Source organism: Lolium rigidum, chromosome 2 (genome assembly GCF_022539505.1).
Source record: "Lolium rigidum isolate FL_2022 chromosome 2, APGP_CSIRO_Lrig_0.1, whole genome shotgun sequence".
NCBI classification, from domain to species: Eukaryota; Viridiplantae; Streptophyta; class Magnoliopsida; order Poales; family Poaceae; genus Lolium; species Lolium rigidum.
Window position 1 is genome coordinate 126,503,920 of NC_061509.1, and position 72,089 is coordinate 126,576,008.

A 72,089-nucleotide genomic window follows, 5' to 3' on the forward strand; every position below is an offset into this window, starting at 1 on the left:
AAGTGGCCGGCCACCCTCCCCAAACCCTAGCCGCCCCCTCTCCTCCATAGCTCCCGCGTGCTTTAGCGAAGCTCCGCCGGAGTTCTCCACCGCCACCGACACCACGCCGTCGTGTCGTCGGATTCAAGAGGAGCTACTACTTCCGCTGCCCGCTGGAACGGGAGGTGGACGTCGTCTTCATCAACAACCGAACGTGTGACCGAGTACGGAGGTGCTGCCCGTTCGTGGCGCCGGAACCGATCGTGATCAAGATCTTCTACGCGCTTTTGCAAGCGGCAAGTGAACGTCTACCGCAGCAACAAGAGCCTCATCTTGTAGGCTTTGGAATCTCTTCAAGGGTGAGACTCGATACCCCTCGTTGCTACCGTCTTCTAGATTGCATCTTGGCTTGGATTGCGTGTTCGCGGTAGGAAAATTTTTGTTTTCTATGCTACGTTATCCTATAGTGGTATCAGAGCCGTGTCTATGCATAGATGGTTGCACGAGTAGAACACAATGGTTTGTGGGCGTTGATGCTCTTGTTATCTTTAGTTGAGTACTTTGCATCTTTATGGCATAGTGGGATGAAGCGGCTCGGACTAACTTTACATGACCGCGTTCATGAGACTTGTTCCTCGTTCGACATGCAACTTGTATTGCATAAGAGGCTTTGCGGGTGTCTGTCTCTCCTACTATAGTAAAGATTCAATTTACTCTTCTATTGACAACATTAGTATCAACGTTGTGGTTCATGTTCGTAGGTAGATTAGATCTATATCGAAAACCCTAAACCACGTAAAATATGCAAACCAAATTAGAGAGCGTCTAACTTGTTTTTGCAGGGTTTGGTGATGTGATATGGCCATAATATGATGATGAATATGTATGAGATGATCATTATTGTATTGTGGCAACCGGCAAGAGCCTTATGGTTGTCTTTAAATTTCATGTTGAGTAGTATTTCAAAGCAGTTGTAATAGTTGCTACATGGAGGACAATCATGAAGACGGCGCCATTGACCTTGACGCTACGCCGACGATGATGGAGATCATGCCCAAAGATGATGAAGATCATGTCCGTGCTTTGGAGATGAAGATCAAAGGCGCAAAGACAAAAGGGCCATATCATATCACATATGAACTGCATGTGATGTTAATCCTTTTATGCATCTTATTTTGCTTAGATCGCGAAGGTAGCATTATAAGATGATCCCTCACTAAAATCTCAAGATAATAAAGTGTTCATCCTTAGTAGCACCGTTATCAAGTCTTATCGTTTCGAAGCATCTCGTGATGATCGGGTGTGATAGATTCGATAAGTACATACAACGGGTGCAAGACAGTTTTGCACATGCGGATACTAAGGTGGCCTTGACGAGCCTAGCATGTACAGACATGGTCTCGGAACACATGATACCGAAAGGTAGAGCATGAATCATATGATTGATATGATGAACACTTTGAGTGTTCACCATTGAAATCACACCTTTTCTCGTGATGATCGGGTTTAGGTGCGGTGGATTTGGTTCGTGTGATCACTAAGACAATGCGAGGGATATTGTTTTGAGTGGGAGCTCACCTAGATTTTTAATTATGTTGAATTAAAATTTGAACTCAATTTGTCATAAACTTAGTCTAAAATATTATAAATATATGTTGTAGAGATGGCGTCCCCAATCAATTTTAACCAGTTCCTAGAGAAAGAAAAGCTTAAGAGCAACGGTAGCAACTTCACCGACTGGTTCCGTCATGTGAGGATCTTCCTCTCTGGCGGAAATCTGCAATACGTGCTTGATGCACCGCTAGGTGACCCTCCTGCAGAAACTGAAACCGATGAAGTAAAAGCTGTTTACGAGACTCGAAAACTCGGTACTCTCAAGTTCAGTGTGCCATCCTGTGCAGTCTGGAATCCGATCTTCAAAAACGTTTTGAGCACCACGATCCTCATGAGTTGATGAATGAGCTGAAAGCTATCTTTGAGACTCATGCGGCCGTGGAATGCTATGAAGCATCGAAACATTTCTTCAGCTGTATGATGGAAGAAGGCAGCTCCATTAGTGAGCACATGCTCGCCATGACCGGGCATGCAAAGAAACTCAGTGACTTGGGAATAGTGATTCCTAACGGATCAGGGATTAATCGTGTCCTTCAATCACCGCCACCAAGTTACAAGAACTTTGTGATGAACTACAATATGCGAGAACATGAACAAGGAGTTACTCGAACTCTTTGGCATGCTAAAAGCTGCTGAGATTGAGATCAAGAAAGAGAACCAAGTGTTGATGGTCAACAAGACCACCGGTTTCAAGAAACAGGGCAAGTCTAAGGGAAAATTCAAGAAGGGTGGCAAGAAAGCTGCCACGCCTCCTCCGAAACCTAAGAACGGCCCTAAGCCCGATGCTGAGTGCTATTACCGCAAGGAGAAGGGACAACTGGAAGCGTAATTGCTCCAAGTATTTAGCGGATCCGAAGAGCGGCCTTGTCAAGAAGAAGAAAGAAGGTATATCTGATATACATGTTATAGATGTTTATCTCACTAGTTCTCGTTCTAGTACCTGGGTATTTGATACTGGTTCGGTTGCTCATATTTGTAACTCGAAACAGGAACTAAAGAATAAACGACAACTACTGAAGGATGAAGTGATGATGCGCGTTGGAAATGGATCCAAGGTCAATGTGATCGCAGTCGGCACACTTCCTCTACATCTACCTTCGGGATTAGTTTTAAGCCTAAATAATTGTTATTATGTACCTACGTTAAGCATGAACATTATATCTGGATCTTGTTTAATGCAAGACGGTTATTCATTCAAGTCTGAGAATAATGGTTGTTCTATTTTTATGAATAATATCTTTTATGGTCGAGCACCACAAAAGAATGGCTTATTTCTATTAGATCTCGATAGTAGTGATACGCATATACATAACATTGATGCTAAGCGAATTAAATTGAATGATAATTCTACTTATATGTGGCACTCGTCGTCTTGGTCATATTGGAGTGAAACGCATGAAGAAACTCCATACCGATGGATTACTTGAATCACTTGACTTTGAGTCACTTGATAGATGCGAAGCATGTCTAATGGGAAAAATGACTAAGACTCCATTTTCCGGTATGATGGAGCGAGCTACCGACTTATTGGAAATCATACATACCGATGTGTGCGGACCAATGAGTGTAGCATCGCGCGGTGGTTATCGTTATGTTCTAACCTTCACGGATGATCCGAGTAGATATGGGTATATCTATTTCATGAAACATAAATCCGAAACTTTTGAGAAGTTTAAGGAATTCCAAAGTGAAGTAGAAAATCAACGTAACAAGAAGATTAAATTTCTACGATCAGATCGTGGAGGTGAATATCTGAGTTATGAGTTTGGCATGCATTTAAAGAAATGCGGAATACTTTCACAATTGACACCGCCGGGAACACCACAACGAAACGGTGTGTCCGAACGTCGTAATCGAACTCTCTTAGATATGGTTCGTTCTATGATGTCTCTTACTGATTTGCCGTTATCATTTTGGAGTTATGCATTAGAGACAGCCGCATTCACTTTAAATAGAGCACCATCAAAATCCGTAGAAACGACACCGTATGAATTATGGTTTAATAAGAAACCTAAGTTGTCGTTCCTTAAAGTTTGGGGTTGCGAAGCCTATGTAAAAAAGTTACAACCGGACAAGCTAGAACCCAAAGCGGAGAAATGTATCTTCATAGGATACCCTAAGGAAACTATAGGGTACACTTTCTATCACAGATCCGAAGGCAAAATCTTTGTTGCTAAGAACGGAACCTTTCTTGAGAAAGAACTTCTCACTAAAGAAGTGACTGGAAGAAAAGTAGAACTCGATGAGATTAATGAATCTATACTCGTTGATCAGAGTAGCGCGATGCCGGAAGTTGTACCTGTACCGCCTACACCGGCAACGAGAGGAAGCTAATGATAATGATCATGAAACTTCGAACGAGGAAACTACGAACCTCGCGGATCGACAAGGGAACGTGCCACTCCTGATTGGTATGATCCTTGTCTAAATGTCATGATTGTGGATAACAATGACGAGGACCCTGCGACGTATGAAGAAGCGATGATGAGCCCGGATTCCAACAAATGGCAAGAAGCCATGAAATCCGAAATGGGATCCATGTATGATAACAAAGTATGGACTTTGGTAGACTTACCTGATAGCCGAAAGGCTCGTCGAGAATAAATGGATCTTCAAAAGAAAAACAGATGCTGATGGTAATATTACTTGTCTATAAAGCTCGACTTGTCGCAAAGGGTTTCCGACAAATTCAAGGAGTTGACTACGATGAGACTTTCTCACCCGTAGCGAAGCTAAAATCTGTGAGGATTTTGTTAGCAATAGCTGCATTTTTCGATTATGAGATTTGGCGGATGGATGTCAAAACGGCGTTCCTTAATGGAGACATTGAGGAAGAGTTGTATATGGTACAACCCAAAGGTTTTGTCGATCCTAAAAATGCTGACAAAGTATGCAAACTTCAGCGTTCAATCTATGGACTGAAGCAAGCATCAAGAAGTTGGAACCGACGCTTTGATAAGGTGATCAAAGACTTCGGGTTTATACGAGTGTCATGGAGAGGCCTGTATTTACAAGAAAGTGAGTGGGAGCTCTGTAGCATTCCTGATATTATATGTAGATGACATATTATTGATTGGGAATGATATAGAACTATAAAGCAATGTAAAAGGTTATTTGAATAACAGTTTTTCAATGAAAGACCTTGGTGAAGCATCATATATATTAGGCATCGAGATTTATAGAGATAGATCAAGACGCCTAATAGGGCTATCACAGAATACATACCTGGACAAGATTCTAAAGAAGCTTAGAATGGACGAAAGTAAGAAAGGGTTTTTACCTATGTTACCGGGCAAGGTCTTGAGTAAGACTCAAGGACCGGCTACGGCGAAGAAAGAGAAAGGATGAATCGGATCCCCTATGCTTCGACGAGTAGGCTCTATCATGTATGCCATGCTATGTACAAGACCGGATATAGCGCATGCTCGTTAGTTTGACTAGTAGATATCAAAGTGATCCAGGAATGGAACATCGGACAGTGGTCAAGAATATCCTGAAGTACTTGAAAAGAACTAAGGATATGTTTCTTTGTTATGGAGGTGACCAAGAGCTCGTTGTAACAAGTTACACCGATGCAAGTTGGAACAACGATCCCGATGACTCTAAGTCACGATCCGGGTACGTGTTTATATTGAATGGTGCTGCAGTAAGCTCGGGCAAGCTCGAAGCGGTGCACGGTGGCGAAGTCTTCAACGAGAATCGGAGTACATAGCGGCTTCGGAGGCTTCATCGAAGCGGTATGGATGAAGAGGTTCATTGTGGAGCTCGGTGTGGTTCCTAGTGCATTGGACCCACTAGTCATATACTTTGACAACATGGGTGCCATCGCCAATGCACAAGAACCAAGGTCACACAAGAGGCTGAAGCATATCAAGCTGCGTTACCACTCGATTCGCGAGTACATCGAAGATGGAGAAGTAAAGATTTGCAAAGTACACACCGATCTGAATGTAGCGGATCCGTTGACTAAAGCTCTCCCTAGGGCAAAGCATGACCAACACCGGAATGCCATGGGTGTTAGGTTCCTTACAATGTAATCTAGATTATTGACTCTAGTGCAAGTGGGAGACTGTTGGAGATATGCCCAAGAGGCAATAATAAAAGTGGTTATTATATATCTTTATGTTTATGATAAATGTTTATATACCATGCTATAATTGTATTAACCGAAACATTGATACATGTGTGATATGTAAACAACAAAGAGTCCCTAGTATGCCTCTTAACTAGCTTGTTGATTAATGGATGATTAGTTTCATAATCATGAACATTGGATGTTATTAATAACAAGGTTATATCATTGTATGAATGATGTAATGGATACACCCATATTAAGCATAGCATAAGATCTCGTCATTAAGTTATTTGCTATAAGCTTTCGATACATAGTTACCTAGTCCTTATGACCATGAGATCATGTAAATCACTTATACTTGGAAAGGTACTTTGATTACACCAAACGCCACTCTGCGTAAATGGGTGGTTATAAAGGTGGGATTAAGTATCTGGAAAGTATGAGTTGAGGCATATGGATCAACGAGTGGGATTTGTCCATCCCGATGACGGATAGATATACTCTCGGGCCCTCTCGGTGGAATGTCGTCTAATGTCTTGCAAGCATATGAATAAGTTCATAAGAGACCACATACCACGGTACGAGTAAAGAGTACTTGTCAGGAGACGAGGTTGAACAAGGTATAGAGTGATACCGAAGATCAAACCTCGGACAAGTAAAATATCGCGAGACAAAGGGAATTGGTATTGTATGTGAATGGTTCATTCGATCACTAAATTCATCGTTGAATATGTGGGAGCCATTATGGATCTCCGGATCCCGCTATTGGTTATTGGTCGGAGTGAGTACTCAACCATGTCCGCATAGTTCACGAACCGTAGGGTGACACACTTAAAGTTGGATGTTGAAATGGTAGTATTTGAATATGGAATGGAGTTCGAATATTTGTTCGGAGTCCCGGATAAGATCCCGGACATCACGAGGAGTTCCGGAATGGTCCGGAGAATAAGATTCATATATAGGATGTCATTTTATGTGAATTAAAATGTCGCGGAAGGTTCTATGGAAGGTTCTAGAAGGTTCTAGAAAAGTCCGGAAGAAACCACCAAGGAAGGTGGAGTCCACATAGGACTCCACCTCCATGGCCGGCCAACCCTAGTGGGGGAGGAGTCCCAAGTGGACTCCCCCTTAGGGGGCCGGCCACCCCCCCATATGGGAGATGGAACTCCCACCTTTTGGTGGGAGTCCTAGCTTGGCTAGGTTTCCCCTCCTTTTGGAAGGTTTTGTTTCGGGTCTTATTCGGAGACTTGGAGACCAACTCTTGGGGATCCACCTATATAATGAGGGGCCAAGGGAGGGGGCCGGCCACCCCAAGACCACAAGCTGGCCGCCCCATTGAAGTGGCCGGCCACCCCCTCCCAAACCCTAGCCGCCCCTCTCCTCCATAGCTCCCGCGTGCTTTAGCGACGCTCCGCCGGAGTTCTCCACCGCCACCGACACCACGCCGTCGTGCTGTCGGATTCAAGAGGAGCTACTACTTCCGCTGCCCGCTGGAACGGGAGGTGGACGTCGTCTTCATCAACAACCGAACGTGTGACCGAGTACGGAGGTGCTGCCCGTTCGTGGCGCCGGAACCGATCGTGATCAAGATCTTCTACGCGCTTTTGCAAGCGGCAAGTGAACGTCTACCGCAACAACAAGAGCCTCATCTTGTAGGCTTTGGAATCTCTTCAAGGGTGAGACTCGATACCCCCTCGTTGCTACCGTCTTCTAGATTGCATCTTGGCTTGGATTGCGTGTTCGCGGTAGGAAATTTTTTGTTTTCTATGCTACGTTATCCTACAACTATATGAAAAGATGATAAATTTTTCAATGCCATTTGTTGATATAGACACGCATACCTCTCAAAATATTTTTTCAACACTCCTATTGCATTTAAAACAAAAAGCTCTAGCACATGAGTAATCTTGCTTCCCTTTGTGCAGGGACTTTCTTTTACGTTTATGTTGAGTCAGTAAACCTATTTCCCTCTACCTCAAGAAAGCATTTGAGTTGTTATGATCCAACCATTAATGTGTGTTGATCCATTCAATCCTCTCTTTTATTCATCCTTGTGTAGCATAATGCTTTCATCTGAATGAATATAATTTTGAAAGCTATCTATGATTGAAAAGAGATTGTAATGATTGAGCATGTGATTTCTGCAATAAGCTCTAATATAAAGACTCTGATCGAAAGATAAGTACAATTTGTTAATTTTTCTCTGACCAAGAACGAAAGTTTGCCATCACCAATTTTGATTTTCTCTATGCACTCATATTTAGTGATTCCTTACTCATTGCAAGTTGAATTATATAAGAAGAAGTTGTTGTCTAGAATGACTTGTGTATTGGTAAGTATGATACTTCTTGTCCATATTTTGTTTATCGACACTTCACTCCATAAAACCCTGGTCTGATTTACTAAGTTCAGTTTCGCTTGGGGAAAGCAAAGTCTAAGCTTGGGGGGAGTTGATACGTCCAATTTGCATCACTATTCTATATCATAATTTATTGTTATTCATCGATATATTTCATATTTAGAGGTAATACTTATGTCATTCCATCTATTTTTGCATGTTTGATGATTATTGGAGAATTAACCGCTGGAGCCAGGATTCTGCTGGAAAAAGGACCGTCAAGACACCATATTTCTGCAGAACAACAATTCCCAGAAAATATACAAAAAAAAATCCTATTTTTCCAGATGACGGAGGAAGCCAGAAGGCGAGGTCGAGATGGGCCAGGAGGGTGCCAGATCACCCCTAGGCATGGGCCAGGCCTTGGCCGTGCCTAGGCATGGTCTGGGCACCCTGGCCCACTTCTGGCATCGCCCCTTGATACGTCGCAAACGGATCTATAATTTGTGATGCTCCATGCTTGTTTTATACCAATTCATATATGTTTTTCTCATACTTCGTTGCACTTTTATACATTTTCCGGCACTAACCTATTAACAAGATGCCACAGTGCCAATTCCCTGTTTTCTACAGTTTTATATTTTAGAAAAGTTGTATAGGAAATATTCTCGGAATTAGACGAAACAAAAGCCGAAGTCAATATTTTCAGTAACGAAGATAGAGTCCAGAGGGGGATTGAAGAGAAGCAGCAGGGCAGCCACGCCAGCCCTAGGCGCGGCCTGGCCCTGGCCCGCGCCTAGGGGTGGTGTGGCCCCCCTGGCCTCCACCGAGATTTCCCCTCCGCCTATTTATTCACGATCTCGAGAAAACCCTGGATACCCGAGCCTCCATCCACGAAAAGTTCCATCACATCCGCCATTGTAGACCCTAGCTCGAGAGGGTTCTGAAGCTCTTCCCGACACCCTGCCGAAGGGGGAAATCATCGCCGGAGGCATCTACACCACCATGACCTCCTCCGAAGTGATGCGTGAGTAGTTCATCCCTGGACTATGGGTCCATAGCAGTAGCTAGATGGTTGTCTTCTTCAATTTGTGCCTCATGTTTAGATCTTGTGAGCTGCCCTACATGATCAAGATCATCCGTATGTAATGCTACATGTTGTGTTTGCTAGTATCCGATGAATATTGTATACTATGTTGCGATCGATTATATATTCTTGTCATATGCTATTTGTGATCTTGCATGCTCTCTGTTGCTAGTAGATACGTTGGCCAAGTAAATGCTTGTGACTCCAAGAGGGGGTATTTATGCTCGATAGTAGGTTCATGTCTCTGGTTTTCTGGAAGAGTGACAATAACTTCTAAGATTGTAGATGTGTTGTTGCTACTAGGGAGAAAACAACAATGTTTTATCCGAGGGTAATTCTATTGTTTACTTTACACACATTGCTTAATACAATAATCTGTTGCTTGCAACTTAATACTGGAAGGGGTTCGGACGATAACCAGAAGGTGGATTATTAGTCATAGAAGCAGTTGGATTACGATCTATGTATTATGTTGTAATGCCCAAACGAATCTCATAGTAATCATCTTGTCATGTATGGTCGATATTTTGTCAATTTCCCAGCTGTAATTTGTTCACCCAGCATGTTATTTATCTTTATGGAGAGACACCTCTAGTGAACTATGGACCCCGGTCCTTTCCTTTACACTGATAAATTCATCCACTGCAATCATGCTCTATTTACTTACTGCAAGCTTTGCTCTCTTTAATTACTGCAAACATCTCTTTCCACTCGATACATTTAATCCTTTGTGCTTAACGAAACCGGTGAGATTGACAACCTCACTTTTTGGGCAAAGTATTTTGCTTGTGTTGTGTGCAGGTTCCACGTTGTTGCTGACGCCGGTAGCGCGCCCTGCCAATAATCAGCAAGCAACACCTTCAGAAGTCACGCCTTTCTCCTACTGGACGATTAAACCTTGGTTTCTTACTGAGGGAAAACTTGCTACTGTCCTCATCATACCTTCCTCTTGGGGTTCCTCAACGGTGTGCAATCTGCGCTCATCAAGCTTTTTTCTGGCGCTGTTGCCGGGGAGAAAGAGGATTTATGCAAGGGGAGTCTCTCATCTCCAATATCTTTACTTTTTTATTGTTTTTCTTAGTTTATTTTACTTTGTCTTTTTTGCTTCATTATATCAAAAACACACAAAAAATTGTTTCTATTATATATAGTTGTTATTTCTATTGCTTAGTTTTAATTTTGCTAAAATGGGTTCTGCTGAAAATACTAAGTTGTGTGACTTTACTAGCACAAGCAACAATGACTTCATTTGTATACCTATTGCTCCAGATGCTCCTGAAGCAGCTTTCTATGAAATTAAGCTTGCTTTATTAAATCTTCTTATGCAAGAGCAATTTTCTGGTGTTAGTACTGAAGATGCCGCTTCTCACCTTAATAGTTTTGTTGAACTTTGTGAGATGAAAAAGTATAAGGATGTAGATGGTGACCTTATAAAAATTAAATTGTTTCCTTTCTCTTTGAGAGGGAGAGCTAAAGATTGGTTGCTATCTTTGCCTACAAATAGTATTGATTCTTGGGTTAAATGCAAAGATGCTTTTATTGGAAAATATTATCCTCCTACTAAGATTATATCTTTGAGAAGAAACATAATTAAATTTATACAATTTGATAATGAACATGTTGCTCAAGCTTGGGAAAGAATGAAATCTTTGATAATGAATTGTCCCACTAATGGACTGACTACTTGGATGATCATCCAAACTTTTTATTCAGGACTGAATTTTTCTTCAAGAAATCTCCTGGATTCAGCTGCTGGAGGTACTTATATGTCCATCACTTTGGGCGCTGCAACTAAATTACTTGATGATATGATGATAAATTATTCTGAATGGCACACCGAGAGAGCTCCACAAGGTAAAAAGGTAAATTCTGTCGAAGAAACCTCCTCTTTGAGTGATAAGATTGATACTATTATGTCTATGCTTGTTAATGGTAAAGCACATGTTGATCCTAATAATATTACGTTAGCTTCTTTCGTTTCTCAAGAAGATCATGTTGATGTGAACTTCATTAAAAACATTAATTTCAACAACAATGCTTATAGGAATAATTTTGGTAGCAACAGTTATATGCCATATCCTTCTAATAGTGCCAGTGGTTATTATGGTAGATCTATGCCTAGTGAGGAAAAGATTTTAGAAGTTGAAAAAGCCACTAAGAACTTTATGAAAATGCAGTATGAGAAAAATAAAGTGTTCACTAAAACCATGGAAGAACAATCTGGTATGTTGAAAAATATTAGTCATCAACTTGAGAATTTAAATAGGGAAATTTCTGGTTTGCAAGTCAAAATTTCAAATGTTGAAACTTGTATTTCCTCCTTGTCTGAAGCACAAACTTCTTTGATTAATAAAATGTCTACTAAATGTGTAACAATGGATGAAAATCCCGTTGCTACTGCAAATGCCATTCAAGTTAGAATTGATGAAAATGTTAGGATGTTGACGGAATTGCATGCTAGGTGGGAAAGAGAAGATGAAATTGCTAGAAATAATAATTTGACTAAAATTTGTACCATCACCACCACCAGTAGTAATGAACTTTCAAATGCTAGCCACCCTCCTACTATTAATGGTAAAATAAATAGTGTAGGAAAAATCCCTGCTCCTTCTATAAAATTGCCTAGAACAACTGAAACTGCTCCTGATAAGTGTGCTGAAATTTTCGGAGTATGGGAGACAATAGTCTTTTCACCTTTGATAAAAATTACTTTGATTTTGATGATTTCAATATCTCTGAAGTAATTAATTTCTTACATAAGCTTTCTAGAAGTCCTAATGCTAGTGCTATAAATATGGCTTTCATGAAGCATATTCCAAATTATCTTATGCAAATTAGAGAGGAGAAACTAAAGCGTGAAGCTTCTATTCCTAAAAAGTTAGAAGATGGCTGGGAGCCCATCACTAAGATGAAAGTAGATGGCTTTGATTGCAATGCCTTATGTGATCTTGGTGCAAGTATTTCTGTTATGCCTAGAAAAATCTGTGATATGCTTGATTTGCCACTGTTGGAACAATGTTATTTGGATGTTCATCTTGTTTATATTGCTGCAAATAAATCTTTGGGGATAGTTAATAATTTTCTTATTATGGTAAATAATAACCTTGTCCCCGTTGATTTTGTTGTCTTGGATATTGAATGCGATGCTTGTTGTCCAATTATATTGGGAAGACCATTTCTTAGAACTCTTGGTGCTGCCATTGATATGAGAGATGGGATTATTAAATATCAATTCTCACTCAAGAAAGGTATGTAACAATTCCATCATAAAATAAAGAATTCACCTTATGACTCTATTATTAGAACAAATTATGGTGTTGATGCTTCTTCACTTGATAATACTTGATGCTAGCTCTTTTTCCGCGTCTAGCTGAAAGACGTTAAAAAAAGCACTTTTGGAAGATAACCCATGTTTTATTTCTGTAATTTTTATTTTGTTGAGTCTTGGAAGTTATTATCTCTGTAATAACCTCTTCTTATCATTTTTATTTCGTTTTTGTGCAAAGAATAGCCTCTAATAGGAAGAAAGTAAGATTTGGGGAAGTTGTTGTCCTGGAAACAAATTTTCTGCTGTCACCATAAAAATTCGTATAAATAGACAGAGCTGAATTTTGAGCTGCTAATTTTTTTTCATATGCCCCAGGTTATTATCTAACTTTTTTTAGTTGACCACTTTTCGATATGAGCAACAGAAGATTTCAATAAAAACGATCTTTATCTGTTGTTCTGTTTTGATAGATTTCTGCCATTATTTGCATTTGCCTCTTAATCTCTTTCTTTTTGAGTTCTTTTGATCAAAGAGATTTTTGAAAGGTTGCTACAGTAGCTAATGATTTAATAGATGTTTAATATATTTTAGAACTGAACCCAAGTGAATTTTTTATTTTGATTGAACTAATGCTACTGACAAAGAATTGTGTGAAGTTTTGTATGAAGGAAGTTTTCAAGTTTAGGGAGAGAAGAATGATGTGATAAGATGAAGAATGGAAAAAAGCTCAAGCATGGGGATTCCCCTGAACCCCAAGAAATATTCAAGAGGTACAAGCGTCATCAACAAAGCAACAAGTCATCTCTCTATGCACTATATTTTTATTGCTTCATACGCTATGGGTTGTTCTTGGAGCGTCTTTATTTTAGTTTTTATTTTTCTTTTGTTTTGCTTTGTTTGCTTGTAGCATATGGTTGGATCCCGGCATATTTTCTTGGAGAGAGACACGCTCCATTTTAATTGCATAGAACGCTTTAGTTTTCGGTGTTATTGTTCTGCAAGTGTTCTAGTTCTCTAGTACTGCGTTTAGCTTTTGGTTTTCGATTCTAATTTTGTTTAGAGCTCGTTACTATTATTTATTTATGTATGATTAGCTTTCTAGTCCATATTGATTTTCATTTCTGAGAGCTATTTCAAATAAGTTGATTGGTGTTGGAGACGAGTAAAATGTTTCATGCCTAGACTGTGGAATAGACTTTGGCATGTCATGTTGGATGTTATTCTTGTCATACGCTTAATATTTATTGTTGTAGCATGACTTGTCTCAAATAGCTGAGAGTGCATAATGTGTCATTGAAAGAATCATGTGTTGTTTCCATCATAAAAGTATAATATTGTGGAATTCTCCTTTGATGCTTTATTGGGTTGACTTGGTGCATGCTTATACCATGTTATGACTATAATCAGTCAACTAAAGCCTCTATGATCATTTAGTTTTTTACTTGTAATATCGCTTTATGCTTTGATTAATGTTTTGTCGATGCATGATTATGGCTATTATGACTCTCTTAGTTGGTCGCTCCCAGTCTTTTGCTAACTTTCGCATGTACTGAGTATGAACTCTACTCGTGCATCCAAACACCAAAAACCAAAGTTTGCCAATTGTGTCCACCATATCTACCTACGAGCATCATTGCTATTCCAAGTATATTCATCATGTTTTTATTTATCTTCCAAATTAAGTTTGGCATGAGAAAATTAGTCAGTAAAGCTCTCACGAACTTGATGGCACACTTACTTTCTTGCAGTTAATAAACTTGATCATTGTGATTATCTTATGAAGTTTATATGTTTGCAAACTTCGAGTTGGGAGTTAGCACAACCATTCTTTCATGGGGAACACTTACAACATTGCACTTATTCATATTTAGTTGATGTCATGTTATTTTGTTTATGGATGCCTAGCGGTGCGAAATAAAATGGAAACTTGTAAGTCCATGGAGTTTGTATATGCGTTAGAGAAACGCCTGGGCCGCTAATCTAAGCCATGCATCATTCATGGTGGAAATTTACAGCGAACCATAGTGAGCATTCTATGAAGCATTTTTAATAAAAAGCTATACCCATAGTAAATAAAAAATTGTTGAGATGCTCATTGTCTGTTTGTCTTGTCATTTTGGCAAGGGATTGCTCCTACAAGAGTACTTCCATATCATCGGGAAGGAGGTACCCCGTTGGCGGTTCTCGATGATACATGTATATTTACAATGATAAGAACTTATTTGGGACCTGAGTTGAGTAGCATGAGGTTTAGGTCCTCGTATTCAAGGGGCATGAGATTTTTAACTTGTGATTTGTCAAGCATATAGCTCATATTTGCCTCACATTAACTTTAACAATTCAAGATGCTTGTGATAGGGGCAATGAGAGCTCAAAGCTAATGAGTACCATACTTTTTGGAAGGTTTATAAAACTTGTTAATCTTGCTTACTCTGCAAAGAGTCTCTCTTTTACTATTATGTTGAGTCATCATCTTCTTGCCTTATGCACCAATTAAGAGAGCATAGTTGTTATTCTTAGTGCAATGTGCGTAGTCCCAAAATTATTATTGATTGATTCATGATTATGACTATTGCTTGTTCTTAAATTACTTGTATCTAGTCACCCTTTGAACTTTGAAGGTGTCCTAGCATTTATGTTTTGCTACTTCATAAAGGACATGTTGAGTATCATTTTACTATGTATTCTCATAAACAAACAGTTGCTTTCAATGCACTATTATTCATGATCCTTTGTTTGAGTTACTTCTCATGATAGAACATATTTGCTAAATTCTATTGAATTATATCTATCATGCCTATGTTTAGAGTACTTTGATCCTAGCTTACAATGTTTTACAATAGTTGATCAAGATTGTGTTGGATTCATGTCACATCGAAAATTATTTTGTTATCACTTACCTACTCGAGGACAAGCAGGAGTTAAGCTTGGGGATGCCGATACGTCGCAAACGTTTCTATAATTTTTGATGATCCATGCTCATTTTACACCAATTCATATATGTTTTGCTCATACTTTGTTGCACTTTTATACATTTTCCGGAACTAACCTATTAACAAGATGCTATGCCAGTTCCCTGTTTTCTGCTATTTTGTACTTCAGAAAAGTTGTACAGGAAATATTCTCAAAATTGGACGAAATAAAAGCCGAAGTCAATATTTTTCTGTAACAAAGACGGAGTCCAAAGGGGGGTCCAAGAGAGGCAGCAGGGCGGCCACGCCAGCCTTAGGCGCGGCATGGCCCTGGCCCGCGCCTAGGGGTGGTGTGGGCCTCTCCTGACCTCCACCAACATCGCCCATCCGCCTATTTATTCACGATCTCGGGAAAACGCTGGATACCCGAGCCTCCATCCATGAAAAGTTCCGTCGCGGCCACCATTGCAGACCCTAGCTCGGGAGGGTTCTGAAACTCTTCCCGGCACCCTGCCGGAGGGGGAAATCATCGTCGGAGGCATCTACATCACCATGCGCGCCACCGAAATGATGCGTGGGTAGTTCGTCCCTGGACTATGGGTCCATAGCAGTAGCTAGATGGTTGTCTTCTCCAATTTGTGCCTCATGTTTAGATCTTGTGAGTTTCCCTACATGATCAAGATCATCCTTACGTAATGCTACATGTTGTGTTTGCTGGGATCCGATGAATATTGTATACTATGTTGAGATCGATTATATATTCTTGTCATATGTTATTGTGATCTTGTATGCTCTTCATTGCTAGTAGATACTCTGGCCAAGTAAATGCTTGTGACTCCAAGAGGGGGTATTTATGCTCGATAGTAGGTTCATGCCTCTAGTTTTCTGGAAGAGTGACAATAAGTTCTAAGATTGTTGATGTGTTGTTGCTACTAGAGAGAAAACAACAATATTTTATCCGAGGGTAATTCTATTGTTTACTTTACACACATTGCTTAATGCAATAATTTGTTTCTTGCAACTTAATACTGGAAGGGTTTCGAACGATAACCGGAAGGTGGATTATTAGTCATAGACGCAGTTGGATTACGATCTATGTATTATGTTGTAATGCCCAAACGAATCTCATAGTAATCATCTTGTCATGTATGGTCGATATTCTGTCAATTGCCCAGCTGTAATTTGTTCACCCAACATGTTATTTATCTTTATGGAGAGACACCTCTAGTGAACTGTGGACCCCGGTCCTTTCCTTTACAATGATAAATTCATCCACTGCAATTCTGCTCTGTTTACTTATTGCAAGCTCTGTTCTCTTTAATTACGCTAAACATCTCTTTCCACTTGATACATTTAATTCTTTGTGTTCAGGGAAACCTGTGAGATTGACAACCTCATTGTAAGTTGGGGAAAAGTATTTTGGTTGTATTGTGTGTAGGTTCCACGTTGTTGCTAACGCCGGTAGTGCGCCCTGCCAATAGTCAGCTAGCAACACCTTCAGAATTCACGCCTTTCTCCTACTGATCGATTAAACCTTGGTTTCTTATTGAGGGAAAACTTACTGCTTTGCTCATTATACATTCATCTTAGGGTTCCCCAATGGTGTGCAATCTGCGCTCATCACCCCCTCGCGTATTTTAACCCCCCGAGAAACCTAAGATCGGGAGAGCGACCAGAGAAATCTTCCGCCACCACTATGGGGCGGAGAACCAGAGAGAAAGAAAAGCTCGCCGGCAGGCATAAATCTGCCGGGACCCCCCCCCCGGAGGGGCAAATCGTCTCCATCGGCACCACCATCGTGTTGGACTTCATCAGGATCATCATCACCATCATCTCCACCACCAGCACCATCATCACCGTCGTCTCCACGCTGTTTCGCTGTAACATCTTGGGTTTAAAACTTGTCTAGTTCATAGGGGAAACTTTCCTAGTGTTGATTACTCCTTGTAGTTGATGCTATTGAGTGAAACCATTGAATTAAGGTTTATGTCCAGATTGTTATTCATCATTATATCACCTCTGATTATGATCCATATGATGTCTCGTGAGTAGTTCGTTTAGTTCTTGAGGACATGGGAGAACTCATGTTGTTAGTACTGGAACTATGTTCAGTGATATGCAATGATTTGATATTTAAGTTGTGGTGCTATTCTTCTAGTGGTGTCATGTGAACGTCGACTACATGATACTTCACCTTTATGGTCCTAGGGGAATGCATCGTGTATTTGACTACTAATTGTGGGGTTGCGGGCGCGACAGAAACCCAAACCCCCGTTAGGAAACCGGTGCACGAGGGAGTGTAGGATCTCAAAGTTTAAGGATGTGGTTAGATTTATCTTAATTACTTTCTTGTAGTTGCGGATGCTTGCAAGAGGTATAATCACAAGTATGTATTAGTCCAAGTATGGGGTAGTGCATTAGCATATGTTCACCCACACAACACTTACCAAACCATTGAAGATTATTTAGCTATGTGAAGCGAAAGGGCATGACGAAATTCCCGTGTGTCCTCAGGAACGTTTGGTCATCGTAAGTACAACAACCGGCTTGTCCTTTGCTCTAAAAAGGATTGGGCCACTCGCAGCAATTATTATTACAGCATTTTATTTACTCGTACTTTATTTATCTGCAATACCAAATACCCCTGCAAACATGTTTGCTAGTGTTTACAGTGAATCCTTGATCAAAACTTATCATCAACACCATCTGCTCCTCGTTGGGTTCGACACTCTTATTTATCGAAAGTACTACGATACACCCCCTATACTTGTGGGTCATCACCTACGTTGTTCTCAAGCTCGACTTCATCAAGGTTTTCGACTCGGTCAGCTGGACCAGCCTGCGCACGGTGATGCTCGCGCGTGGGTTCCCCGAGCTTTGGTGCGACTGGATGGACTCGATCTTTCCGTCCTCTCGCTCCGTCATCCTGCTCAACGGTGTCCTGGGCCCGCTGTCTCCGCGGGTTGCGGCAGGGCGGCCCCTTTCGCCGCACCTACTCCTCATCACAGCCGACATCTTGCAGCGGCTCATTCATCACGACGACATTCTCCAGCATGCTCTCGCTGACGGTGCCTCCTGCCCCGTGCTCCAGTACACCGATGATACTCTTATCATCCTGCGTGCCGGTGTGGGCACGGTGGTTGCGGCTCCCTTGTTAGCCAATTTGAGCGTGCGATGGGGCTCTGCATCAACTACGACAAAAGTACCTTCGTGCCCATGCATGTCCCCCGTCCTCGCCGCCATCAAAGGCGTGCTCCAATGCAGGGTTGATGGTTTCCCCCACACGTACCTTGGCTTGCTTCTCTCGGCCGAGAAGCTTCGTCTCACGGCCTTCACGCCGATCATTGCCAAGGTGGAAAAGTATTTGTCCAGCTGGCGTGCACTCCTGCTCTCTTATGGCGGAAACATTGTGTTTCTGAATATGGTCCTCGACGCTCTCCCTACTTTCGCCATTGGTGCCCTTGAGCTGCCACCAGGCATTCTCGCCGTGCTGGACAGGTTGCGTCACGGCTTCCTCTGGACCGTGTCGCTGGCGCGCAATGTCTGGTGGCTTGGGAGCACGTCTGCCGGCCAAGGAGGAGGGGGTATGCGCGTTCGTTCGCTCATGGACCAAAACGCGTGCCTCCAGATCAAGCTGCTCCATCGTCTTCATTGCGCCACCGAGGAGTTCTAGCAACGACGGGTCTGGGCGAGCCTTGCTGGCGCGCCTCTCGACATTGTTGGGAGGGATGCATCACTCTGCAGATCTCACTGGGCTTCTCTCATGCACCTGCTAAATGTGTAATGGTACGTCTCGACGGTGCAGCTTGGCGATGGTGCGCGCATTGCATTCTGTCTCAACTCTTGGCTCCCGGTGGAGCCCCCGCGGTGTTCATGCCGGAGCTGCTCTCACACTACTCTCCCCAGCGATACGGTTTGATAGGTGTTCGACACGCCCTTGACTCCATCCTTGTGCCGCTCCTCTCCTCCACCATCACCCAGCATAGGTGCTCCCTCCTGGCCACTCTGCACGACACCCGCCTCGCCAACTCTGCTGATTGACGCTCCCTGCCTCTCTGGGGGAAGAGTGATAGTGGCATGCGCACCTATGTCCTCTAAAAGCTCTGCACTCTTGGTGGGGTGCGTGACAAGCACTATGAGTCTGTCCCGCTCAACAGGACGTCGTCTAGGGTCCGCATCTTCGCTTGGCTTCTGGTGCACGGTTGCATCCAATGTCGCGCCAACCTCCACCGCAAAGGGATCCTCGACGCGGCGAGCAGCGGCTGCTCCATCAGCAACGCACTCTCTAAAACTCCACATCATGTTCGGGTTTCTCATTCGCGCGCAACTTCTGGTGCGCCATGGAAGCTAACACCATCACCGCCCCTATCTTCGATGTTGTTTGGTAGGCCGTCCCGCCGTCCACTCCTTCCTGGACCGCCTCAACCCTCCGCTTGCTTTGTCTATGACACATGTGGATGCATTGTAACGGAGTGGTGTTCAACGGGCTCCCGCCCTCGCTCTTGTTGTTCCGCAAGAATTGCCGCGATGATGCCATCCTCTACCGCGCAAGGCTCCCAATGGTGCATCGTCGCGACATCAACCTTCGGCTCACCTACTTCCTCCTAGAGCGACCCTGATTTGATGTTGGTTTGGTGTAATCTGAGCCTCCCCCCCGGTAGGTGACGTCTCCCTCCCTCCTTAATGTAACAATGAAATGAAAAAGAAAAAATCAGGCGCAAGCCTTTGTGCATTCCCCGGTGAGCACTCAAAAAAAAAATAGATTGTCTTCCATCTTCACAGTCTAGCCTCCTCAACTCTGAAATTCTTATTATTTTGATTATCCAAGTGCCCCATGAGGCTAAAAGAATATTTTTCATTGCAGAAGGTACATTCATCTTGTCTCGATTGTCACAAATGGCTTCAATAACTGATAAATTCCATAAATTCCTTCTCCTTTGAGGGGAAACAAAGCCCTAGCAATTGATAACAAAATGACATGCGCAAAATAGAAGAATCAAACAACCAGGCTCAGCAAGGTGGCACAGTTATAGCTTTGGAGCTGAAAATTCTTCCTTTGTATGGCATGCCTGGATTTAAGCTTGTCGTGGGGAGGTAGCTACAAGAAAACTTTGTGTTTCTGTTAAAGAACTTTTCCTGAATCCATTTGAAGTGGACTGGTGTAGGTGATGGCCAATAACAACTTTGTAATTTTTAATGGCGGAGTATTGTTTGTTTCGAGAAATAGAGGACCAAACTACCAAGCTTTGTTTATCAAGCGGAGTCTTATCTCATATGTTTTCCGGTGTAAGAAATTCATAATAGGCATGTATCACCGGATCACCACACGGTATCTGAGTATCTGACTGAAGCTCTGAAGGTGACGATGAGGGCGCAAAAACGAAAATCCTATTTCCCGCCCAGTAGCGCGCCTTAATACCCTCCGCACGCGTGGCTAGTGATTTTGGACCGCGACTTATTAGTGCCTTTTTTTTTCGATGTTCACGTATCTGGTTTCGTTTTTAATGGTTTTCTTCCGGTTTATTTGGTTCTCGCTGTTTTTATCTCAGTTTGATTCAGGTTTTTATTTCCGCTTTTCGAAATTTGTTCAAATTTAAATTTTGCTCTGTTTCCAACTTTGTTCAAATTCAAATTTTGCTATGTTTTAAATTTTGTTCAAATTTAAATTTTGCTAAGGAACCGAATTTGCTCAATTTTTCGCTTACATTCAAATTATGTTCATGAACCGAATTTGTTCAAAATTCAAATTTTCTTCAATTTTGGAATTTGCTTGGGTTTGGATTTTGCTCAAATTCGAAAAACGCTTCAACTCGTGGCAGACAGAATTCGAACTCTGGTTATGCCACATCAGAGCGAAGCTGCAACCAATGGGCTAGTGCTTGGGTGATGTACTACCTCTGGACACATTTAATCTACGCAGGACTATGCGCACGTATGTGAAGTTTTGCCTTCCCTCCATGTCGATCTTTTCAGACCGGAGGGAGTACGAAAATTGAGAAATTTGGTATTGTTCCAAGGTAGGGAAGGAATTAATGGGCCGGCCCAAAAGAAACTGCGTATGCGTGCGTGCTGTACAAAAGCTCGCTAACAAGCGATGAATAGGTGTTCCCCGCAAAAACGGCAGTGCATCAAGAATGGCCCATCTCTGATCTGTCTAAGAAGACCAAAGAAGGATGCAGCCCATGACAGCCCACATCGGCCAGGTCGTTACTTAAGCTAGACAATACCACAAGACATCAGATGGAGGTAAAAGTTGTAATCTGACTGAAGCTCTGAAGGTGACGATGACGGCTTTAGTAACTGATCTCTCATGCAACAGAATAATCGTAGCATCAGATTGCAAAAGTTGTGGAAGATTCCCTCAAAAAAACTCCACTAAAGTTTTGCCAATAGAGTAAGGAATCTTGTGATTATGGCCGGTGAGCAACGATATTGTGACGGATCAAGTGAAGGGTTGCTACTGGTTGGGTTCTCCCCTGAAGTCCCACCGGTCTCTGTCATTGCGGTGGGGTCCGTGGGGAAGCTGTGAATCTGACGGGCTTCCCAGAGGCGTTGAGGCCGCGGTGGACTGTTAACGGTGCAGATCTGGTGGTGGGCGAGCGGTTGGTCACAAGTATCTCCATGATTGCTAAAATCCCGGTTCCCCAATGACATGTGTAGTCATTGGAGGCGCTTCTTATCGGAGGAGGCAAACCCTCGCAGCATCGGTGGTGTGTTGGCAAATTGTGATTTTGTCATCATGAAATGGGTTCAGAGTTCAGACCGACTTGGTGGACCTGAAGAAGCAAGGCGCAGAGACATCACAATGATCCACGCGAATACGCGATCAATGAAACTCTCTCTGTCTTGAATGGTTGGATGCCTCAAGTGGATAACACCATTTGCACTCTGCAGCGATCTATGGAGGAGGTGGGGACTCAGGTTGCAATACACGAGACGACGTCGCCACTCCATCCAGTGAACACCCTACAACCAGATTGGCAAAGCGATGAACATCAACACCATGGTAATGTAACCCTTGCTCCAAAGCACATGCAACTACCCTGGAAAATGGTAAACTTCTCAAATTCTCGTACTCCTGTTTGCTTTGATTTGGATGAACAATGTGATGCTTTCATGGAAAATTTTATTGATGGATCTAGGCATGGGCTCAATAGGTCTAGGCCACCTAACACTGAATTTCCTAGGGTTTCATGGTGAAGCCCTGAAATGGTGGAAATGTGTGTATGAGAAGTACTTTGTTCTATAAGTACTAGATCATGAAACTTTGGCTAGTTTTGCTACTATGCATTTCATAGTCAACGCTGCGATGAGGCTTTAAAAGTATGAGGAAGAACATGATGTCAATCATTCTCGATTTTTTTTATTCTCGAAAAAAATGATGTCAATAGTTAGGAGGACCTATGCGTCGTTGTGCAATCTAAATTTGGCAAAATGTAAACACCTTTGTTACCAAATTTGTTTGTGGTCTGAAAAAAGATACATAGCGCGCTATTCGTTTACACAATCATCGAACTCTTCCAAACTCCTTGAGCTTTTTCATGGAGGTCATCGACGATGCACACACATGGAGATTGGTCAGATTGCAGCCCATCAAAAGACTGTTCCAAACTCCTTGAACTTTTTTCATGATCTTTTGCTCAACTGGTTGTACGTTCCGGTAGCCAGCAACGGAGGATAACTTTTCTTCTCGACTTTTTTTTTACATAACATGAGTCTCCAGATGGTTGGCGAGGCACAAGCATGGAGATCAGCCCGATTGCAGCCCATCATAAGACTGTTCCAGCCTCCTTGAGCTTTTCCGTGATCTTTTGAACAACTGGTTGTATGTTCCCGTGGCCAGCACCGGAGGACAAATTTTCATTTCTCTACTTTATTGCTGATCTGTACTACATCAATGAAAAACAGTTTCCCGCTGTCTATTCGTCAAAAAACGTGAGCGGTGAGTGTCACAGCCGCTCTAGTGCAACTCAAATGACATGTTCAAGCATTCTTCCACCGCTTGAAAATTGGGATCTTTTTTTTCGAAATGGGGAAAATAGCCCCAGCCTTTGCAAGCCTGACAGATATTCACCTAAAAAATGGTGTGTCACATACTTCTCTTCTCGGCCACTAAGCTAATTAGACGATGACAACTTTACAACATGGCGCTCTGCTTTGAGAAATGCTTCCCTTTTTAATTAAGATCACCTTTGCCCTTTTCCATTTGGGAACACGAGAACATTCAACAGAGCTAGAATGTGCCCAGATATGGTAAAATGATTTGGCATTTGTACCTTCGCTGGTGCACCTTCAAGATCAACGCTCTGCGGAGCACCTGATTTCAATATCCCTTGTCGGTGTCCTTACATTCGGAGTGGAATTATAATACACCTTATAGCAGAAAATGTCTTTTTCCCTCTGCAGCACAAGATATGGTACCGATAATTGTTATCAATCTGAATATAAATTAGTGCTGAAGGGTTATATACCAGCCAAATTAGCCACATAGCTAATTTATGTCAGACTAAAATCTTACCACACATATGGACATGAGTTATCACATACTCATAAACACAACCTTCAAGGAACAACGATATTGGCCCTGTTTTACTAACCTCTCATTCATGAATGGGAAAAACCCCCATCATCAGTTTCGGGGAGAAAGGGAACCTTTTTGACTCTAGATGAGAGGAGCTAAATTTTGCGCTTACACAGTAATTATGGACAAATAATCTATGCAGCCAAAATTTCCATGGAACACTAACAGGGTATCATCTTTATAATTTACTTTCCCTTAATATGGCTTCACAGTAGGGTGTCTATTTTTCCTTCAGAAAGTAACTCCCAATGGCAGGGAAAAACTTGGCAGCTTCAGAACGTCAGGCTCGGCACTAGCGATGAAAGAATATAAGATGGCATATGTATGTGTTGCTTTAGTTAGCCAGTAGTACAGCATGGAGAAGCACATGAGCGAGTACATGAGAAGATGAGATTAGGATGGGCAAAGAACATGCGTACGAATGGAGATGGCTCCACCATTTAGGGAAACAAGAGCACTAAGCTTTGCCTAATGAAGAGCTCATAATTGGGGATCTCCTTTTCTCTGCAAAGTGTGTTATAAGCAGAGAGCTTTGGCAGAGGGGCGCTTTGTGTAGTAGTGGAGGGACGCCTAGTCCACTCGAGAGCATAACTTATGCTCTCTTGCACTTGCCTCGAAGGAATAATCGCCAGGATTGGCAAGTCCTTGCTAGTGCAATGCTGTTTAGGGTATGTTCTTTGCAATTCATAGCTCAGCAGAGCGCGCGTGATGATTCAGCAGGCATTGCTTTCTTTCCTCAAGAGAAAAAGATGCTTGTGGTGGAGTTGTGCTATGCAACTTTGAGGATGTCCAAGCTAACTCTAGCTGCAAAGGACATGAATATGTATATGTTTCAGAGAGAGATTAATGTATATGTAAGTAAAAGGACAGTCGACACAGAGAATTCAAATTAACGTTGCATGCTTCTTTAGAAAAAGGAAGAACAAAGGAGAAAACTAAAGGAGGGACAGAAGAAACAGAAGCAGAATTAGCATATTTATTATAAGCTGCCATCTTTGACATGGTTTCTACATTCACCACCACACATTATGTCCTGATGATTTTCTAAAAATAAAATGAAGCATCCTGCGACGAAGATTCTCTAGTGCTCTGCTAAGCACCAAGTATTTTTAGTTAGCTCGCTGGCAAACTGCACATCGCCAATTTTCCTTTTGATGAGATGGTACCTTGGCATATTTGATCATGTTACTGCTTTCAGGTGCAATGTACATAGATAGTTGAGTCCCTAGCCTATTTCACCTTCCATCAATAAACTATGCCATGATATAGTACAAAATGCATAGACTTAATTTCAGATAGATAGTTGAGTCCCTAGCTTATTTCACCTTCCATCACTGAACTATGCCATGATATAGTACAAAATGCATAGACTTAATTTCAGGTGGTGCTTAATGTTGTAAAGAAATATTGCAATGAATGGATGAGAAACGACCTTTTCTTTTTCTGTCAAATCTGGATTCTAGGCACGTATTATTTTAGCCTTCATAGCCCTCAATCTTCTGCACAGAATAAATATCTGTAAGATACATTATATGGAATCGGATAAGCAGGTACTTTTTCGCAAGTGTAAATTTTATACTCCACACCTGGAGGAAAATGACCAAAACAATCTAACATGTTAATGTGATCGCTACCCCGGGAGGTAGAGATATCCCCAGAAGTACTTTTCTAGATAGGCTTCTGTTTGAAATAGCTAGCTAGCTAGCCGGATGGATAGGCTCTCGTCTGTTCCACGTCTATAAATAGAGGGCCTTCGTCTTGCAACATCCCTGCAGCAGCACATACACAATTACCTGAGCTTCCATTCAGCAAAGAGGAACACACGCACACTGATCATCCCTCGGGTTCCGATTTCAAGGCATCAACATGTCAAGGGCGTTGGAGCCTCTCGTTGTGGGGAAGGTGATTGGTGAGGTGCTGGACAGCTTCAACCCCACCGTGAAGATGACGGCAACCTACAGCTCCAACAAGCAGGTGTTCAACGGCCATGAGTTCTTCCCCTCGGCCATCGCCGCTAAGCCGCGTGTCGAGGTTCAGGGGGGCGACCTTAGATCCTTCTTCACATTGGTGGGTATTTCATCTATCTATTCACTCACACAGGATGTGCACATGCCCATATGTTTTTGGCCCTAGTGACATATCTCCCAAGGGAAGGTAACCATGCCCATGTTCTATTCTTATGGTTCTTCAGGTGATGACTGACCCTGATGTGCCAGGACCCAGTGATCCGTACCTGAGGGAGCATCTTCACTGGTAACCAATACAAGCATATTTAATCTTATTAAAGCCTATTCCAAGAGATTAGATCACCTGGCTAATTAACAAAACTGATCAAAGCTAGTTAAGTATGCTTCTATGCATGCGTCTCTACTCTCTAACTCTATATATAACTAGACTGAGTCATGATCACTGCCTACTAGAGATACGGGGCATTAGTACATATTATACACATATATTAACATGCAAGCATGGTCTCGGATTTCAGATTAATTCCCAGACATTAGTAGAATACATGTAGATGTAGGTTATCGAACGAGCTTTTGATTGGACCACCCTTTTTGCAGGATTGTTACTGATATCCCTGGGACTACTGATGCTTCTTTTGGTAAGTCTTTTTATTGTACATCCTGCTTTAGCGTTTGCTAGTTCTGTGAGGGAGAGTACAGGGATAGATCATGCTGCACAGAGAAACAAATGGCTAAAAGGTGGCGGCGGTGTGTACTACTCCGTTTATTTCATAATTCTTGTCATGATTTTAGTTCAAATTTGATTCAATCGGAGTAATTAATTGACCAGAAGTTTGTGTATCTTATATTGTTGGTTTGTTTGAGGTTTCTTATCACGCATTCAAGCCTGCCGTGGGATCAGTAGTTTCTTTATCTTCTTCCTCTCTCTGCACTTTTTTTGCTGATGCATGGCATACCTACATTCATTCAGGGAAGGAGGTGGTGCACTACGAGAGCCCAAAGCCAAACATCGGCATCCACAGGTTCATCCTCGTGCTGTTCCAGCAGACGCACCGGGGCTCGGTAAAGAACACACCATCGTCGAGGGACCGCTTCAGGACCCGCGAGTTCGCCAAGGATAACGAGCTCGGCCTCCCTGTCGCCGCTGTCTACTTCAACGCGCAGCGGGAGACCGCCGCCCGCCGGCGATAGCTCAACGGCAACCGAACCAACCAACCAGCAACACCCCCCTACTATGTACCTGATCTAGCTACATGATAAAACGAACTGCGTACAATCACCTATTAGCTAGCTTCGATGGCCTTTCCTGCTACATCCTAGCATGCACAATGTCTGAATAAAACACACCGGTAAATTAGCTGTTTGCACGAGAAAGCTGCTCCCTACTAGTACGTAGCCGTTGCCCATTTAGTAAATTTTTGTGAATGTGACAAGATCGATGATTGGGAAGAGATTGCAGTGTTGACTGAGAAAAAAGTGCAAGATTTGAAGCAATAATAGTCGTCAGGGAGTATAAGTTACGTGTCGAGTGCCCAAATGGAGGGGAAGAAGTGGACATGGCTCTAGTATTCCCCTACCTACTATTCTGTTATGTGGTTTTTCTTCATGGATCGAAGTTTGCAGCGTACTTTTGTCTGATCTTGCATGTCATCACTAGACTCGCTGACTACTACCCGATGCTTGTTTTCTGTAATCCATGCCCAGTTACTTTTACTTCGATCTTTATGTCACTTTTCAATGACATGACATGCATATAATTTGTCTATTTATATGGACGGGGAACCCTTGCTCAATCGGTGTATTGCTTGGCTAGCTCGATCGTATCCACATCTCAGCTGCTCGGTCGAAGTGATAATATAGTGGAGCCCGAAACAAGAGGCAGAATCTATCCTCTGGCGGACTGGTCACCTTTTGCCCATCGATCAGGGTCATCTATATGTATGATTTGGCAAACCATAGAGCAGTAGTATCTGCACCCATAATTACCGCAAGACCATTAGGATCAGGTACATTTAGTCACAATGCAAATTACTGGTCAAAGATATGTTTGCAAGTTTTGAGATCATTTTAATGTGGAAAATGACAATTATTTGTGATCAAATCAAGTGATAATTTGTAAGAGTTATACCTAAGGTTGAGCTCAGCCACAACTTTTGCCAGTTATAGACTACATGTATGATATTGGGCAGAGAAGGCCTCTAAATTGGGATAACTCAAAGGTGGTCCATAGACCCATTAGCCTTATCTATACAACCACCAAAATTATTGTCAAAATGCTTGCTCTCCGGCTTGCCCCTCCCATGAATGGCCCTGTCTCCAACACACAAAGTGCTTTCATCGAGAAAAGAAGCATTTACGATAACTTTGTGTATGTACGCAATCTTGCGAGAAGTCTTCACAAGAGCATAATCCCTTCTCTCCTATTCAAGCTTGACATCTGTAAGACGTTTGACTCCATAAGATGGGAGTTCAACCTTGAGCTATTGAAAATGTGTGTGTTCTCTCTTAAATTTCACTATTGGATCTCAACAATCTTAACACCTCCTACTCTAGGGTGCTCCTCAATGGGGTGGCCTAAGACCCTATAAAGCATGGGAGAGGTTTAAGACAAGGAGACCCGATATCCCCACTCCTTTTTGTGCTCTCTATAGACCCCCCACAAATAATTCTTGAGCTAGCCACCGACAATGACCTTCTCCACAAGATTAGGGGGTGCGGAACCGTCCTCCGAACTTCATTACATGCGGACGACATGGTTGTTTTCGTGGCACCACCTGTGGAGGGCATTCAAAACCTATCCACCATACTTGCACCGTTCGTTCATGTCACCGGTTTGGAGACAAACTTTCAAAAGAGCTTGGTTCCATTTGGTATGATGATGTTGAGTTGGATGAGGTGCTCCATGGACTACCCGTTATACGTGCATCCTTCCCCATGAAATATCTCGGTCTTGCGCTTTCGGTGTGGTAACTAAAAAGAGTAGATTTTCAACCACTCGGGGATAAGATGGCCGATGGCAGCAAAGTTTGTTACTTGGAACAGGAAAAACATCAACACACCCGACCGGGAAGCTCTTCTCAAATTTGTCTTCACTTCACAAGCCATCTTTCACCTCACACCGCTCAAGATACCTCCAAGATGCCTTCACAACATGAACAAGATCGAGCGTGCCTTTTTATGGGTCGGTACTAGCAAAGTCTCAGGAGGCAAGTGCAAGATTAATTGGGAGTTGGTTTGCCAGCCTACCAAGCTTGTTGGTCTCTGTATCCTTCTCCCAGAGAAGTTTGCTCGTGCACTTAGTTTAAGATGTCCATGGTTCGAATGGAGAGCCCTAAGAAACTATGGGTGCGAATGGGCAACCGTGCGATGAGGTCAACATGTCCCTCTTTTGCGTCTCCACTACCATCACAATTGTCAATGGGAGGATCGCGCCATTTTGGACCTCGCCATGGCTTAATGGGAGAATGCCCAAGACATAGCACAACTCATTTTTGAGGCATCTACAAGAAAAAACTGGAGTGTCTCCCGAGTAATTAGGGAGAATGCTTGTATCTCAAAGATCAAGATGGACGCCAACTTGTCAAGCCAATACATCTCCTTGTGGGTCGAGATTAGAAATGTGCATCTTCACAGGATGAGGACGACGCAATAACCTCACGACAAATGGAGAATACCTTTTCTCCTCGCCTTACAAGGCACAGTTCTCGGGTCAACAACACGGCCATGAATGAATAGATTTGGAAGCCTTAGGCTCCTCCTAAAATAAAATGGTGTGCTTGGTTAGCAATCTAAAATAGGCTATGGATGGAGGATCGTCTTGAGAAAAGAGGATGGAAAAATTGGGGGCTCTGTCCCGTTTGCACAAACTCAAAAGACGGCGGCACACCTCTTCTTCCAACACCGGTTTTCCAAAAAGGGTGTGGACAATGGTGAAGTATTGGATTGGGTTGTGCTCCATTGTGATCTAATTAGTCTACGAAGCTCTCCATCAAGGATTGATGGACGGGGATGTATAATAGAGCCATGCCAAATCGTAAAGCCAAGGCCTCTATCACCATGCTTAGTTGTTGGACGATTTGAAACAAGTGTAATGCGAGAGTCTTAATCAACAAATCCAAGCCGCCAGCCATTGTCCTTGACTTGTTGAAGAGAGAGAAAATCTTTGGATCGCCGCGGGTGTAAAAAAAAAGAGCTTTGTAATATTAGGAGAGTAATCCCTTACTAGACCTTATGTCGTCTGTACCAAAACTACCTTCTTATTAATGGAAAGAGGCAACAAATAAAAGGTCATCCAAGAGGAAGTGCTCACGTTAAAGAAAAAAAAAAGGATACATGCAGAAGCTGACATATTGGAAAAGTAGTTGTAAATCAACATATTTGCTGCAACATTGACACACATGCAGTTGTGCAAATGAGTCAAAATTGACATCTATCATGACAGCAACAGAAACAAAATACAGTAGGATAAAGTTCCACAGGGAAATTCTGGATGCGGTACCAATGGCAATGAAGTACATACATGTATGAGTCAGTCAAAGTAATTTTGCATGTGCCCTCCTCTAATTTCATCTTTTCGAATTTTTTAAAATTTTGAAATAATGTATGGACACAAGTCATGATATACAATGCGCAACGGCAAAACTGATAACAAAATATGAATTGACCTATACAAAAAAAAAATCCATATGTTTTGTAAATCTTCCCTTTTCTTTGTAGGTTACAAATGGCGGTATTTTTTTATGCATTTTCGCAAATTACTGACACCTATGAACTAATTCATATATTTTATATAAAAAGAACAAGACAATAATAGAAAATAGGAGAGAGAATGCAGAGCCCAAGTCTGCTAGTCTCCTTGAACGGGACAAAATTTGCTAGTCTCCTTGAAGAAGTTTCTTGATACCAAATGCAGGCCCAAATCCAACTATTCAGAAGCAAAGCACGGCCGAAAAGCTTGAAAATACTGTAAACATGTCATTTACGGAACAAAGTAGCAGTTCTATGAGTTAATCCAAGGTAACATAGAACAAAAGAAAAGAAAAAAACAGTTCAATCACGACACTGTGCAACTCACATAGGGCACACCGAACCAACTGCGAAACCTTTGCAGGCGACGAAACGTGTTCTACAGAGGATGCGAAGGCGATGCTGGCCGTAACATCCCGAGATGACCTGTGGACTTGATAGGGTAAGTTGGTCCTTGCCACAGGATATTCCTCAGAGCCTACAGCAAGTTGAAAACCGCTAGCCTCGCAGACGTGTCGACCCCTGGAAGCATTTCCGTCTTGTAACCTCATCTCCACAGTCCACAGATCCCAATAAAAGGGAAGAAATTGACCATTCCGAAACTGAAGAGCCGCCACCCCCTACTCCACCTGACATGCATGCGCATCACATGCAAAATTGCAAATCCATTCACGCTTCGACTCCAGCCTCCAGGAGTCCAGGCTCAAGAGCTCAGATTTAGATAAAAGTTCTTAATCAAATTGACATCGTTTACTGTCACCTGGCGACATTACCATTGTAACAGTTGTGGAAATCACAGCTAATGGAGCACCAATAGGGGCAGAGAGACGGGATCGCAGGAGCTCTTCCTGTGCACATAACCTGCAATTCAGGCATACAAGGAGATGATGAGAATGCACTGCATATGCACGCCCAGCACAGCACATGGTGGATATGACAGGGACGAACATGTTGTACCAAGTGCCCCTGCAAGTGGAAGTACCAGCACCGTGCTTTTTCTCCTCAAACAGGGCTCCAAAAAAAGGATGGTGGCATAGATGTCGGCTCCCAGGCGCTTGCCCCGGGGACCCGTCCTTGTCCATTGCGCCCAGCACAACACCAGTTCCAACTCATGTCCACAGAGCTCGTACCCCTGGACTCTGGATGAACAATCCAAACACTGCATCTTGCCAGAAGAAGCTGGCCAGACGAATCGCCTCAATCTTTTTCCAAAGAAAAATACAGGCGCAGAGCCATATGTGTCGCGTGGTGGAGATGCAGGACACTTGGAACGGGTACAGGCAAAAATGCTGCTTCTCTGGGTCATGCAAATAATAGAAGTCTAGCGAGTAGTCCAAAGGGCACGCATGCTTTGATGAGATCTGATCGCCTGCACTCTGGAATGGAAAGGAACAGTAGTATACATGAAATTGACATTAAACAGCCGGTCAGCATTACCGTAATCATAACATAAGCGATATGGTTTACCTACACATGTATTTGTATTTTGTAATACCAAATTGTCACCCTTTTTTTGCGATAAGGGAAATTTATTAATCAAGGAATGGGAGTTCCATCCTGAATACAAGCATGTCTAATAATGTCTGGTCCATGACGGATCCACACCCTGGTTTGCCTCTCCGTGAAACCCCATCTAGCAACTAGGAGCGCATAATAACCCTGGTATTTTGTAATACCAACTTGTCACCTTAATACCACATGAAAGATTAATTAACTAGTCCACAACAAAGATAGATGTATAGTGCACCACTGAAGGCGCCCGGGCAACATTAGCAACTAGGAGCGCATAAATAGCAAATCCAGTTTAACAGGGCACCATAAGATGCACCATATTTTCACAAAATCAGCTTTGCAAATAAAGATACTGATTGATCATTGCATTTACGGCACTTTCTAAACCACAAGCTGAAACTGCATTCTCATTAGTTGTTCTACCATCTGAAAGGGCAGTGCTTTAAGCAGCCCAGGTGTTCTAAAGAAGAAGAAAATATCAATGGATGTTTCCTTACAAAATGACTGAATATGCTGTAACCTTAATTTCACTCGGTGACAAACTTCCCAGAGTAGTTCCGGATTACTGTTCAACTTATTATCAAATTCGAATTCTGAGTTATTTTGCATTAGTAGATTGTTGGTCTCTCTGGCGCCACCAATTTACTAGGATAGAATCGATAATGATCTGCAAAATGATTTGTACGATACATCAGAATTGACTCCTGAGTTGACAGAAAGCAAGTGTAAATAGCAACACTGCATGTGCAATAACTACCTGATTAATGTGGGCAGCAACACATGGGATGACAAGAAATCCGGACTCTCCCAAAGCACCTCCAAGCTGCTCAACCACAGCAACCAACACTGGCAGTGTTTTCTGTGCGGCATCAAGAGAGTTAAGCAAGAAGTCAGAGATACAAATTTTTTCTGTCACGAGAGAATAATAATTGCATATATAGGCATTAGTTTGCTATTATGAATACTACTTTCAATCACACTTTTAATTCAACCAGATGCTTTCTCGAACAGAGTTTTATAACCAGGTTCCTGTGCAGTAACTACTAAGTTTTTAGTACTAGTTTTCTAAGATGACTAGCTCAGTAATGGATAGAAACATGTACTCTCCTCTAGTAACAATACATCATCCTAGCAGGTATGAAATCTAAGGCCTTTAGATTAGAGGAATTTCAAAGAAATATGGTTGACTTCAAGGTTTATGAGTTTTTGCTATAGAGATTGTATGATTTGTAGGATTGGAAACCTTAGGGTTTTTTCTTCTGTGGAAAATTTTGCACTCTATTCCAAAGGAAATTCTCTATTAGTCTAGTCTCGGGGATAGGTCAATTCCTATGGCTTGGCATGCCATTGAAATCATGCATTTTCTGTATTCCACAAAGAGGCCGTCCTATTTAAAATTTAGCTAATAAAATATTATGCATTTTCAGATCAGCCATATGAAAGCCATGCCTTCAATTATTTCTGGAAACCACAATATTACAACTTATATTTGATTAGTGATCATAGTTGCATCATTAGAGACATTGCTAATGTCCCACATGCCACTTTGAGAAAAACATTGCAGTATGTCAAGGAGTATGTTCTTATTCTCTCATCAGCGAGCCCACCCCATCTCTAAGAGCATCTCCACCGGCGCCACCCAAATAGTCGCCGGCAGGGGCGCCGGCACTGCATCTCTATTTGGGGGTGTTGTTCCCACACCGGCGCCCCCAAACCGGTGGCCCCGATAGGAGTTTTTTTAGACAAACTAAACATTTATACTTGTAGTTTCATTTTAATGTCATTCAAGGTCGAGGAATGAATAAAATTTTAGGGCAAATCCAAGTAAAACATTATTCACTCCTCAACCCCGGATGACATGTGCAACCTACTTCATCTCTAGCCTACTACCTACTGGCCACCCGGATCTGTGGAGGTGGACGATCGCCTGCAACTCTCTCCGATGCTCTCTCCCGTGCTCTCTCCGCTGCTCCTCCGTCGTCGATCCCCCGCTACTCTCTCCGCCACGAACGTCAAGTAGGTGGATCTATCCGCGGCCAACGCCTCCTGACGCAGCTGCTGCTCCACCTCCAGCTCCTCCTGACGCAGCTGCTGCTCCACCTCCAGCTCCTCCCACCGCCGACTGTGATCAAACTCCTGCCTCAGTAGCCGGAGCTGCATCTCCGCCAAACGCCGCCGCTCGTAGATTTCATCCTGACGTTGCTGCTCCTCCCACCCCTGCTGCTGGCGCACCTCCCACTGGCGCTACCGCTCCGCCTCCCGCCGCCGCCGCGCCTCCTCCTGCTGCCACCGCTCCGCCTCCTGGTCCTGCCGCTCGTCCGGCATCTACGGTCGCCGCTAGCGCCGCCTCCTCCCACACCTCGTACTCTGCGAGCTACGGGTCCTCCTGAAAGAACATTTCCCGTCCTTTTGGGTTTGTGTGTTTGATGACAACACAGGTACAAGTTTATGTGTGTTGATGTATACAGGTACATAATTTGATGCTTCACACAAGTCTGATGGATAGATATCTCAAAACTGGAGTTGTCGATGTGTTTCTGCTCCAGGCGGAAGTTCCGGCCTGAGCTGGCGGAAGTTCCGCCCAAATACCCCTACCGAAAGCATCAGCACTGAACTTCGAAGTGAACTTGGGCGGAAGTAGGCTGGAAGTTCCGGCCAGCGGAACTTCCGCCCTACTTCCGGTCTTGTTCCGAAAACACCTCATTTGCTTGCAGTAAGTTTCCAGGGGAGTTTCTCGCGTTTCCGGAAGTAGGCCGGAACTTGGCCGAAAGTTCCGCCCGCCGGTACTTCCGCCCTAGTTCCGCCAGCATCTTTTCTGAAGAAAAAGGATCTAGCCGAAACTTCCAGCCCATTGCAGCCGGTACTTCCGGTGTTACACGAAAAAGTGCACAACGGTCAGATCTGGAGTGTCTACTCATATAAATAGACCTCTTCCCCATTGGAAGAGGTTGCTCAATCCTGCTCAAGTTCATCCACCATTAGAGCCACTTCAAGAAATACAAGATTCACTAGATCTCCTCCTCCAACCACCCAAAGCTCTTGATCTTTGGAGAATCGAAGGAGAAGACCCCGATCTACATCTTCACCGAAGCGATTTGCATTTCCCCCTCATTTGATTAAGGGCCCCTTTGCTAGTGTTCCATTTGGAAACCCTAGTTGTTTGTGGTTGATTTGTTCTTGTTGTTGTTGTGTTGTTACAAATATTGGGAGCCTCCAATTCGATTGTGAATGTGTGCCCCAAGAACCTTGTAAAGGCCAGATTTCCGCCTCGAGGAAATCCCTTAGTGGAAGTGGGCTAGGCCTTTGTGGCGTTGCTCACAGGAGACCTAAGTGAGGCCTTTGTGGCGTTGGTTTGGCCTTCGTGGCGACCACGCTCCTCCAAACGCAGACGTAGTTCCCCTCAAAAGGAAGGAACTACAGGAATCATCTCTGTGTCTCCGCGTGCTCCACTCTCGGTTACCTCTATCCTTTATAGCTCTATTATATCTTGTCTAGCTATCTTGCGTAGCTGTAAATCTTGTCATATAGGTAAATTCACATAGTTGCATATCTAGAGAATTTACCTTTGTGTCAAGCCTAAATTGAAAAAGAACTAAAAATTGGTTAGCACGTATTCACCCCCCCCCCCCTCTAGGTGCGGCATACGATCCTTTCACCTCCTCCACGACTTCTACGGCCGCCTCTAGCGCCGCCGCCTCCCACGAATCGAACATTGTGGTATTTTTTAGGGTTCAGATTTTTGCACCAATGAGGCGGGGGAGGAGGGATAATATAGACCGGCGGTGAGGCAGGAAACCTCCCGCGCGGCGCCGTGGCGGGAGAGTTTCCCGCGCGGCGTCGTGGCGGGAGCGTTTCCAGCCCGGCGTCGTGGCGGTAAAATCTCCCGCGCGACGCCCTACCATCACTGACAGGCGGCTCCCACGCCCAAAATTTTCCGCCTCGCGAGGCGCCGGCGCGCCCGATTCGCGCCCTTCGCCAAGGGGCCAGCACGGGTTTGCCAGCGCTTCTACTGGGCTCAAAAAAGCGCCGGCGCTATTTGGGGCACGCCGGTGTGAGCCCATTTTCGCTGCCGGCCCCCCAAACGCTATCGGGGCCGCTATGGGGGGCGTCGGTGGAGATGCTCTAAGCTCCATCTGACCTCAATACACATCTCCTGTCCCAATTCAAAATGGCAGGCGAGAAACCCTTGACGGCGGCATGCAGCACTGCACTACCGCAGGCGGCAGGGCACGGGGCACAGGCATACCGGCATGTCACATACCCCATTATAAGTGGTTCCCTGAATATTTTTACCCCACCTGTATCTTAATTTTTTTGAGAAAAGTCACCACGCCACATTATATTAATACGGAAACAGTACAACACGCGGGAACACCCACCAAACATCCCAAAGAGACAGGTGTTCGAGAAAAAATAGCAGAAAACACCCCTAAGTAAATAAAATTACATTGAAGTCCCAGGGATCTTCTGTGCCCAAACTGCCATCATACGTGTATATATTTACACTGCTTAAGAGCCCTAGGTTGCAAGCACCACTCATGCACCCCACATATACATCGGTTTCCTATCAGTTTGGTTCTTAATCTCTTGCCTGGCTAATTTTTCTAGACTGATTCCTCCACCAACCTTGACCGTAACTCTAGTAAAATTTACTGCCAGGGCCTCCCCTACAGTTTTCAGCTAAAAAACCCAACCTTCATGATCATAACCCCGGATCCACTCCAGCTAGCCCCATGTTTCCTACGCTCTGATTCATCCCACCACCATGTTCTCCTCCCCAAAAAAGCTGGCGCCAACCGTCCAGAAAATTTTAGACCTATCTCACTCCAGAACTGTTGTCTAAAAACTCTCTCCAAAAGTCCAACCCTCCAGATTCGTGATCTCATTCCCTTCCTGGTCCATCCTGACCAAACTGGTTTTATTGCCGGGCGCTCCATTGCTGAAAATTCCGTCTATGCTGCGGATATTGTGCAGTCGTGCTGTTATGGTCGGTCTGACCTATACACGCAAGAAGCCCACTAGTGGCTAGTTGTGGGCTTAGCCCAAGTAAATTAGGGGCTTGGCCCAAGTAAATTAGGGTTTAGAGGAGGCCGTCCTCCTATATAAACACATGTACCCTTCGTGATTAATCGGACAAATATTCAGTATCATATCGTCTCGTCTCCCGAGGGAGACGGAGACCCCTCGCGCCCAGCCGCACCCAACCCTAGCCGCCGCCTCCTTCCTCCGCGACGGCGCCTAGCCCGCCGGCGCCGAGCCCTCCAGCCCTCTCCGCCCTCACTTCCACCCTTACAACCTCCGCCCTAGACCCGGTAGAACCCTAGCCCCTACCACTTTGGTATCAGATTGCCTAGGTCTAATGGGCTCCAACAGCCTCCCCGTCGACCCCATCACCGCCACGTCCACCGCCGCCACCAACACCACCCCCGCCACCTCCGCCGCCACCAACACCACCCCCGCCACCTCCGCCGCCATGACAGGCGCCCTCGCGCCGCCGAAGGCCACCGCCGCCGCCGACGGAGACCAGGGGGCCGCCGCTGCCATCCAGGCCGCCGCCGCCGCCCCCACGGGCCTCGACCTCCTGCCCGCTACACTGGCGGACCTCGCCGACATTCTCCGCGCCATCCGCTTCGAGCTCGCGGAGATCAAAGCCGGCCAGCACCCGCCGCCCCCACCGGCCGCCGTCCCGGCACTGTCCGCCACCCCGACACCGCCCGCCTCCATCGCCAGCAAGGGCCGCCCCGCGTGGTGGCCGCCATCGCCCTCGCCAATCCCCACATGGACCGACGCGTCGCCCGTCTACACTCAGACTACAGCGCGGACGACGGTTCAGCAGCCCGCCCACACCTTTGGCGGTCCTGGCGGGCTTGCTGCCCCCTTCGCGGAGAGCACGTCCTTCACCCCGGGCCGCCAGGAGGGCGCCTACGGTGTCACGCCTCTGGCGCAAGCAGCCACCCCGCTTCACCAAGCCGGAGTTCGCCACCTACGACGGCGCCACCGACCCCCGAACCGGCTGAACCAGGCGTGAGCAGCTTCTTTTGGGGGCAGCGGACGCCGCCGCCGACCGCACGTGGATCGCCTCCTATCACCTACGGGGCGCCGCGCGTACTTGGTACTACGCCCTCGAGCAGGACGAGGGCGGGATGCCGTCCCCGGGAGCGCTTCCGCGACCCGTGCCTCCAGCCGGTTTGGGCGGACCCTACGCGGAAGCCGCTCGCCGAGCCGGGACGCCTCGCCTTCACCACCACGGTCCAGGACTTCGCCGACCGCTCGTGCGCTCGCGTGCCATGCCCCGGGCGTCTTGGCGCGGCAGCGCGCCGATCTCTTCGTCGGCGGCCTCCCCAACTACATCCGCGTCGACGTCGAGATGCGCGAACCTGAGGACCTGCAGACGGCCATGTACTACGCACGGGCCTACAAGCAGCGCGCCATCGCCATGCAGCAGGTCTACGCGCAACGTGGCAGCGCTCGTCCCGCGCTCCGAACCACCCCGACGCCCACCGCCCCGCCGCGCCGGCCGCTGCGCCCGCTGGCCCTCCTGCGCCGACTCGCCCCTTCAAGCGGCTGACGGCTGCGGAGCAGCTCGAGCGGCGCCGCAAGGGGATGTGCTTCCACTGCGACGAGCGACGCGCGCCGGGCCACACGTGCGCCCGCCTCTTCTACTCGGAGACCGTCGACGACGCCGACGTGGAGGCCCTCACCGCCGAGCTCGCGGCCGCCACCATCACCGAGGCCGGTGTCACGACCTACGCGCCGGCCGACGCGTCCGCCTTCGTCGTCTCTCTTCATGCTATGGCGGGCATCAAGACGGCAAAGACGATGCTCGCTCCCGGTGACGATCAATGGGGAGCGTCTCACCGCGCCGGCGGACACGGGCTCGACGCACAACTTCTCGTCCAACACCGCCACGCGCCGCCCGCTCTCCAGCCGGCGGGATCGGAGAAGTACGGCCGTCACCGCCGCCAACGGGGACCGTCTTACGTGCCGTGGCGTGGCGCGATAGGTTCCCGTGCTCGTAGGCGACGAGCCGTTCTCCATCGACTGCGTCGGCATCGACTTGGGCTGCTACGACTTCATCCTCGGCCTCGACTTCCTGAGCACCTTAGGCCCCATCCTGTGGGACCTCGACGTGTTGTCCCTCATCTTCTGGCGCGAGGGCAGCCGCCGTGTTCACTGGACGGGCTTGGGCAGCACTGGCACATCACCGCAGCTCCACCTGATGGCCGCCGCGCTTGACGAGGCGCATCCGCTCCTGGCCGACTTACTGCAGCAGCACGGCAACCTCTTCGACGAGCCGCAGGGCCTCCCTCCGTCGCGGCCCTATGACCACCGCATACACCTGCTGCCGAACACGGCGCCCGTCGCTGTGCGGCCGTACCGGTACCCCGGCGCCCGCAAGGACGAGCTCGAGCGCCGGTGGCGGTCATGCTAGCACAGGGCATCATTCAGATTTCGACGTCGCCGTTCTGCGCCCCCGTGCTCCTTGTGCGCAAGGCCGACGGCACGTGGCGCTTCTGCATCGACTTCCGCGCCCTCAACACCGTCACGTCCAAGGACAAGTTCCCCATCCCCGTCGTGGATGAGCTCCTGGACGAGCTGCATGGCGCGCGCTTCTTCACCAAGCTCGACTTGCGCTCGGGCTATCATCGGTGCGCATGCACCCGGGCGACATCGCCAAGACGGCGTTCCGCACTCACCATGGCCACTACGAGTTTTTGGTGATGCCGTTCGGCCTCTCCAACGCGCCGGCGACCTTCCAGGCCCTGATGAACGATGTGCTCAGCCCCTACTTACGCAGCTTTGTGCTTGTTTTCTTTGATGATATTTTGATCTACAGCGCATCCTGGGCGGAGCACCTGCAGCACGTGGCCATCATCTTCAACGAGCTTCGAGCGCATCGTCTTCATCTCAAGCGCTCGAAGTGCTCGTTTGGCAAGACCTCCGTCGCGTACTTGGGCCACGTCATCTCCGCCGACGGTGTCGCGATGGACGCGGACAAGGTCGCCGCCGTCGCCGCCTGGCCGACGCCCCAGTCACCGCGAGCTCTTCGCGGATTTTTGGACCTCGCGGGATACTACCAGCGGTACATCCAGGACTTCGGTCTCATCGCCGCGCCTCTCACGCGCCTGCTTCGCCGTCTCCTGGGACGAGGAGGCGGCCACGGCCTTCGCCGCCCTGCAGCGGGCACTCACGACGGGCCCCGTTCTTCAGATGCCGGACTTCGACGAGCCGTTCGTGGTGGACTGCGACGCCTCCGGCATCGGCTTCGGCGCCGTCCTTCACCAGGGCGAGGGGCCACTCGCTTTCTCGCCGCCCCTTCGCCGCGCGCCACCACAAGCTCGCCGCATATGAGCGCGAGCCGATCGGGCTGGTCCAGGCGGTGCGCCACCGGCGGCGTATCTTTGGGGCCGGACGTTCCGGTGCGCACGGACCACTACAGCTCGAAGTTCTGCTGGATCGGCGCCTTCCACGCGTGCCGCAAGCATCGGTGGATCGCCAGCTCTTCGCCTTCGACTTCACCGTCGAGTACCGCCCCGGCCGCCTCAACACGGGCCGCCGACGCCTGTCCCGCCGCGACATTGACGACGCCGCGGACGCGCCCACGGCCGGCGCGGCCCTCTCGCATCCACTCCGGCCATCTTTCGCCTTCATCGACAAGGTTCGCCGCGCCATCGCCGAGGCCGCGGATGCGCAGCCAGCCTACGCCGGCGCTCGGCCGACGGCGAGCCGGACGCGCCATGGTGCTCGGACGAGGACTACTCCATGGGCGCCGCATCTTCGTGCCGGATCATGGAGACCTGCGCCACCGGGCCTTGTCCTTGGCGCATTCTCGCAGTCACGAGGGCGTCCGTAAGACCCCGCACCGTCTCCGCACCGATTTTTACATTCCGGGGGATGGCGTCCCGGTGCGAGACCGGGTGCGGGCGTGTGTCACATGCCGGCGGGACAAGACGGAGACGCTCCGTCCGGCCGGGCTTGCCGCAGCCGCGCCGGACGTGCCGTCCCAGTGTGGGCGGACATCTCCATGGACTTCATCGAGGGGCCGCCGAAGGTTGGCGGCAAGTCCGTCATCCTCACGGTGGTCGACCGCTTCTCCAAGTACGCGCACTTCATCGCCCTCGGCCATCCCTATACGGCGGCGTCCGTGGCACGCGCCTTCTTCGACGGCATCATTCGCCTCCACGGGTTTCCGTCCTCCATCGTCAGTGATCGTGATCCTGTGTTCACGGGTCACGTCTGGAGGGACCTCTTTGGGTTGGCGGGCGTGAAGCTCCGCATGAGCACGGCGTTTCATCCTCAGACGGACGGCCGGTCCGAGGTCGTCAACAAGATCATCACCATGTACTCGCGCCGCATCACGGGGATCGTCCACGAGCTTGGGTGGACCGGTCGGCGTGGGCCGAGTACTCGCTACAACACGTCCTACCACTCCGCGCCGCACGCCACTCCCTTTGAGGTGGTCTACGGGAGGCCACCGCCGGCGATGCTTCCCTATGCGCCCGGCATGGCACGTACCGAGACGGCGGATGACCCGCTCGCGTACCCGCGACGAGATATCGGGCCGAGGCGCGCCGGCCGACTTCTTCGAGCTCGGCCAGCTGGCCAGGAGGTACTATGATGCACACCATCGCGAGGCGGAGTTTGCGGTGGGCGACTGGGTCTGGCTACGCCTTCTTCACCGGACGACCCAGTCCTTGGACCCGCGCTCCAGGCGCAAGTTGAGACCTCGTTACGCCGGTCCCTTCCGTGTCGCCGGGAGCGCATCGGCACGCTCGCCTACCGTCTTGAGCTGCCCGCGGGCTCGCGCCTCCACGACGTCTTCAACGTCGGCCTCCCGAAGGCCTACCGTGGCGACCCTCCGTCCGCACCACCAGCTCTTCCACCTACGCCGGACGGGCGTCTCGAGCTCCGCCCGGCGAGCGTGGCTCGCGTGATGAAGGCCCAGCGAGCGACGTGGTGTTTGGCACGTCTTGGTGCATTGGACGAGCATGCCGGAGGACGAGGCGACTTGGGAGAAGCTTGAAGATCTCCGCCGGCAGCTTCCAGAAGTTCGGCTCGAGGACGAGCCGTTTGAGAAGGCGGGGAGAGATGTTATGGTCGGTCCGACCTATACACGCAAGAAGCCCACTAGTGGCTAGTTGTGGGCTTAGCCCAAGTAAATTAGGGGCTTAGCCCAAGTAAATTAGGGTTTAGAGGATGCCAGTCCTCCTATATAAACACATGTACCCTTCGTGATTAATCGGACAAATATTCAGTATCATACTGTCTCGTATCCTGAAGGGAGACGGGAGACCCCCTGCGCCCAGCCGCACCCAACCCTAGCCGCCGCCTCCTTCCTCCGCGACGGCGCCCAGCCACTGGCACCGAGCCCTCCAGCCTCTCCGCCCTCACTTCCACCCTTACTGTTAGAGTAATTCTTGCTCAGGAGTTATCTAGTACCTTCTAGTAGTACTGTAGGTGCTGGTATGTTCTAGTATGTTCTAGGAGTACATTACATATGTAAGTCTTAGTCAGTAGAACACTCTGGATAACTCTACTAGTAGATAGCTATAAAAGGATAGCAGTAGAAAGCTCTAGAAGGCTTTAGAAATCTACATGTTGTACCTAGCTTGTATCCTATAAATAGCACTATGCAATACAAGCTGCATGAAGCTTTTGGCAGCATCACAAAACCAGACCACTTCCCACACACTACACTACCTGTGAGCTAGCTAGCAAGGCTAACAACTGGTATCAGAGCCTTGGTGAAGATAGGATTCTGAGAGATGGTGTCAGCTCCAGTTGGAGGTGTTGCTGGCAGTCCGCCTCGCCAGCCGCGGCGCCGTTCCCCTTCACCACCCCCAAGACGACCGCGCCACCGTGATGCAGGAAGGCGCGATGTTGTGGTCGAGCGAGTCGTGAAGGACGTCGGCGGTGGCAGTTACCCGATGCTGACGCGGACGAACTACACCGAATGGAGCCTCCTCATGAAGGTGAAGCTGCAGGCTCGGGGCATCTAGGATGCAATTGAGCTCGGCGCCGACGACTACCGACGACTACCAGGAAGATCGAATGGCGCTGGAGGCCATCTTGCAAGCGGTGCCACCAGAAATGATGGCTGGACTAGCCGTCAAGCGGACAGCGAAGGAGGCGTGGGAGGCAATTCGAGCCATGCGCGTCGGTTCAGATCGCGTGCGGAAGGGCAAGGTGCAGCAGCCTAAAGAAGGAATTTGAGATGATCTCATTCCGCGACGGGAGTCTGTTGATGATTTCGCGCTACGCCTTACGAACCTCGTCACAAGCCTCGCCACGCTCGGAGCACCTATCGACGAAACTCAAGTCGTCGAGAAGTTTTTGCGGGTTGTGCCGCCAAGGCTGTCGCAGATAGCCCTTGCGATCGAGACCCTCCTTGACACTTCTGATATGTCATTGGAGGAAGTCACCGGCCGGCTGAAGGCAGCCGAGGATCGTCTCGAGTCGCCTGAGCCGGCGCGTGAGCAGGGCAAGCTCCTACTCACCGAGGAGCAATGGCTAGAGAGGATGAAGGGGCGCCAAGGAGGCAGCTCCTCCAGGCCTGCACGCGGCAGCGGACAGCGACGACGACCACCACCACGTAAGAAGGTTGGAGAAGGCAACAACGATCGTGCAGCGGCTAGGGACGGCCCGCGAGATGACACATGCCGCAATTGCGGCCGTCGCGGCCATTGGGCCAAGGACTGCAGGCAGCCCCGGAGAAATAGGGCATACCGGCCGAGCGGAGGAAGATGATGAGGAGCCCGCACTCCTCATGGCGCAGGTCCGCACCACTCCTCGCCCTGCCATGGTGGTGCAAGCAAAGCACTACTCCGGCTCCGGCCATGCCGGTGGAGAAAAGTGAAGCTCCAGCTGCCGCCATGGTGGTGAAGCGAATGTTGCTCCAGCCCCGGCCATTGTGGTGCAAGATAGCACCATCACAGCCTCCGAGCATGTTCCTCTTCACATCGACGAGCCGAAGGCAAAAGCTTACCTTGGGACGAGCGGCCGACGACGAGCGAATCGAGGGCCGGTACCTCGACACCGGCGCTACAAATCACATGACGGGCCATGGGGACGCCTTTGCTGAAATTGACCGTACAATCACCGGCACTGTCAAATTCGGCGACGGCTCGGTCGTGGAAATCAAGGGCATGGGCACCATCATCTTTGCAGGCAGAAATGGTGAACACAAGGCTCTCAGCGGCGTCTACTACATCCCACGCCTCAATAACTCGATCATCAGCATTGGTCAACTTGACGAGAGCGACGCATGCGTGCTGATCAGGAGAGGTGTGCTTCGCATATGGGATCAGCAAGGACGACTCCTTGTTCGGGTCACACGCGGCCGGAATCGCCTCTATCTCCTCCATCTTGAGATTGCGCGACCAATTTGTCTCTCTGCCCGCCGCGATGATATTGCTTGGCGCCGGCATGAGCGATTTGGGCATCTCAACTTTGATGCTTTGGAGAAGATGGGACGCCTCGCCATGGCACGTGGGCTGCCACGGCCGGAACACGTGGAGCGGCTCTCGCGACCCATGCGTCATCACGAAGCATCGCCGCAGCCCGTTCCCTCGGCAAGCAAGGTATCGTGCACAGGAGCCACTTGAGCTTGTCCACGGCGACATCTCGCGGTCCCATTTCGCCGGCGACACCGGAGGCCGGCGCTACTTCTTGCTCTTGGTGGATGACGCCACTCGCTACATGTGGGTGATGCTCCTGGCAGCCAAGAATGATGCAGCAGATGCCATCAAAAGAGTTCAGGCAGCAGCGGAAGCTCAAAGCGGACGCAAACTGCGTGTGTTCCGCACGGACAACGGCGGTGAGTTCACCTCAACGGATTTTGCATCCTACTCTGCTGATGACGGAATCGAGCGCCACTTCTCCGCGCCATACACCCCACAACAGAATGGCGTTGTCGAGAGGCGGAACCAAACAGTGGTGGCAATGGCACGTTCTTTGCTGAAACAGAGGAGTATGCCAGCTGAATTTTGGGGGGAGGCGGTCAGCACTGCTGTCTTCCTCCTAAACCGAGCTCCCACCAAAGCCCTCACAGAAAGACTCCTTACGAGGCGTGGCATGGCCGCAAGTCGGCTGTCCACTACCTTCGCACCTTTGGGTGCTTGGCATATGTCAAGGAACAGGGGAACCTACGCAAGCTCGATGACCGCAGCTCTCCCGTTGTCTTCATTGGCTATGAGGATGGAGTAAAGGCATACAGACTGCTAGACCCAGCCACAAGGCGTGTTCGCATCGCTCGTGACGTTATCTTTGATGAAGAGCGAGGTTGGGATTGGGCAGCAGATGGTGGCGAAATTCCCAGCAGCAACTTTGACGTGGAGTATATCAGCCGTCATGCCACAAGGGTGCCTAGCCAGGTGTCCAGTTCAGCAGGGGACAGATCTCTGTCTTCGAGACGTGGGGCTCAAGGTGCCTCAACCAACGCCCCACCAACGCCTCCATCAGCTCCAGCAACAAATGCTGCAACCGCATCAGCCCCGGTTTTCGTCACGCCACTAGCAGATGATGATGACCGACTAGATGCTGCGCATGGAGACACACCGGTTCGCTATCGCAGGGTCGAAAACCTGATTGGAGACGAACTAGTGCCTGGGCTCGCACCGCGCAACCTCGACTCTGAGCTACACTTGGCCAGCACGGGGGAGCCGTGCTCATTCGCAGAAGCTGAGCGCGACAAGGCATGGCAGGCAGCCATGCGCGAGGAAATTGAAGCAGTGGAGCGAAATAACACATGGGAGCTTGTTGACCTGCCACACGGGCATCAACCAATAGGCCTCAAATGGGTCTATAAGTTGAAGAAAAATGAAGCCGGCGAAGTAATCAAACACAAAGCACGGTTGGTCGCTCGCGGTTTTCGAACTTGACTTCCGTAAAGCTTTTGACTCCATAAGCTGGGAAGCTCTTGATCGCATCCTCCTTGCCAAAGGTTTCCCCCCTTGTGGCGCGCTTGGATCAAGCGGCTACAAACTCATGTAATTCTGACTCTTGCATGCTGAGCCAGAGGACTACAGCAGCGCTTGGCCATGAGGTATGTCAGCAGACGCAAGAGTAGTCCTTCAGGTCGCCCACTCAGCAACAACTACTGCATGAGCCTCCTTCGGCCAGTTCGCCAAGACAGCCTATAGCTTTGGGCGTTTTGGAGGCTGGGCCGCTTCCCCCCGCTGCGCCGAGCGGTAAGGCAGCTGGGAATCACTCCTCTGGTGGGCCGTCGGCGGCACCTGAAGAGTCACCGATCGGGAGCACAACAGCAGTGGAGCCGCACTCAGCTGCCTCACCCAGGCGATTGCTTCACTGCTGTTTCGATGACAGCTCAGGCAGGGACACCTTCTGGGGCGGGCTTGGGAGGGATTACTACCGCGACATCGCCCCCCTCCCCCCCTTGTCGCCTTGATGTGCACCGCGAGGGGGAGTGCCTGTGAGACGGAGGAGGTTACGACACCGACACAGTCCTCCCCGCCTCATATGGCTACACCGACTTTTGCTGCGCTGGCCGGGTCGGCTCCTACCCCACCATTGCCGACCTTGGTTGCAGACAGTCACGCGTACGAGGATCCTAACGTGGACTCGTTCTCGCCTCGTACCCCACCACCCACCACGCGGACCGCTGGCGGGGTTACTTCTAACCGCCGTAGTGGGAGGTTTGGGACGGCGGCAGACGAGGACTCTATGATGAAGGCAATGCGTCGCAAGGCAACGCCTAACCTAGACTCGCATGGTACGGACACAACTCCTAAGTCTTTTCTTTCTTTTTCATCATCGTGTATTTCATCTAAGCTTAATAATGTAGGAATTATTCTTGGTAGTAATAAAAACCAAATTGATGTATCAACTAGAGTTTTGAGGCATATGGAATTTGACCGTCTTACGGTTATTCCTGAAGCTTCAACCGTGTTGGATACTACCTATCTAGATGAAGAGGAGGTGAATGCCACATCAGATGGTCAGCTTCTCTCCCATCTAGTTGGTTCGGTGTCGGAGGTTGGTTTGGATGAGGACGGATTGTGCTCTTTGTATGAGCTCAAAGCATCTGGCCGGAAATCCAAATCTTCTTCTAACAAGAAACCGTGGAAACGGTAAAAAAATTCCAAATCCCCAATTGTTTCCTAGTGAATGGCATGTGGGCAAATAGCACAGGTCTTGGTGACTTGGCTAAACATTTGCACTTTGCTGATTGTATTCGGGATCATAATTTGGATTTTTTGGCCATTTCTAAAACTAGTAAACGAGATTTCTCACAAAGTCTATTGAACCGCATTTCGGGTGGCATAGACTTCATGTGGTTTTCTTGTCCGCCTCGTGGAAGATCCGGTGGCATCTTACTCGGTGTTAGAACAGATACTATGGATGTGTTGGCTCATTCGAATGGGGAGTTCCATATATAACTCCACATCCGTAACAAAGCTGATAACTTCACATGGAGTCTTGTCGCTGTGTATGGTGCTACCCAGGAGGATTCCAAAGCAGCCTTTCTTCGCGAGTTGGTTAACTTAGCAAAAGATAACCCACACCCTATTCTCGTTGGGGGGGTTTCAATTTGCTTCGCTTTCCATTTGAGAAGAGTAGAGGCAGGTTTGACAATCATTGGCCTTTCTTGTTCAATGCAGCTATTGACAGCTTGGACTTAAGAGAGTCTTCAATGATTGGAAGGCAATTTACTTGGGCAAAACAACCTTCCCGAACCTACATACGAAAAGCTAGATCGCGTAATGATGGATACCAATTGGGAGTACAAATTTCCTATGGTGTCGGTACGAGCTCTAGAACGTATTGAAGGGTTGTCGGACCATGCTCCATCTTAAAGACCACTGGATTTCCTAGAGTACCGTGTACGCGCCGCTTCAAGTTTGAACTTGGCTGGCTACACCGGGAAGGCTTTCAGGAGATGGTCAGAAAGGTTTGGGATGTAGCTGGTGATAATCCAATTGAGAGGTGGAATAATAAAATACGTGCAACACGCAAACACCTTGTTGGTTGGGCTCGTCATACCATAGGTATAGTTAGGAAAGAGAAGCAACGACTTTCATCTATTATAGATGGCCTCGAGGCATTAGCAGAAGTTCGCTTGTTGTCTACGCAAGAAATTGAGCTCAAAAGCCAATCAAATGCGAAGATAGCAAAACTTTTGCGATAGGAGGAGCTCAAATGGTATCAGCGTTCTAAGGCCCAATTCAATTTTGAAGGTGATTCGAATACAAGATACTTTCATAGTATTATCAATGGCAGACACAGGTAAGAGACTATTCAGTCCTTAGTTCAGGATGAGGGTACAATTGAAGGCCATGAGCAACTCAAGTCGTATATTACCAATTATTACAAAGTTTTGTTTGGCGCACTGAGGAAGGCAACTTCTCTTTGGATGAGTCTAGAACAAACGATATCCCCCAGGTTTCAGACGAGGAAAATAGTTTACTTACGGCACCTTATACCGAGGAAGAAATAAGAAAAGCTATTTTCCAAATGGAACACAACAAAGTCCCTGGTCCTAATAGCTTCCCCGCTGAGTTCTTTCAGAATTCTTTTAGAATTTCTGGGAGGTTATCAAACCAGATCTACTTGAGTTGTTTGGCGCCCTGCATAGCAGACAATTAGAATTGTTCCGACTAAACTTTAGTAAAGTAATTTTACTACCTAAAATTAATGAAGCGGAAAGAATTCAGCAATATCGTCCTATTTGTCTTCTTAATGTTAGTTTTAAAATTTTCACCAAAGTGGCGATGATAAAGCTCAACTCTATGGTTGACCATGTGATTCGTCCTTCTCACACTGCTTTTATGCAAGGACCCAACATCCTAGATGGGGTGGTTATCCTTCATGAAACGGTTCACGAACTACATCGCAAAAAGTTGAATGGGGTGATTTTAAAAATCGATTTTGAGAAAGCTTATGTCTTTCCTTCAACATACTCAATGAAAGGTTTTTTTGAAGAGTGGCATGCTTTAATCCATATCTTCGTTTTGGGAGGAAGTGTTGTCATTAAAGTCAACGATGACATTGGCAAGTACTTTCAAACCAAAAAGGGGCTTAGACAAGGTGATCCATTATCGCCAATGCTATTTAATATAGTGGCTGATATGCTCGTTGTCATGATTGAACGCGCAAAGTCTGATGGACAAATTGATGGTGTGATTCCTCACCTGGTTGATGGGGGACTATCCATCCTCCAATACGCCGACGATACAATCCTTTTTATGGAACATGACATCGAAAAAGCAAGAAATCTGAAGTTAATTCTTTCGGCTTTTGAGCAACTTTCGGCTTTAAAGATAAATTGTGTTTTGTTTTGGCGAGACGAAAGATGATGCTACCTTGTATGCGGAACTATTTGGTTGCGAACAAGGTCAGTTTCCTATTAAGTATTTAGGCATTCCGATACATTATCGGAGGTTGACAAATGTTGAATGGAAACTGGTTGAGAAGTGTTTCTGTGCCAATTATTTCAGGCATCTGCAGGTTGATGTTCAGGCGGAAAAGATCTGGAGAAGCGCGGCTCCCCTAAAGTGCAAGATCTTCTGCTGGCTGGCTCAGCGCCGCCGTCTCCCCACCAACGAGAGGCGCTTCCGACACCACCTTGCTACCTCCGCTTCCTGCCCCTACTGTGCTCTTGATGAGGATATGGATCACATGCTCCTTCAATGCTCTAGAGCTCGTGAAGTTTGGGCCTTCTGCTTCCCGAACGACGGCTCCTGGGCTCCTGGGCCCCTCCAAGCTTCGAAGATCTCTGGTCTCTACGTTGCACCTCGTATGAAGTTTCTTCGGTTGTCACTGACATTGCTTGGAGCGTCTGGAAACAGCGAAATGTTCTTATCTTCAACTCCCTCGACAAACCCCTCTCCCTGGTTGTTCGCAGATTGAAGATATTAGGTTGTGGGCTTTTCGATGCTCTATCCCTGCCTCCTCCGCTATTCTGATTTCTTGGTGTAATGGCTATGATCCCCCCTGATCCACTTCCTTTTTCTTCTTCTATATCCTCTAAAAGTTGTAATGGATCCTGCTGCTTTTTTGAGCATTGATATAAAATGGTTCAGGTCGGCGTAAGCCTGCCGTAGTCCCGGTCAAAAAAAAAAATCTTCGTCTGGAACCGCAGGCAGGTCCGGTGCGTCGACACCCATTGTTCCACTTCTGCCCGACATTGGCGCCTGCTTTTCCTCCTCCACAGGGCCTCGGTCGCCACCTCCCGTGCAGACACCTGCCGCAGCCTCTGTCGCTGTCTACCAGCTTCTTACCGGAGACCGCAACCTGCCAGACCTATTTTGACTGCCCGATGTCTCCCCTGCAGGACCTCTGTGGGCGTCTTCCAGAAATGAGGGATTTTGATGGGTCACCAACTCACCATTTAACATCGATTGAGATCATCACATCAGTCTTGGTCTTCATCCTTATGGAGACTCCCGAACTAGTGGGACCTTTTTCTAAAGAAACTCAGTGAATCTCAAGGCTTGAAATTCGACTAAATTATCAAGGATACCTCACTGTCAGGGACAATGAGTCATGTACTGCGGAAAGAAAAAACAGCACCGGTGAACAGTTCGACCTGAACAATGTGTCTATCGGTGTTGCGTCTGGCATACTATCCACCCGTTGCAGCAACAAAAAGACAACAATAGAGGAGCATTTGACACCATGTGAATCATCGAGTTAGAAAAGCACATCAAGTGAAATAAACCAGTAGCCACAAGCCTCACAATCTTGTTCTCCTCTATCATCATTGTGCTTTCCCCCACCCTTGTTGCATGCCCCGGAGAAGCAATGCAGCAACGACAGCTAGATATTGGAGTCATCTCCAGTAGATCAACGGGAAGCACCCAAGCAGAAGAAAATAGCACCGAGTTGAATACACCGGTAAGCAGGCCTGGCCAAGGAGGGGGACGCGGAGGCTGCCCCTCCTGGACCCCAGCTTCTAGCTACGTGCTGTCTGTACTATTGGCCCTGCACTCGTACAACCACCATCGCTTATTGAGCCGAGTGAGCTGATGAGCATACGCCAACTTAGATGCACTAGTGCAACGAAAGTGATCAAGTAATAATCCACGATTACTAGTGGAATGAAAAAATGATCAAGCAACAATCCATGATTCCTAGTGAACAAAAAAAATGTGGAACAACGAAATTATCATGTGGAAATAACTAAAATGGTCATGGAACAATCAGTGATTATTAGTTCGGTCTTTATATTGAGGAGCCTCAGGTTTTAGTTTCGCCCTGGGCCAAGAAATCTCAGGACCAGCCCTGCCGGTAAGTTGTGTTTCTCAGGATTTGATTTGTAGGGTCCCAGTTGGGATTGAGTCTCGGATGGAATTGGTTTTTTCCTTATGGAAATGAAAGGGTGGAAAGTCGAATGAAAACATGATACTGAATATGTTTGTGCTTTATTGGATATGTTCCTGAATAATATCAATAATAGGGCTACTATGTGACTTGTCTGTAAAACTCTATATTTATCTTTGCGGTTATTATTCTAATTTTCTTCCAGGAAAACACAAAATAGTTTGTGCCTCGTTGCATTGAAAAGGTACAGAACATAGTGAAGTGTATTTGGGCATTTCGGATCACGTAATAATAAATCCTAAATCCTGGTCAGACTATCCAAACAAGGAGGCCACTTAATCGCCTTGGGTTTGATCTATATCTTGAGGTGTACATGTGGATTGCCCATCTTCTTTCCATCAGTTTGGATTTTCGGTTCTACTGGTTGGTGCATGAAACTTAACAATCACCAAGTATATGTGAACCTAAATGATCACATGCTTAAATGAAAGCAACATAATCCGAATAAAGATCCAAATTATAGTAGACTCCAAGAAAACAATGTGACCTGGAGCATAGAAATCTAACAAGGGCGTAAGGGACAAGAAATGACGCCTACCACCACTTGTTGCCCTACCGCCCCATAGTGTGCAGTGGCGCCTCACGGCCTCCGCCCTGCGTGCTCTATTGCCCATGCTTAACCAGTGCAAGGCTATTCAATTACCCTAAGTCGTTTTACTTCTCAAAACAGGCTTCACCACCCATCTCTTGCCCAATATGTTCGCAAGGCGCTACCGCGCTAGCACGGAGACGCAGGAGTTTCTTCCACGAATGCATGGATACCTTGAAGGTGTTGTTGTTGAGACTCTAGGGATGATTGTCTACTTCCCAGAGGAACCACGAGGATGCAGTCCAACTAGAACATGACAACGCGCTTCATCGAATGGTTCCGATACTCTGTGCCAAGTGTAATCCCGTGATCAGTGATTCCTTGGTTAAGAAAATATCTTCTTTTTGAGTAATGCTATTTTAGCCTAGATTTTTCCAAGCAGGTGCATCTTACAATTCTATATCAATTTACCCGGTGTTACATTTCATCTAACCTTAATGTTGTTAGCAACTTGGGTCAATTGAAGTGGTGTCAAACTGCAATTTGCTCAAATTTTAATTTCTGCTGCTGATGATAAAGACTGACCTGACTGGCCACCAAAATGACAGCTCGTGAATATTCTTTGCTTGTGAAGACCGATTCTTCCTTCTGTTTAAGACACGACAAGAGCTGCAGTGCTGTAGCATTGAAAGCCAACAGAGCAAGATGTAAAAGCCTATGACAGGAAATATCCCGCAGTTAGAAATAAGATATGATACTAGATTCACATCCATAATATATCACAGATCATATCCAAAGCAGAAAATGTTATAGCTCTCAAGTAGCCAAACAAATGTGTAGTTATAAGTCACTATATGCATGAAACAGGATATTTTTTTTTTAACGAACCAAGCAGGACAATTTTCATTCCTTTATTCTTCTTATAAGAATCGCTCTGCTTCCACTAGGTTTCTGGTAAGGCTGTGTAAAGTGAGTAATGGTGCCAAATCCGAACAAAATGACACTACCAGAAAACAGTATGCAAAAGGTATCATTATAACTACTCCCTCTGGCCCAAATTAATTGGCGCAGCTATATACCGGAAGGAGTAATTTATCTCCAAATAACACCTGTAGGTGTCCCTATGTGAAAACATACAGTTATATTCATTCTAGACTAGAGAAGTGGTGACAACTGTAAATAGATTGATAATTTTGAAAGAAAAAAGATACTGCAAGCTTGATAATATAAAAAGTGATTTCACTCACAAACTTCATCTGTCAAGTAACATAATGTCATAACATAGCCAGGTCATATAGTATTCTACAGATGACGAGCAAAAACATTCCCTGATAGAAGCTGTGTTTTTAAGTTTCATATCAGCATTCCAACAAAAACTACAGTAAGGTCAGACAAAAATGCATACGTACACTCCAATGGTCACAGTAATAGCAAAAGCTTTTGCTTGCACGGACAAGAGCATTGATCTTGATCTACTTACTTGTATCCATGGGACCTGTGAAATGGAGATACTTAAAGAGTGTCCTCCAATCAGTGTAGATAAGCCAATTTGAACTAGATTCAACAAAAATAAAAGAAAACAACATAAAGTAAGAGCAACTCCCTAAACAGCCCCTCATGTAAAGCCAAAATGTGAGTCTCGTTTATGTAAACCTCCTGTATCTGAAACATTGCATGTCTAGATTATAAGAAGTCACAAAATATTACAAAGCTTGCACTACTCCAGACCATTTTCCTAAAATTGATTATCCATCATCATTTCTCTTTGTCTTGATCTGTTATGTGTTCTCTCTATTCAATCTTTTACGGAAAAAAAAAGCTACAACAATTAGCCCATCTTTTTAATCTCAAGTAAAGCATCACTGAAAGCACTTGTAGTAGAAGCTAACTATGCACAACAAGATAAACTGGTACAGCAAACAAGTTGACTTAATAATAAGTTAACACTTTTCTTCTAATAGAAAGGCACTGCTCTTGCCAGTTCCTTGAAAAAAACATGTGTCAAACGTGTTTCATGTTAGAGACGTACTAGGCTGAGAAGAACAGCACTTATAACTGAAAGTCCCTGGCGATTCCCATCAACAAATTCAGCAATATCTACATAAGAAATACAATAAGGACTCCATATCAATGACTTGCTAAGCGACAGTGATTTATAGAGAGATTTTAAAATATGCTCACCTTTTGAGGTTTCTCGGGCAACCTGACAAAAGAACAAACCACCGTAAGTGTAGTTTCCACTATTTCAGGCTTACACTAGAGCAGTCAAATTTTGCATAGATCTGAACTACAATAATGAGAATCAAGTATGTAATGTCTAATGAATTCAAAATTAAGTGTGCCACGGTTACTTTGAAAACAGGGATTCAAACTGAGTGACATTCAAAGTTCAAAGAAAAATAATATTATGCATTTGAAGGGGATAAGTTCAAATGCAGGCACTTCTGAACTCCTGAATATTCTGTGCCACGAAATCGACTAAAATAAGATGCAATGTATATCATAGTAAGCATTGATATCATATTTGCACTAAAGGCAAATTCAAATGGACCAGAACTGACTCGATTGTCATAAAAAAATTACCATGAACGTAGTTATAAATCTACACACATGAGCAAAATAAAATAGGCGGCATGATATGTTATGGACTGAAATAATAGACCACAAGCTATGATATGAAGTATAGAGATATGAAGAGGTACATACCTTGCCTAAAATAAGGGGTATTAAAAGGGTGCTGACCAGACTTTTGAACAGTTTCTCTGTAGGCAAAGACACACCAGCACCAGCGCCAATGTACTTTGCAAGTGAAAGAGGTACCTAATTTATGATTAAAGGATAGATGAGCCGGTTTACTAAGCAAGAGAAGTTTTAGCCTGTGGAAAGGAAAAGATAAAATTAAGCCAAGATGGTTATCCTAAACCATAAACTAAAACTAGGAGATCTAATGTTACTCAGAAAAATATTGATCACACCCACAATACTTCAACATCTGTAGAATTCTTTGTGCCAAACTTATAGAAGTTTATTGCATATCATTATGCCAGATTTTAGTAACAGTCTATTTTATCTAGTTTAATACTCCCTCCGTCGAAAAATAGGTGTCTCGCTTTTGTCTAGATACGAATGTATCTACATCCATTTTAGTTAGAGATACATCCATATCTAGATAAAGTTGGGGCACCTATTTTCAAACGGAGGGAGTATACAGGACTGACCATCGCATTTAGTAGCTTCCACACAGGAGGTGAATCTCATAAAATATAAATAGAGATCAAGACTATAATGAATTTCCAAACTCAAACTGGAAGATGAGAAAATTAAACAATATGTTGCTATCTAATTTGAACTTTCAAACACTCAACAAATTTAAGTCAAACTCAATACTGGATTAATTGTTTCAATCATTGATGATACTTGACAACAAATTAAAAAATCATAACAAAGTTGCACTTACAAATATAATGCCCAGCAGATTGGATATGACTGTCATTGCAAGAGCAAGTGCAGAATTACCACCGGCAAGCTACATGGCAAAGATAAAATTGTGTTAGATTCGAATGGTGCTAGGTACTAACTATCTGTATATAGTAGCGGGTGTTCATTGATGATGATTAGAGAGGAGTAGCACCTGTGTTAGTGTGACTCCACTTGATAATGTTGTTGGCATGCAACAAAACATGGCCAACCCTGCAAGATGTGTTGTTAAAATAAATAAATAAAAAGCTGTAGTTACAAAGGTATGAGCTATCACATAGCAACATGAAATGACGGGATGAGAATTGAGAAACCCTCAAGTGAACTGGAAAAATAGTGATGAAGCTGAACCTTATACCAGTTATAAATTCACGAGGGATGAACTGAATTTGCACAATAAATTTTGCAAGAAAGGGCGTCAACAGCAAAATTGAGCCCTGCAATCAGAAGCATAACAACAAAATAGTTCAGCAGACTACAGAGCTTGTTCTATAAAGTTACAAAGGCAACAGTTGACCCCAAGTAAACAACATAAATGCCAGAAAGTTGCTTGAACAACTAATAGAGTGAAATGTGATCTGCAATAACATATAGATCATAATATCGGGAGTAAGAACTACAAAAATCATAGACACAGTTACAGACGCATGGTAGTGGTATATCAGCAAGAGCAACAGCCAAGGACTAAACATTGGGTCATAGTCATACTAGTCCAAATAGTCCAGCAGGCCAAGCTTGTAACGCTGCACCAAGCTCCTTGGTACGCAGAGTCAGTCCTATGCAAGAGGAAGCCATTAGTGTAGGAAAGACACATCAGCATGTGCATTAGGTTAAGAAAGCAAACCTGAGATAATGAATATCCCAAAAGTGCTGTATTTTGACAGGGAATATTTGTGAGCAAGGCATCCAAGAGTTGGATCCAGGAGGGCCAAAGCAATCCCACCGATTAGAGCTATGATAAGAAAGACAATCAATCCAATTAAAGTTCACAACCTGAGATTACAAACTATGTGGTAACGTCTCCACAGAAAATACAGTATGATTCAACGAATTAAGCTGTACTCGGTTCACATACTGTACAAGCAAAGTTCAGGCGAGTGAATACTTGTGTTTCAATTTTGGCTGAATTGTATCGCAACTATATACTGTACACGCGCATTACATTCCACAGAGGAATTGGCGGTAAGAAATCACATATAAACAAAGTATGCAACGAGGAACCAGCTGACATCGCGTGTAAACAGGAAAGTTACCTAGCGGGAGGAAGTTGCTCCGCACGAAATCCAGCACCGCGGCTCCCAGCGGGGGAGGCGTCGCGCGTTTGCCTCCATCACCAGCTACCTGCGGCGGCACGAGCGATTTGAGTTGGAACGAAGCAAGTGGCCAGAGTAGGATTAGGATATTGTGTTCCGTTGGGGAGTTACCGGTGTGCCTCCTCCAGCGGCGGCGCGCAGAGGCCGCACGCGGAAGGGCGGCGGCGGAAGAGGGGAGTAGGCGGTGGCGGTGAAATGGAAAGCGTGGGGAGTCAGGTGGCGGAGGCCGGCGGGGAGGGGTGCGCGGAGCAGGGAGGGGTAATGGGTTATCATCGCGGTGGCGGAGTCGGAATCCGGCGCTGCGCCGAACCGGGCTGCGGATGAGACAAGCACCAGTTCAGTCGGCCCCACACCCAAACATTGAGTAAACAATGTTGCTGGATTAAGAACAATAGCATAAGCATTGATTTATTCCTAATATGATGATCAATGGAAAGCTAAAAAACCATAGTAGCCTCACATAGATTCCGTGTCACAATGGACATGCCACTATCACAGATTACTCCAACTAATAAACACATCATCCACGGGGTTGTTGCATACAAGTTTAGCATACATGAACAGGTAACATATTTATATATTAATTTGCCTCTCATAACTTATCTCTTAACAAAAGATTCACCGTCAAAGTAATGCATATATAACCACAGTTATATAGGGCAGTTCATGTGGCTTTAATTACTGAATAACACCGAGAGAGATGATACAAGCTATTTTCATAACCCATAGTACAAGGGAAGACTGCACCCTCTTCATAATGGCGGTGACAGTGATAGTGTTGATGGAGGTAGAGGAGCAACCGGGGACGACTCTCGTAGCGTTAACACCTCCAATCTTCGCATGTTCCACTCTATTTGAGTGTTTCTCTAGTTCGCGATCGCCTCCTCGCGACTCCGTGATATCAAGCATATATCACAAGTCCACACGAGTGAAGACGAGGAGATCGGAGCCACTCGGCAGTGGTGGGACCCCATGACATGGAACAGGGTGGTGGCGGGGCGCATGGGCCCCATTGGCCGGCCCATGAAGCTCCAATTCCACTTCTTTTTCTTACTTCATCGTATTTCTTGGAAACTAAAATGGCAAAAGGCTAGACTTTGTTTGACATCCGAAAGGTTCGTGAAACTCATATATACATGATGACTGCAAGTGCACAATTCAATTGTAGCTAGTTTCGAAATAAGAGTATCGAATCACGAGGAGCTACTGGTTAAGGTCTTTATGCCCCTTGCTACTATCTATTAAGGGTAACTTATAAAGGGTTCTTTAATCTCAAATAAAGCTATTTTTAAAGGTTGTTGTAATTGATTGCAAGAAAGTGAATAAAACAATAAAGTAACAAACGTAGTGAGAAATGAAGTAAAACTCAGTCAGACAAAGTGTTCTCGGAAATTATTAGATCCACCTCTAGCATTAGGATTCATGTTAATCAAGATAAACTATGATTTTAATCATGTAGTGCGTGGAGAGGGCTCCATAATAAGATGCGTTCATAAAACCATCGGTCATCGCATCTCTAAATAACCACTGCGACTAGTCTCAAACCACATATTGATTATCGCAATTAAGGGTTTCCCCGTGGTTATCGATATGAGCTTAGTGAGTCTCTGACGAGGGTGCTCCTCGGCAATGCCCACCTTTTGGGGCTTAGGGTTGACGGAATCTTGCAGGCTGACACGAGACATCGGATACCAACAGATAGGGAGAGAGATTTACCTAGGTTCGGGACCCTCAATGAGGTAAAATCCTTACTTCCTGCTTGTCTGATCTTGATTATCGAATATATCAGGTTACAATGGGGTAGCCGAAGGCTAGGACTAAGATCTCGTCGAGAGACTAAGATTCTAAAGACCTAGCTCTAGACTTGCAATGAATCTATCTGTTATGATTGTGTGTCCCTCGGCAGACCCTCTCCTGGCCCTTATATTGTAGTCCAAGTCTCAAGAGTTTTGTCCGGGTTCGACTAGGTTACAAAGAGTTATATCTCTAATCTTCCCTTGTTTTGACGTCTTCTTGCCTTGTTCATCAAGAATCCTTCTTCGAATGAGTATCCTTCTTTGGAACCGACGTATTGGCCCACCTTGGTCGGTAGATGATCTTCATGGGCCCCTGATTGGGCCATATGAGGTAGCGTAATACTAGTTATCCGAGGGTAATGCCCACATCAGTAGCCCCAGAGTGACTGGTCAAAGTAAAGCTTCGTGTAGGGACTAAAATTGTCTTCTGCCAAATGTCCATAGTTTCCAAAAAGACTTGATCCCTTTCCATCATTCTGAAATCAAGAGCACATTTTTACCGGGTGCGCGTCCAGCGCTCCCGATGGGAGTAGCCACCGAGTCTAGGCACGGATGCTTGCAACCGTGTGTAGACTCAAGTTGTACTAATCGAATGTTTTGATGCTGATGTTTTTTGCAAGCTGTCGTAATCATCTGATATCTTCTTCTATATCGGGTCCTTCAAAACTTCGAGTGAAGTCATGCTAGATGATAGTACGTAAGGGATTGGAGTAACGTACCCAGTCTTACTCGATAAATCAATTCTGGTTAACTGCCGATGGCAAAACAACGTTACCCTACTCAGAATCAAGTCCCCGGGCATGTTCCTGGATCTTCTGAAATCTTCGGATACAAATTCTTTCGTCTTCAATAGTTTCTATCGGGTGCGCGTCCAGCGCTCCAGATGGGAGTAGCCCCCGAGTCTAGGCACGGATGCTTGCAACCATATGTAGACTTAAGTCGAGCAACTCAATGTTACAGATTCCTTCGGGCGCTCAATGAGGAGTCGATACTTTTGGTGACATCATCAGTGACGTGGCTTCTGCGACGGCCCGATTGACAGGACGTGACTTAACGGGCTCACTCTACCTCTGCACTGTCAGTTAGGAAATGACTGATCCTTGCGTGTTGATCGAGGTGCCTCCTTGATTTCCGTGCGTAGTGGGGGTAAATGTCCTTTGGCATGACAGATTTGATGACACGTGGTGACCTAATCGCAGGTCCTCCGGCTCAATCCCTTGGTAACTCCCCTTTTATAAAGAAAAATATAGATTTTACTCCCTTCATTCTCCTTTTCACCGCTTTCTTCCTCCTTTGTTCTTCCTTCTTGTAACTTATGCGTCGCCGCCATCGCTGTTCTTACATCCTCCGCCTTGCTCCCAATCATCTTCCAAGATGGTGAAGAAGAAGGGCTCTGCCGCCGCCACCGGTGTTGCATCGAGCAGCACCATCACCAAGGCAACCGTTGATGCGATGAAGAAGGCTACGCCGGAAGTTTCCGCTGCAGCGACCAAGGATGCCCCCGGCGACTGGCCCTCTTCGACAATGTCGAAGCGTGACGAGAAGAAGGCACGCAGCCTTGGCTTGATCCCTCCTGAAGAAGGAAATGCCATCCTACCAGGTTTGTCCTCACGCCCCAATCCTCCTACCTATTTTAACGTGATGTTTGTATCGTTCTTGTATCGAGGATTGTCTTTGTCTGCCCATGAGTTTCTCCGGCGTCTACTTCATACGTACGGGATCCAGTTATGGCAGTTAACTCCCAATTCCATTCTTCATCTTGCTATTTTCATCACCCTCTGTGAGGCTTTTCTTGGCATTTATCCTCACTGGGGTATGTGGAAGATCTTCTTTGTCAAACGCTACAACAGTAGCAGTGGATCCTTTGTCACCGGCGGAGTTGCGTTTGTCGTCCATAAAGAGGTTGTAAGGGTATTTTACCCTTATCCATTATTTTGGTAACTATGACACCGTGCTAGAGTATTTGGTCTAATACATGTCTACAAGATGATTCCCAGGTATTAGCCAAAGAGGTATAATGGTGTATCAATGGAACAAGAAGGCAATGGGATACCCCCCCCCCACTTCGATGAAAAATCAACAAGGGAGTTTCAGCACTTGGCCGGTCAGTGGCCCGGTCAAACCGGCCGTGGCACCGGCCAGCCCGGCGCCGATCGGCCCCAGGACTGGTGCCAACCGGGTGATGTCCAGTAAGCTCGGAAAGCTCGTCCGGTCAAGGTCCGGTCGCCGACCCAGTCTGGACCGGCTCCGTCCGGTCACACACCCGGTTGGGCCGGGTGCTGGGTCGGGGCCCCGGCGCCAACCGAACCCCACGCTGGTGCCAGCCGGGGGATGTCCAGTATGTCACATAGCCCGCCCGGTCGGGATCCGGCCCCAGCGCCGGTTTGGACCGGCTTGCCCGGTCCCTGGCCCGGTCGTGACCGGCCCCTGCACCAGCCTGTCCAGCGCCAGGCCCGGTTGACCGGGTCTCTCGAAGAAACTGTTGATGTGGCAAGTCACCAACGGCCATATTTCAAGAGACTATATATATACCCCTTCTTCTACCTCTGTAGGGTTAGGCAATACACATGAAGCTGTTCTTGAGCTCTCTCTCACATACTCCATTGTTAGAAAACACCAAAAGGCTCAGATCTACCTCCTCCTCCACCCAAACTCAAATCCCTCTGGGGAAAAGATAAAGGAGGTCCCGATCTACCGTTCTACCAAGCCAAATCCCATTGCCCCTTGTATTGATCAAGAAGCTTACTCTCTAGGGTTCATTGGAAACCCTAGGTGGGCAAGAGTGGTCCGGAAGCATCCGGCCTGTGGATTTGCTCCTGACAAGATTGTGAAGGTTTGGAGGCTACCTCAAAGTCTACCACAAGTGAGTGAGCTATTCCTTCGTGGGATAGGCTCCGGGGAATAGGGTGAGCCTTCGTGGCGTGGGGAATCCTTCGTGGGACCTCCACCCCTCCAAACGTGACGTACCTTTTTGCAAAGGAAGGGAACACAGGAATAAACCCTCGTCTCTGCGTGCTATCGGTTATCTCTAACCGAACACCGTACTTGTGATATAACTGCATGTGAGAGCCTTCGTGCTCGAGTTACTTGTATCCTCATATAGGTTGTATCACCTAGTTTGCATTAGGCTCACCTTTATATTCCGCAAAGCCTAATATTGCAAAGAAAGAATTCAAATCTGTAGAAACCTATTCACCCCCCCCCCCTCTAGGTTTACCATCTCTGAACTTTCAATTGGCATCAGAGCCTGGACTCTTATTAAGGGCTTCACAGCCTTAAGAGTGAGATGGATAAACTATTCGAGGGTATGGATGAAGACCATAACCTTTCGGTTAGAGAAATGAAATCCAGATTCTTGGCATATGATGCCGAGAAAAAGAAAAAGGAGGATGAAGTACAAAGCCAAATGGCACAAATGACTGCCATGCTTAAGAACCTGACTAGTGGACTCCTAGTGGGTTTCGGCCTCTCGGGAAAGTTTCCATGACGTCAACCATGACTATCCCAAAAACACTTCACCCATGCCTCATATAAACCATAGTGGGAATGTTCCCCATTTTGATGGAACTAACTTTCCTTTTTGGAAATCTTCTATGGAATCTCATATTCGCAGATGCAGTGTGGAGTTATGGGAGATCATTGTTGATGGATACCGGAAGCCACAAGATCCCACTCGGTTGACCTCCACCGAATTCTACAACCGTCAACTCAATGCTGCCGCACGTGACAAGATTAGGAGTGGCATCAACCGCAAGCTCCTTGATCAAGTCAATGACATTGACTCCGCTAAAGAGTTGTGGGATCGGATCGTAGTACTCCAAGAGGGAACCGATCTGATCCAATCAGCTCTTTATGAGTCCGCAAAGCAAGAGGCCACTATGTTCATGATTAGAGAAGGAGAATTTGTGGCCGATGCCTATGGAAGGCTTGGGGCTCTTAGAGTGAAGGTCAAGTGACTTGGATGTGAGAAATACAACGACGGCTTTGAGATGAATGAAGCATTCATAAAGTCCAAGGTCATTGCCATGATTGCAGTCAAGCAAAAAGACACCAACCTTGCACTCAACTTGCAAATCATTACCAAAAGTGCTGATCTGAACGCCGATGATCTAGTTTCCTATGTGGCAGCCAATGAGAACATGGCCAAGACAGGAGAAAGGCTCATGGCAATGAACCGTGTTGATGAAGCCTCACACAACCTTGCCCTCAAGGCTAGAGCTGACCATAAAAGAGAAGAAGTCTATGAAATTGAACAAGATGAAGAGATGACTTCAACTAGTGATATCGCTACAGACTTTGCCTTCTTTGCCAAGAAGTACAAGGCAAAGTTTCCAATGCTCCTCAATGAGAAGAAGAAGAAGAAGAGAACCTGCTACAACTGTGATGAAGATGGTCACTTTGCAAATGAGTGCCCTTATGAGAAAAGGGTAGACAAGCCAAAGTTTGTCAAAGGGGTCAAGCCAAGGTTGAAGCCAAACCGAGTCAACGATCGATACAAAAAGAACAAGGGAAGAGCCTTTGTTGGGGCCGAGTACACTTCCGATGAAGAAGAGGAAGATGAGGAAAAGGAGGCCGGAGTGTCGGTTTGGCTTTCTCCAAGCCCGGGTCACTCTTCACATATGACTACTCCAAGGACTACTCCACAGAGAATGATGTCAGTTCCTCCTTCATGGCAAGAACGACTCAAGATGATGAATCCAATGATTCTCCCTCCTCTACGATCGTTGGCTCTTGTCTAATGGTAAGAGAAACCAAGGTAATGGAATCTCCACCTTCTCTATCTAGTGTTCTTGATGATGAACCTGAAAATCAAGAAGAATTAGATGTGCTTAAGGAACTTTACAAAGTTAGATGCACCCTTCGTGGTGAAGCTCTTGTCATGTTTGATTTCTTGATGGACTCCCTCAAAGAAAAGGACGAGTCCATTGAGGAATTAGAATATCATTTGAATGATAAGGAACGGAGACTCAATCTCCTAAGACAAGAGCTAAAAACCGAAAGGTGCATATCTCAAGGCCTTAAGCAACAAATTAAAACTTATGAACTAGATAAAGTTAAGGACCTTGAAACTATTGAAAGGGCTCAATTATTGACCCAGGAGCTCAATGTCTCAAAGGAGGAGCTTGAAGTTGCTCATGCTTCTCTCACTAGGGATCTTGACCACCTTGAAAGAGCTAACAAGCTTGTTAAGGATGAGCTCAAGAAACTTGGAGAGAACCATGATCTACTCCAAGAAACCTACAAGAAGGCTCTTGGATCAATGAATGATCCCATTATTGATAAAAGTGTTGCTAGTTCCTCCACCTCCTTTACTAGTGAGAATGCTAAGCTTGTTGCGGAACATGTTCGTTTACAAGAGGAACTATCTTTGCATGTTGAGACCAAAACATATCTTGAATCTTTGGTGACCAAATATGGTCTCAACTATCATCCTAATAAATCGGCTTGTGAGCAAGCAACTATTCTTGAGGAAAATGTTAGGTTGAAGAAATAACTTGCCAAGTTCACCGCAACCAAGAATAAGATGGGATTGGATGACCTCTTGAGTAAGCAAAGGTCAAACAATCAAAAGCATGGACTTGGGTATGTTCCCAAGCCCTACAAGAAGAACAACTACAAGAAGGAGAAGCCCGCTCAAGAAAAGAACAAGAAGGTCACTAATGATGGCAAAGCCTCAAAGGGCAAAGCCACTAGTGGTGACCGCACGGGGCCAAACAATCACTATGCTTTATTTATTGATTATTATGGTGATGTTTATGCTAACTATGTAGGACCTCGTAATGGCTATTCGTATAGAGGGTACTCAATTTGGGTACCAAAAGATCTTGTTGCCATGACTAAGGAACCCATTAATCGATGAGTTCCTAAATCCTCTACTTGATTTTGTAGGGGTATTCCTCCGGTGGTCCAAAATGGGTGTTTGATAGTGGATGCACCAATCATATGACCGGAGGAAGAGGTGTGCTTGACCAATTCATTGAAGATATTAACAAGAAGTCAAGCATCACCTTTGGTGACAACTCAAAGGGAAAGGTACTTGGGTATGGCAAGGTGGCAATCTCTAAGGACTTGTGCCTTGAGACGGTCATGCTTGTTGAATCCCTTGGTTATAACTTTCTTTCTATATATCATCTTGCGGATGCCGGCTACAATTCATATTTTACTAAATATTGTGTGAAAGTCTTTAGGAGTGACAATCTCAAATTGGTCCTTGTTGGATATGTGGAGAACAACCTTTACGTGGTTGACCTCTCGAAAGAGAGCCCCTCTCCCTCCACATGTCTAATGGCGGCCAAACATGACGAAGGTTGGTTGTGGCATCGCCGCCTTGGTCATGTTAACATGAGAAATCTCAAACAACTCCTAAAGGGTGAGCACACTGTTGGACTAACCGGCATTTCTTTTGAGAAAGATCGTGTATGCAGTGCATGTGTAGCCGGAAAGCAACTCAAGAAGAAACATCCTATCAAGAGCATTGACACCACATCTAGGCCTTTGGAGCTCCTTCATTTGGATCTCTTTGGGCCATCACATTATGATACTCTTGGTGGGAGCAAGTACGGACTTGTCATTGTCGATGATTACTCAAGATACTCTTGGGTCTTTCTCCTCAATCTAAGGATGAGACCCATAGGGAGTTCATCATCTTCGCCAAGAAGGCTCAACGTATGTATGAATATGAGATCAAGGCGATTGATGACCCACAAGTATAGGGGATCGCAACAGTCTTCGAGGGAAGTAAAACCCAATTTATTGATTCGACACAAGGGGAGCCAAAGAATATTTGTAAGCCTTAACAGCGGAGTTGTGAATTCAGCCGCACTGGAAACAGACTTGCTCGCAAGAATTTATCGAGTAGCAACAGTTTTATAGCGAGTAGCGTAGTGAAATATAAGCAAGAGAGTAATAAATACAACGAGTAGTGATTGTAGTAAACAAGCAGGATTAAAATACTCGTAGGCATAGGGATGGATGAACGAGCGCTCGCATGGATAAGATAACTCATGTAATAATCAAGACAAGGCATTTGCGAGATAATAATAAAACAAGTATACAAGTACTAAACAACCATAGGCATGTGTTCCGTATATAGTCGTACGTGCTCGCAATGAGAAACTTGCACAACATCTTTGGTCCTACCAGCCGATGGCAGCCGGGCCTCTAGGGAAACTACTCGGTAATTAAGGTACTCCTTTTAATAGAGTACCGGAGCAAAGCATTAACACTCCGTGAACACATGTGATCCTCATATCACAGCCTTCCCCTCTGGTTGTCCCAATTTCCGTCACTTTGGGGCCTCGGGTTCCGGACAGCAATATGTGTATACAACTTGCGAGTAAGATCATAAAACAATGAATATCATCATGAATCAATAACATGTTCGGATCTGAAATCATGGCACTCGGGCCCTAGTGACAAGCATTAAGCATAACAAGTTGCAACAATATCATAAAAGTACCAACAACGGATACTAGGCACCATGCCCTAACAATCTTATGGATATTACATGAACAATCTCATCCAATCCCTACCATCCCCTTCAGCCTACAGCGGGGGAATTACTCACACATGGATGGGGGAAGCATGGATGGTCGATGGAGAGGCGTCGGTGGTGATGATGGTGATGATCTCCTCCAATTCCCCGTCCCGGCAGGGTGCCAGAACGGAGTTTCTGGTCCCTGTTGCGGTCAGAAACCCACCGGCGAGCAGCGACGGGCAACACTGTAGAGCCGGGAGGCTCCCAGGACTGCGGCTGGCCCTGGTCCCTCCGAGCGACGGCCCGCAAAGACTCGGCAGGCACGTCCGATGCCGATGCAAGGGCGTGCCACCCGACCTATACCTGGTCGGGAAGGTGTTGGATGTGCCTCGCTTAGTTTCCTGCATGGCATACACGTAAACATTAAATACGAGCCTCGATCGGCTCTGTGAATCGGCTCAAGGAGCCGATCCACCCATGATGCGTACGAGGTGTACGATCAGATGGTGGTCCTGCTTGATCAAAATAAAGCTAAAACGACCTACTACGATTTAGGGTTTTCACCGCATAATCGGAACATCCTACTCGTGATTGAGCCTGGCGGCCACGTACGGTGATCGTAAACCAACCCTAGACAAGGCCTAAAAACCAACACGAAGTTGATCCTCGGAACATCCCGTCTAGGGCTAGCAAACTACACCCTACGCGCCACTCGGATCCTTCAACCCGTTTGTAAGGCCTAACCATGCAGATATTAAACTAATCCTTGAAGAACAAGGAGCAATCATAACGGATCGGATCTACTAAATAATGATCAAGCGGGGTGCCGCCCTTACACCTAAGATAGGTGTAAGGACGGCTAGACGTCTAAGGGTTGCACGACGACGACGATATGATACGATGAACAATGCTAACCCTAACACATCTATGATAACTACGTTGCTCGCCATCAAAAAGGATTCGAGTACGAGCAACGCATGAACAACGAATAAACGTGTACTCGCCTAGATCGCAAGATGCGATCTAGGCAGCATGATGCTTACCCGGAAGAAACCCTCGAGACAAGGGAGTTGGCGATGCGCCTAGATTGGTTTGTGGTGAACGTGATTGTTGTTTATTTCATAAACCCTAGATACATATTTATAGTCCGTAGACTTTCTAACGTGGGAATAATCCCAACCGGGCACGAGCCCAAACTCTATCTAACCAACACGTATCCTACTATGTTACAGATACACGGGCAAACTAGCCCAAACTTGGTATATAAGGCCGATTCATGTATTCCTCCCATGTATAATCTTCCAGCCCATCTTCAATCGCGGCCCACCTCTGATCCGGTCAAATTCTGGTGATAACACATGCCCCCCTGGTTTTGGAAATGACAATTCCAAAATCATTATGCTTTTCCTTCGTCTGGTCATGTCGTGGCAGAGCAGAACCGCCGCAGTATCCTTCATCATGATGCCTTGCCTCCTCCACTTCTCCGCGTAACCTGGCAAAAAAAAAATTCTTTTCCGTTGGGCACCACTTCCTCGGAAACTGATGTGGCATTGAATTTCCACTATATCCCCTTTATTTATCTGTGCCGAACGATTCACCACTTCATCCCCTTGCTCTGTTCTGTCCATCAGCACCCAAAAAACCCTCTTTCCCTGTAGCAATGTCTTCCTCTTCCTCTATCTCCTCAGGCCTCTCCCTCCAATCTTCCTCCTCGAGCGAGCAGGAGTGGAACTTTGACCACATACCAGATGGTCCACCCGAAGCACTCGTCGGGTCAGAAGGTGACTTACCTCTGACCGATGGGGAGGACGACCTCGAGTTCCTCATCGAAGGGGAGCTAAAGAGCGAGAGTGAAGACGACCTCCACTCCTGGGCGAACCCCACCTCCTCCGACAAGGAGGAGGAAGAAGAAGAAGAAGTAGAGGAGGAAGAGGAGGAAGATGATTCCTCCTCCTCCGCCGGGTATCCGCCGGCGAAGCGCTCCCGCGCGTGGGCGGACAGCGAGGACGATGATGATGACGAGGAAGGAGAGGAAGGGGAGGAGGATGATTCCTCCTCTTTCGCTGGGTATCCGCCGGCGAAGCGCTTCCGCGCTTGGGCGGACAGCGAGGATGATGATGATGACGAGGAAGAAGAGGCTCCGGCCGAGGGCTGGGGCAGCAGCGACGAGGAATTCTCCGGAAGTAGCGCCGACGGCAGCTCCTATGCCGACGATGAGGCCAGCGAGGATTAGCAATGTAGGATTACTAGTTCCTGAGCAATCGGCTCTTCTTTTGTTCTTCCTTTCTTGAGCAATCGGCTCTTCATTGTAAAAATCCTCTCTTATTTATGAAGAAGACATTTCTCAGCTGATTCTGTCCCTTTTCCAACTTTGCCGATTAAAGTGAGTCACCACATTAAGAGCCGATGGCAGAGCATCGGCCCTCGCCATAAAACGCAAGCAAGGCCAATTCTATCGTCTTTTCAAATGGTAACCTGCGACTTACCTGAAAGAGCAAAACTCAAATCCCCAAATCGCCGCTTGAGCAGATCAAACTGACGGCCACATGAACCTCAGATGTCAATTGCGCAGGTTCGTAACTGTAACGGACTCAAAACAACCTCATCCAATCGCGCCTTGCTTTATCTTTTGTATCAACAGGAACGGCCCTGACCGTGTAGATGATGATGGCTTTCCCTTTCCAATTCCTTTCAGCAGCTCTAGTGGTCTTCTCTTGCAACAACTCACCATCTTGGAAAAGGGTTATGATGGCGGGCTAGCCGATGAAACCCCAATCGGCTTCTAAAAACAGAGCATTCACCAAACCAGCTGCGCCCCGAGCCTCAGTCAAGGCGAGAACGGTGGTGAGGACACACAGTTCAGACAAATGGACCTATGCTCGCGCAAAACTGAGAAAACCACCACACAGAAGGCCATCCGTGTCTTGAAGTGTAATTGTACTAGAGTCGATGGCCGTGCATCGGCTTTGTTCCTTAGCTCTAAAGTCGATGTCCGTGCATCGGCTTTATATCATGAGAAATTTTTTTTTACGGGCCGATTTTTCTATCGGCCCCCAATGTTTCACTGCACATGTATCGCACATGTTCATCTGATTAGGTGCCCCCCGAGCCGATTCTCGCGGTATCCGCCGATATCGGCTCGTGGTTAGTCAAGGCACTATATGTGAACGTCGGCTCGGTTAGGACCAGTGTTGACTTCTTCCAACTCATCAGCCGACGTAAACCCATTGCCCGTTAGATCGACGTTGAACCCAAGCAGAACGCATGGTGAGGATAATTTTGGCCGATTGCTGGAATCGGCCTCCATATTGATTGCTCATTGAAGGTTTTGCAATGTTCCTTCATAGATCTTTGGGGCCGATCACATGGATCGGCATCGCCACGTTTGTCCATAGATGTTGCTTTTGTTACACGGTCAGGCCGGTGGATAAAACCAGCCTAACCCCGTCCTTCGTCACGTCGATGCGCTCGCGATCGTCCAAATTGATGCCTAAGAGTGGCTCTTGGCCCGATGTCTCCCAAACGTTCATGCCGGCCGTTGAAATCTCGGCTGAATCATCTGCGTGGACGACTTCTACTTCATCTCCATCCCACTCGTATTAGGCATTGGTGCATCGTGGATGGAATGCAACAGCTTGGCGTGGATCCAATCTCTCCCTAGTAGGACAAGCATAGGTGCTCTTGCTCGTCGACAATAAAGAACGTCGTAGGGACGGTTTTCCTTCCTACGGTCAGATCCACGTTCAGAACACCTTGTGCGTCAGATGCTTGGCCGTTGAAATCGCTCAGTGTCACATTGGTCTTGATCGGATCCGAGCTAGAGCGTCCCAACCGACGTAGCATGGAGTATGGCATAATGTTGATTGCCGCTCCGGTGTCCACCGACATCTTGTTGACAGGCTGCCCATTGATGTAGCCTCGCAAGTACGGGGCCTTCGGATGCCCGTAGCTTCTTTCTCGTGGCTTCTCAAAGATGACCAGCCGTGGGCCGCAGTCAAGTTGTGCCACGAGTGCTTCGTCTAATCCTGGAGCACTAAACTCCGTTGGAAGGATGAACACCATGTTTGTGCCGGCCGATGTCTCATCATCGGCTTTCTTTTGTCCGGGGCGCCACTCTTTCCTTTGTGGGCGACCTTCTTCGTCCGGGGTTCGCTGAATTTTAGCGGCCGGATCGGGCCGCGCCTTCCTCAACGTGTGCGGTATAACCTTTCGGCTTCCTCCAACCCACGTAGTCGCTGAACCCTACGCTTTTGGGAACGGCTGAGCCCATCGGGGCACCACCTTGGCCGATGATACTTGTCTTCTTCATCATCGTCCTCTAGTTCCTCGAGATCTTCTACCCGAGCGGACTCGGCCGTGCTTGTTCCGAGGCGGGAGAGGCCCTAGACGTTTGAACACGGACACATTAGCCGCATCCTTCTTCTTTTGTCTACATTCGGGACGGTTGCCGATTGTAGGAAATCGGCTCATTCCTCGAATCCCAGCGAGTGTCTGAAGAAGGGGCAGTCCCAATGCCTATCCACGTCGTCTTGCTCTCTCGACTTTTCCTTGGCGTGGCGCTCATATCTCTCCTCGTCGCGATCATGCCGACGGTGTCTCCTGGCGTCTCTAGCCAGACGATCTCTTTCATCATCGTCGTTGTATCGCCGGCGTTGGTCGTATTGACCCACATACTTGTTGAGGAGGTGATCAGAGAGAGGTCGCTGATATCTTATGTTCCTCACTTCTCCCTCTGTGATGTAGCACTTGCCATCGTGACGGAGCCGATCGCGTGGAGCGGCTTCCTCTGTATCCTTGCTATGAGAGCAGCTGCCCTCATCTCCGTCCTTACCAGAGTGGTGCCTAGGTCCTACCATGTTGATATTGCACGAGAATCCTGGTTGGCACCTTCCATGGTAAGTGCACTCCACCATGTTAACGGCGGGGAAGGGGTGTGTGTCGACCTTCATGGCGTACTGGCTGAAAATTAGACGCCCTTGTTCTATTGCCATTTGGACTCGCCGACGCCACACCCTGCGGTCGTTGGTGGCGTGGGTGAACGTGTTATGCCACTTGCGGTATGGCTTTCCGTTCAACTCTCGAGCCGTGGGGATCTTGTGGCCTTCGGGTACCTTTAGCTGCTTCTCCTTGAGTAAGAGGTCGAAAATTTGTTCAGCCTTGGTGACATCGAAGTCAAACCCTCTTGGAGGACCTTGTGGCTTAACCCACTTGCAGGACACGGGGCTTGCCCCTTGAGTCCATTCAGCTACTGCTACCTCTTGATCTCCCGCAGAGCCTTGATCTTCATCTGCCTCAACCAGGACCACCGCACATTTGAATTTATCCCTGGTAAACGTCCGGGTGGCGCTCGTTCATATGCGGCAGCTTCCGCACCATGTGCGCCGTTGAAGGGTAGTATCGCTTGGGAGGCCACGTCCTTGATCGGTGATGCGAGACCCACCACCGCCAACTCGACCGCTTCTTTTCGGTCACATGAGCCGAATAGCATCGGTTCCTAACGGTCCTGAAGCGCCGGACATATTCCGCCACCGTCTCTCCGCGCTTCGTCGTACTTGTGCTAGATCGGCAATGCCAGCCTCGGAAGCCTCCGAGTCATACCGCATGTGGAACTGCTCTTCCAACCGCTTCCAAGTCCGGATTGAGTCCGGTGGCGGCGATGTGTACCACCCGAAAGCCGATCCCGTGAGGGACCGTGCGAAGAACCTCACGCGCAGCTCATCCGATGCCGAGATCGTGCCCACTGTGCCAAATATCGGCTCACATGCTCAATGGAGCCGGAACCATCCGATCCATTAAACTTGGAAAAATCGTGGAGCCGATACTTGGGTGGTAGCGGGATCAACTCGTACTCGTTGGGGTACGGCTTGGAATAGCCGATTATCCTCCTTTTTCGGCACCATGCCGAACCGGTCTCTCGGGATTGTACCGATTTGATCCGCGGTGCCGGCCTGCAGGAGTCGAACTCTGAAGATTTGCCGGGGTGGCATACTTAGCCAGCCATGCTCGCTTTTCCAAATCTGAGCCAACTGCAAGAGCTGAGCTCTGGAGGTTTGCCGGGGTGGCATACTTAGCTAGCC

At 46.7% G+C, this 72,089-nt stretch overlaps 2 protein-coding genes across 2 annotated transcripts; one reads left to right on the top strand and one right to left on the bottom strand.

Moving 5' to 3' along the window:
• Positions 1–25,720: 25,720 nt before the first annotated feature.
• On the top strand, positions 25,721–27,012 carry LOC124687200 (protein CENTRORADIALIS-like). The gene is made up of 4 exons (XM_047221013.1): positions 25,721–25,921; positions 26,046–26,107; positions 26,419–26,459; positions 26,792–27,012. Exons 1-4 carry the CDS (start codon positions 25,721–25,723, stop codon positions 27,010–27,012), a joined length of 525 nt encoding a protein of 174 aa, XP_047076969.1.
• Positions 27,013–32,336: 5,324 nt separating this feature from the next.
• Positions 32,337–57,037, bottom strand: LOC124692334 (probable sodium/metabolite cotransporter BASS4, chloroplastic). The gene is made up of 14 exons (XM_047225685.1): positions 56,851–57,037; positions 56,680–56,767; positions 56,271–56,378; positions 56,135–56,202; positions 55,785–55,863; positions 55,581–55,639; positions 55,407–55,475; positions 54,656–54,769; positions 54,131–54,152; positions 53,979–54,046; positions 53,359–53,444; positions 52,535–52,664; positions 32,837–32,938; positions 32,337–32,746 (listed from the first exon to the last, which is right to left on the bottom strand). Exons 1-14 carry the CDS (start codon positions 57,010–57,012, stop codon positions 32,678–32,680), a joined length of 1,224 nt encoding a protein of 407 aa, XP_047081641.1. The 5' UTR covers positions 57,013–57,037; the 3' UTR covers positions 32,337–32,677.
• Between the last annotated feature and the right edge of the window lie 15,052 nt (positions 57,038–72,089).

Coding starts and splice junctions, on each gene's coding strand:
- LOC124687200 (XM_047221013.1), top strand. CDS start 25,721: ATGTCAAGGGCGTTGGAGCCTCTCGTTGTGGGGAAGGTGATTGGTGAG. Junction 26,108..26,418: donor CTGAGGGAGCATCTTCACTG/GTAACCAATACA, acceptor CCCTTTTTGCAG/GATTGTTACTGATATCCCTG. Junction 26,460..26,791: donor GACTACTGATGCTTCTTTTG/GTAAGTCTTTTT, acceptor ACATTCATTCAG/GGAAGGAGGTGGTGCACTAC.
- LOC124692334 (XM_047225685.1), bottom strand. CDS start 57,012: ATGATAACCCATTACCCCTCCCTGCTCCGCGCACCCCTCCCCGCCGGC. Junction 56,203..56,270: donor TGGGATATTCATTATCTCAG/GTTTGCTTTCTT, acceptor CCTCTTGCATAG/GACTGACTCTGCGTACCAAG. Junction 55,864..56,134: donor CTGCTGGACTATTTGGACTA/GTATGACTATGA, acceptor TTCTGATTGCAG/GGCTCAATTTTGCTGTTGAC.